Source organism: Phaseolus vulgaris, chromosome 3 (assembly GCF_000499845.2).
Source record: "Phaseolus vulgaris cultivar G19833 chromosome 3, P. vulgaris v2.0, whole genome shotgun sequence".
Classification (NCBI taxonomy): Eukaryota; Viridiplantae; Streptophyta; class Magnoliopsida; order Fabales; family Fabaceae; genus Phaseolus; species Phaseolus vulgaris.
In genome coordinates this window covers 29,061,410-29,115,638 of record NC_023757.2, presented here as the reverse complement: position 1 = coordinate 29,115,638, position 54,229 = coordinate 29,061,410, and the positions used below count along the sequence as shown (strand labels likewise).

General features: G+C 34.3%; 6 protein-coding genes across 6 annotated transcripts; 2 read left to right on the top strand and 4 right to left on the bottom strand.

Moving 5' to 3' along the window:
• The first annotated feature begins 13,868 nt into the window (after window positions 1–13,868).
• Window positions 13,869–18,398, top strand: LOC137807013 (protein high chlorophyll fluorescent 107). The gene is made up of 8 exons (XM_068607426.1): window positions 13,869–14,451; window positions 14,547–14,690; window positions 16,140–16,445; window positions 16,545–16,604; window positions 16,768–17,013; window positions 17,381–17,491; window positions 17,584–17,760; window positions 17,878–18,398. Exons 1-8 carry the CDS (start codon window positions 13,951–13,953, stop codon window positions 18,265–18,267), a joined length of 1,935 nt encoding a protein of 644 aa, XP_068463527.1. The 5' UTR covers window positions 13,869–13,950; the 3' UTR covers window positions 18,268–18,398.
• A 4,626-nt stretch (window positions 18,399–23,024) lies between these two features.
• On the top strand, window positions 23,025–24,847 carry LOC137805516 (uncharacterized). The gene is made up of 5 exons (XM_068605456.1): window positions 23,025–23,285; window positions 23,390–23,579; window positions 23,674–24,188; window positions 24,339–24,608; window positions 24,683–24,847. The coding sequence occupies exons 1-5, from the start codon at window positions 23,025–23,027 to the stop codon at window positions 24,845–24,847; spliced, it is 1,401 nt and encodes a 466-aa protein (XP_068461557.1).
• Window positions 24,848–25,003: 156 nt separating this feature from the next.
• Window positions 25,004–25,577, bottom strand: LOC137805514 (uncharacterized). The gene is made up of 3 exons (XM_068605455.1): window positions 25,470–25,577; window positions 25,231–25,422; window positions 25,004–25,150 (listed from the first exon to the last, which is right to left on the bottom strand). The coding sequence occupies exons 1-3, from the start codon at window positions 25,575–25,577 to the stop codon at window positions 25,004–25,006; spliced, it is 447 nt and encodes a 148-aa protein (XP_068461556.1).
• Window positions 25,578–26,003: 426 nt separating this feature from the next.
• Window positions 26,004–28,301, bottom strand: LOC137805513 (PKS-NRPS hybrid synthetase cheA-like). Its single transcript, XM_068605454.1, has 4 exons — window positions 28,188–28,301; window positions 27,085–27,620; window positions 26,280–26,967; window positions 26,004–26,228 (listed from the first exon to the last, which is right to left on the bottom strand). The coding sequence occupies exons 1-4, from the start codon at window positions 28,299–28,301 to the stop codon at window positions 26,004–26,006; spliced, it is 1,563 nt and encodes a 520-aa protein (XP_068461555.1).
• A 5,186-nt stretch (window positions 28,302–33,487) lies between these two features.
• Window positions 33,488–35,539, bottom strand: LOC137805855 (probable N-acetyltransferase HLS1-like). The gene is made up of 3 exons (XM_068605756.1): window positions 35,023–35,539; window positions 34,628–34,758; window positions 33,488–34,502 (listed from the first exon to the last, which is right to left on the bottom strand). Exons 1-3 carry the CDS (start codon window positions 35,209–35,211, stop codon window positions 33,626–33,628), a joined length of 1,197 nt encoding a protein of 398 aa, XP_068461857.1. The 5' UTR covers window positions 35,212–35,539; the 3' UTR covers window positions 33,488–33,625.
• A 6,718-nt stretch (window positions 35,540–42,257) lies between these two features.
• On the bottom strand, window positions 42,258–46,403 carry LOC137805512 (uncharacterized). Its single transcript, XM_068605453.1, has 4 exons — window positions 45,306–46,403; window positions 44,248–44,696; window positions 44,039–44,124; window positions 42,258–42,550 (listed from the first exon to the last, which is right to left on the bottom strand). Exons 1-4 carry the CDS (start codon window positions 46,401–46,403, stop codon window positions 42,258–42,260), a joined length of 1,926 nt encoding a protein of 641 aa, XP_068461554.1.
• Window positions 46,404–54,229: the final 7,826 nt, after the last annotated feature.

Below are 54,229 nucleotides of genomic sequence, written 5' to 3'. Positions count from 1 at the left end.
GAAGGTAGCTTTGGTTGCTAGATTTGTACGAGTGTGTTAGGAGAGGGTTGGGATGGGCTGCTTGGTTTGTTCAAAGCTGAATGGTTTTAAGCCCCCCTGGTAGTTCTTGTTCTTCTAACAGAGGAATCAGAGCAGGTTTTGGCAAGGAGTGTTTTGGGGCTATAACTGAGGTATTGTAGTCACGGGGCAGCACATAGAAGGCGTTTTATGTAGCTTATGGGGGTGTGTGTGTTGGGACATGTTTCCTTACTCTGCTGCATAATTTTGTGCTGGTTTTTTGTGTTGTTTACCTTTTTTTCTGGTTCGGTTGCCTTGTTTTACATGTGGCTATAGCTACATGTGACGAATGGTTCTTGTATAAGGGTTGGGACATCCCTGAAATGTCCCACGTAATTTAATTTTATTCTTTGCTGATAAAAAAAAGTGGTGACCTATGTATGAATAAGTTGTGACCAGTTACTAACTTTCTGCACAACAGAGTAATTTTATAAATTTTGAGTTTTGTTTTGTTCTTAGGTGGGGCGGTGCAGTGTATGAGATGCGTGTAAAGTCACCCTAGTGAAGGACACGATGGTCAAGTTCTCTAATGTCACTATTAATGTAGTTAGTCACAGTCACATTAAGTGGTGACCTGTGTAGGCATAAGTGTGACTTACTACCAAGTTTCAGTACAATTAAATAATTTAAAAATCAACTTTGTTTGGTTCTTGGACAATGCATGACATGTGTATAAAGTAACCTCGTTGGAGGACACCAAGGTTAAGTTCTTTAATTTCAGCGTGAATGTAGTTAGTCACAATAAATGGTGACATGTGTTGGAATAAATGGTGACCTGCTACCATTTTTCTGCACAGTGATGTAATTTTGGAAATTTTAAACTTTGTTTTGCTCTTGGGGGGTGCATGAGGTGTGTGCAAAGTGACTTTAGTGGAGGACACCAAGGTCAAGTTCTCTAATCACAGTGTGAATGTAGTTAGTCATAGTAAGTGGAGACCTATATAGGAATAAGTTCTAACCTACTACCAAATTTTTGCACACTTATCAAATTTTTGAAAATCTAAGTTTATTGTTGTTCTTGGGTGGGGTGGTTTATGAAGTGTGTGTAAAGTGACCTCAGTGGAGGATACAAAGGTCAAGGTTTGTAATCTTAGTGTCAATGTAGTTAGTGAAAGATACACTAAGTAGTGACTTAGGTAGGAATAAATGGTGACTTGCTACCAAGTTTCTGCACAATGAAGTAATTTTAGAAATTTTGAGTTTTATCTTGTTCTTGGGTGGGATGGTGCATGAGGTGTGTGTAAAGTGTGGGGGACATCAAGGAAAAGTTTTATAATCTTAGTATTAATATAGTTAGTCATAGTAAGTGGTGACTTGTGTAGGAATAAGTGGTGAACTACTATCAACTTTATGCACACTGAATAGATTCCCAACATTTTGAGCTTACTATTGTTGTTCAGTGGGGTGGTGCATGAGGTCTGTGTGAAGTGACCCCAGTGGAGGATACCAAGGTTAATTTCTCTAATGTCATTATTATCGGTGTACAATTATCACAATGGACCAGTCGAATCCGTAGTTGTGTACAATATTTATATTTTATGTTTTAGGTTGGACAATTTTATTAGTTAATGGGTTTGTGTTACCAATGTTACATTGTTCAAAATGTTTAAAGTAATGGATTTCTGTATTGAACTAGAAATCGTAGCGTTCAGAGCTCGTCAGTCAGACTTCGGCATTTCACTCAAACAGGTCAGCTTGGCACATGGGTTTCATTGGCCTTGTGACTAGGCTCTAGATATATGTATATATTGACTCTCGTACATGCATATAGGATAACCCTTTATGAATTGCTAAGGTAAAGTCATTAAATGGGCCTAGGGGTGTACTTAGTACATCCAAGTCTATCACAAGTGTGGTGGGTCACGCGTTTGGGATCAGGTACTTGTGCAATAGCCCGCATTCATACATTTGATATAATTCCTCACGTATAAAGCTTGGCTGGCCAGTGAAAGGTGTCGAGGGATCTAGGGGTGCTTTTAGCGCATTCAAACCCCACATAGGAAAAGCATCATGTGTAAGCCCAAGCTCAAGTGCATTAGGGTTTATGGAATGTTATGCACGCATGGTACGGGGGGTCGCAATTAGTTGTTGATTACATGATATAATCTTAAAGATAGGAGCATGCATTCGAATTAATTGCGGTCTATACCTTAAAGGTAAAAGATAAAAGATAAAGTTCCCGGTTATATTCCAGTTGAGATTTTATTCTCTCTTGAGCCATTGCATATGTTATACGTAAAAGCAGACAAATATTCTTGAAAGAAGTTTGGACCTTGCCTTTGTTGGTGCCAGGTGGTTATTCTGTTAGGGTTTGTTGCACTCCAAGGAGATAGAATTCTACACAGTTGTGCTATTAAGATTGCGCACCCTATAACAAAATTCTTATTATTGAATATACTCTCACTGAAGATAGGAAGCTCGTGAGGGAAGGTGGTTGCCTGTGGTAACCAAGCGATACTCTATAAAAGGGGCTCAAGGTCCCAGGTGAAGGTATGCAATTCTGAATACACTTTTTGAATACTGCAACTAGTTGTTTCTTATTCTTTGATAAGTCTTTACTAACTTGAGCGTCGGAGTGCAAACGTCGTAAGGGCGCCCTTTGTCTCTACAGGTAAAGCCTCCAACGACCAAGAGAACTGCAGATTCCAGAGGAGACAGCCAGAGCCTAAACCAATCAACGGAGTCAACCGGCGACCAAGTCAACCGACAAGAACAATTTCATTTTTCATGTGATAAATTAATTTCACATGTGATAAACAAACTTGATTCCCCTTATTCATCATCCTCCCTAACCACTATGCAAAAACTTACACCAGGTCACTACATCATAAACCATTTTTGTGAATGACCAACACATTAACCTCAGTCATACTCAAGTTCAATTGACCAGTACTTCAATAAATAAAATACTAAAGCTAATCATAATTTGTATTTAAACATATAATTTTTTTTTGAATAAATTTATAGCAATACTGTCAAGAAAGTCTAATTCAAAAGTATGCTTATGATAAATATTTATTTTATTTAACAATATATTTGACCAGGCTAAATTGAGATTGTAAGAATATGAAGAAAGATAGATAATACTTACTAAGTTTGAAAAATATTATTATAATTATTATTAATATTATTAATCTTAACATTGTTATTAATAATAATATTATTAAAATTAGTATTATTATTAATAATAATATTAAAATTAGTATTAATATTAATATTATTATTATTATAATTATTATAATTATTATTATTAATATTAACATTATTATTATTATAATTACTACTATTCTTAAGATTAATAATAATAATAATTTTAATAATAACATCAATAATAATAATAGTAATGATGATGATGAGAAGAAGAAACCAAAACAAAATACAAACATAGAAGAAAAAGAAACCTTCCTCTTACAAGAATAAGTTTTACAATTATTGAGAAAAACTCAAAAGAGAAAAACTCAAAAGAGAAAAACTAACAAAAAAGAAACACTAAAATAAAAACTGCAAGCAAAGAATTAGAAAAGTTTAAAAACACATGAGATCTTCTTAAAATAGTAATATATTTTAGCACATTGTATATTGTCGCATCTATTATGTGGTTGTCCATATACCACAATCTTTTACATTTTTCTTTCTCAATTTATCACACTAGCAACATTTGAAGCCTAGTGCAGTCTTCTTGGAGAAGGTCTTGAATGCTATCAACAAATGTTACTTGTTGATGTTTTAGGCTTTTTTGTAACCATTGATAAGAAAAATTAAGTGACAGCGATTATATCGGTTTTTTATATAATTTTTTACATTAATTAAAATATTTTTTACAAATAAGTTAAAATCATTACTTTATTTTATATTTTCAAAATAAAACGTATTATGATTGAAAATTATTATTACATTCAAGGTATCTTATCAAGGTGATATCCAAACGATGCATAAGTATTATAGTTACCACTTACCATTATTCAAACTATAATGTGAAAACTCAAGCGATGAAATTTGTAACTTAAATAAGATCTTGTAACTTGAGTAAGAGAGATTGCAACATATTTATTTCTTCTAGAAGATATCATCAACATATTGTGTTGAATGCTTAAACAACATTCATGATGGTTGTACATGAGTTGTACACTTTTTAAAAATATGCAAACACGTTAAGACGCTCAAGCAACATGTTGGTCACTAAAGCATGAGGTGTGGATATGTGGACGATCATTGAAATTGTGAACAAAATGCATATATGTAACACACTTAAATGGGGATTTAGTTACTCACGTAGTAAAGTAGTGGTTGAAGCTTTGGAACTTGTTGTAAAAAATTCAAAATGTAGATGTCATTCAAGTAGTGGTATCTTGTTCAAGCAGTGTGAGACCGCTTAAGCATGGATAGTTTTCAGTTATGAGAAATTAGCTTGCCCAAGCGACATGTTGTTTTGATCATGATGATGTATAGATTTATGTGATGGTAATATATGATTGTTGTATGATACGATGATATGCATATAATAAACATGATAAATGTGAGATCATTATTGTGTGGATGACAACAGACACACACGTACACGCACACACACACACATATATATATAATGAGATTTGTATCCTATGTAGGTGACCTTTGTGGGTGTGAGATCCTTTATTGATGTGAGTCCTTTATGTTAGATATGTAGGCGGAGTTCAAAAGGGGAGTGAATTGAACTTTTAAAAGATTTTTTACAATTTGGACTATAATGAAAATCTTGTGAAAAATTAATCGGTTAGATAACAAATTGAAAATACTTTTAACTAGTGAAAATAAGAAATGTTAATCAATTAGTTTTTATCAAATTACTCAATTATTCGGTTAAGTTTTTTAACACATAATAAACACTTAAAATCATATTATAGAAATGTAAAATCATATTATAGAAATGTAAAGAGAGATAAGGAGAAACACACTGAACTCTTTCTCAAGAGCTACATTCATTCTCTCAGTCACACCACCTGAGATGTCATTATAACACAAAAACTTTGCAATCAAGAGTCACACAACAATCTCTTAAACCCTACAAGAATGACTTATACCATAAGCAAAACCTAGTTGTTATAAGAAATAAAAAAATTCTTGTTCAATTTTTATACAAGAATCTCATAAACAAGTGAATTAAAGAAGAACTACACTTAAATTACATCATATACATACATGTTATGTAAATTAGGCAAAATTGCTACAATCAATGAAAGTAATCAGATAAAACTCCAAGAATCAAAAGTATTTACTCAATGTAAATTGTGCTTTTAAAAATCAGTTTTCTCTCTTTCTGAAAAATGTAAAAACTTGGTATAAAAAGGTTTCCAAAATAATTTTTCATAATCCTCACATAAAAACACTTTTACAAATTGTTTGTTATTTTTAATGGATTAAAAAACTTGATTCAACTGATTGATTTCACTTGAAGTGAAAGCAGTGAACTAATTTGAATATTTAATCTATTATAACATATCAGATAACAAGATCCTTACAATAAAGAGATTTCAACCTATTAAACAACAAGTTTTAACATATTAAAACATTTCTACAATTTTTTTAAGGTTTTAAGTAATTTTAATATATTAAAATATAATTTTAGTCCATGGAAATTTCTTTAACACTAAATTCTAGCCAATTAAAAACATTTCAAAACACGATTCTTGGATTTTCATAAATTATTTACCTTGATAAACATAAATAATCATACACAAAAGTACAAAAATACATATAAGGACATATTCTCCAAAAGATTGATCTTCATTCTTTAAGTGAGTTAGATTAATCAAATACAAACTTAAGCTCCAACTATGGGTGATTGATGTACCCGAGGTAGTATCAACCTATGTAGCAAGATATTAACTATGTTAGTTCATTAAGTAAACGATATATCCTGACTTCACGTGGTTTACATTTAACTTGATGGTAACTGTACATCTAACAGTGGTAGGTGTACATATCTCACTCAGTAATATATGTTTGTACCTCTATAACCCTTAAAAATCAGGATCAATTACTAATAATATTTTGAAAATTAAGTTTTAATTTTTTATGGAACATAGTATTTCTTCCAAAAATTATAATGGAAGAGAACATCTTATTGACAATGTTTTAGTTTTTATTGTTTGTTTAATAACATTGAAGATGTTGTTGAGAAAAAAAATTTATGTTGATGAGAATGTAGTAACTTGTATAATGTATATGCCATTTGATATATTGGGATATGGTTGTAGTAATTGAGTCTTTAAAACATGAAAAAAGTTTATTTCCCAAGGCATGAGTGATCACTGTCCATAAGGACTTATCCGCGGTGTATTGTGCAAGTCCTCCAGAATACAATAGGAACTTCTTGGAAATTTTCGAGGATCAGAACTAGCAAGTTACTCTTAAAATAGTAAGAACCCAACAAACCCAGAAAATATTATAATTAAAAGAAAAGAATAAAGTGAAGAGGAATAGATAAAGAGAGGAAGAGAAGAAAAGACGAACAACATGAGTGAGATGAGGAAGATGAAGAGGCAGTGAAGATGTGAGTGAGATGAGAGAATGGAACCCCTCTTTATATAGTGGCAAAAATGTAATGGCCCCAAAACTGCCACAACCCCAATGTCGTCCCTAGCGGCACTCCCTCACTTTTCAGCTGCCCAACTTCCCGAAAAGAACGATTGAGTCTTCGAAGGTCCGAGTCTTGCACACGAAACTCCTTCCCTTGAAAAGATTGTGAGTGTAGAAAAGGATCCCACACATGAGAAGAGCTTCAAGAGAAACGAAACGCTTGCACGAGGGTTTCCGCAAATGGCGCATCAATGAAACTAAACCCTGAGAATCAGGTTTGTGAATCAAAACCGCATTAGGGTTCGTGAATCAAAACTGCATTATCTGTCTTTTGCGATATTATAGATTCAGTTTTACAAGAATCCCCCATATATTGCAAAATGCAAGCTAGAATGAAAGAAAGAAGAAAAAAAATTACGGGTTCATCTAAGATGTAATGCATCAAAGCTGGTATAGCAAACTATATGAACCAATCTTAGATTGATGAACTTAATACATAGTGTAATTGGTATAGCAAACTATATGAACCAAGACACTTAGTATGTGTTAAAGGTTTAACAATCACAATACACTCCTACATTACTTGTTATTATTACTGTGTTGCGCTTATTAGGTCATGCACGTGCCCTATATTCATGAGTGTTATAGAGATCTCACCAAGATCTCATGCAAACGACCCCACTTGACATCATATAGGTGATTTCATCAAGTATATGTTACAAATCATACACCAACCATAACATATATGAAAATTATTAAAACTTTGTTAATTATTAAATCTCTTTTACCTCATAATTTTAACCACAAAGTTTATCCTTTCGATAATGCAATGTCTAGAACTTTCATACACACCAGAGGAATGGACAAAATTGATCTTAAATCAATTTTAGTGTTAGTAGAACTAACAAGTGACTTGCTTCTACCCATGTACTAGACCATAACTCGTAGCGCTCAGAGCTCGTCGGTCAGACCTCAGTCTTTTTTCAAGTAGGTCAGCTCGGCAAATGAGACCCACTTGTGAGTCATGTGGCTGGGCTCCAGGGGTGTGCTTAGCGTGACCAGATCTATGTTAAGAGTGGTGGGCTAGAATGATGGGCCACGAGTTGAGAATCAGGTATTTGTATAAAACCCGCATTCATGCATTTGGTATAATAATTCGTGTATAAGGCCTGATAAGTCAGGAAAGCGTATGCTAACGGACCTAGGGTATACCTAGTACATATGGGTCTAGCATGAGTAAAACAGTCTTTGTTGAGCCAAGCCCAAAGTGCACTAGGGTTTGATAAGAGCAGTTAGCATGTTACATGAGGGGACATGCATGATACGTAGCGGAACATGCATGATACAATGATACGAGAGGCCATGTAAAAGTACTTCAAACAGATTAGACCCCGGGAGTGGTGGCCTTTGTTGGTGCCCAGGTGGTTATTCTGTTAGGGTTTGTTGCACTCCAAGGAGATAGAATTCTACACAGTTGTGTTGTTAAAATTACGCACACTATAACAGAATTATGATTATTGAAGATACTCTCACTAGAGATAAGATTCTCATGAGGGAAGGCGGTTACTAGTGGTAACCTAGCAATACTCTATAAAAGGGGGCTTAAAATCCCAGGTGAAGGTACGCAATTCTGAATACACTTTTTGAATACTGAAACTAGTTGTTTCTTATTCTTTGATAAGCCCGTACTTACTTGAGCGTCAGAGTGCAATTGGCCGTAAGGGCGCCCTTTTTGTCTCTACAAGTATAGCATTCAACACCAAGAGAAGTGCAGATCCCAGAGGAGACAGGCAAAGCCCGAACCAGTCATCGGAGTCAACCGACGATCAAGTCAACCGGCAAGAACAACCCATATGAACCTTATTCATGGGATCTCCAATCACAATGGTTGGGCTTCCATTACTTGTTTGTTTGCAAGTGGCTTAAGTCTTATTCCCCTCAATGTTTCTAGAATTAGTTTTCTCCCTAGGGGTTTTGACAGAGGATCTGCCAAGTTTCATTCTGACTTAACATAGTCAATAGAAATCGTTCCACTCTTTATCAATTGCTTCACCAAATTATGTGTCAATTGTATATGTCTATTCTTTCCATTGTAAGTTTTATTTTTAGCTATAGTTATTGTCGATTAGCAATCACAACGCATTGATACAAATGGGGTTGGTTTCATTCCTAACGGAATGTTTTCTAAGAAATTTTTCAACCACTCAGCTTCACTACCAACCATCTTGAGAACAACAAACTTAGTTTGCCTTACTGATCTTTGCACCACCTCTAAGTGTAAATACATAAACACTAGTGGATTTTGTCTCAGCTGAATCAGAGATCCATTTAGCATCACTATACCCTTCTATCACAGCAAGAAATCTACTATATTCAATGGCATAATCCATTGTACCTCTCAAGTATTTGATGAGTCTCGCAAGCGCATCCCATTGATCCTGACTAGGACATTGAGTGTATCTACTCAGTCTACCTATTGCTTAAGCAATATCTAGTCTAGAAAAGCTTATTAAATGCAATAAGCTCCCAATTATCTGGGCATACTAAGTTTGAGAAATAGATTCACCTTTGTTCTTCTTTAATTTAAAGTTAGCATCATAAGGGGTGCTCACTAACTTAAAGTCATAATAACCAAACTTCTTAAAAGTTTCTTAGTGTATGTTTCTTGGGATAGTAATATATTATCTCCCTTCCTTATAATTTTAACTCCTAGAATCACAATTGCTTCACCCATGTCTTTCATCTCAAACTTAGATCCAAGAAATAGTTTTGTTTTAAAAACAATATCATTGCATGTACCAAGAATTAACATGTCATCCACATACAAACATATAATGACACATTCACCATTTTCAGATCTAGAATACACACATTTATCAACATCATTGGTAGAAAAACCTTCACAAAGTAAAACATTATCAAGTTTCTCATGCCATTGTTTTGGTGCACTTTTCAAACCATACAAAGTTTTTAAAAGTTTGCATACTTTTTCCTTTTGACCTGGAACTACCCATCCTTCAGGTTGAGTCATATAAATTCCCTCTTCTAGTTCGCCATTCAAAAAAGATATTTTAACATCCATTTGGTGAATTACTAACTTATGGATAGATGCTAGAGCTAGCAACACATGAACAGAGGAAATCCTAGTAACAGGGGCAAAAGTATCAAAGTAATCTATGTTATGTTTTTTAGTAAAACCTTTAGCCACAAATCTTGCCTTATATTTCTATATGGATCCATCCAAGATGACACTTCTTCTTAAAGATCCACTTACAACCAATGGGTTTTGCTCCTTTAGGCAGATCTACTAAGGTCCACGTGTTATTTTTTCTTGATTGAATCAAGTTCAATCTTAATGGCTTTATCCCAATGTTTAGTATCAGGATCATTTTCAGCTAGATAAGTGTAAAAATCATCTCCAAATGAGATTTCCTTTCTCTATCTTTTACTTCTCCTAACATCCTCACTCATGGCATCACTAGCACTATCTATAGGTTGTTCAAATGTACCACTACTCTTTAGAGGAAAGATATGTTCAAAGGACTCAACATTTTTCGTCTCTACTATAGTGTTATGTTCAATTATATCATTATTAAGAACAAGAAACTTATAGGCAACATTGTGTTCCGCATATCCTAAGAACATGCAATCAGATGTTTTAGAGCCTATTTTCCTTTTCTTAGGACCAGGTAACATCACTTTAGCTAAACATCCCCATACTCTTAGGTATTTCAGATTAGGTTGATATCCTATTTTGGAAGAAAAAAAACATGCAGTAAGCAGAGATTCACCCCACAAATTATCAAGAGCATTATAACTAATAAGCATGACATTCATCATTTTTTTAAAAGTCCTATTTTTCCTTTTAGCTACTCCATTAGATTCAGGTGAATACGGTGGGGTTACTTCATGAATAATACCTTTTTAACATAATAATCATTAAATAGAACATATTCACCACCTCTATGTGATCTAATTCTTTTAATTTTCTACTTCCGCTTTATAAGTTAAGAACATGTCAAAAACTTTATCCTTATGTTTAATTAAATACACTTTGGTGTATCTAGAAAAATCATATATAAATGTTACAAAATAATTTTTACCACCTCTAGACATTGTGTATTTTAAATTTGCAAGATCGATATGAATTAAACCAAGAAGTTCAGTTTGGCGTTCTACAAAATGGCATGTTTTCTTCCTTATTTTAGATTTTACACATACCACATTTACTATTTTGTTTGTCACGCATGTTGATTAATCCTAGTCGTTTCAATTTCATAACATACGAATAATTCACATGTCCTAATCTAGCATGCCATATATCATACGTTTCAACAATATAAGCAGAAGACTCAAATTCATTAATAATTTCATAGATGTTCAATACAAAAAGGCATTGATCACAATATCCCTTCCTCACAAAAACATTGTTTTTTGTCATAACAATCTGGTCAGATTCAAATGACACTTTAACCTCAACTTTGCTTAGCAATGCTACAAAGATCATATTAACTCTAATCGATGGCACATGTAGCACATCACTCAAAGCCATAGTTTTACCAAATGTGAGCTTTAGTAAAACCTTTCCTTTTTCTAAGACAAAAGTTGTCCTGGAATCACTGAGATAAACTTGTTTTCCTCTATCCCCCACACTTTTATAAGAGTTAAACACATTTTTGTTTGCACAGATGTGTCTGGTAGCCCTAGAGTCTACCACCCATTTGCTCACATTGGTCACAAGATTTACTTGTGAAACGACTGCTACAATGGTATCTTTCCCTTCGGCTAGATTTGCCTTAAGAGGATAATTGTTTTTGGCCCTATGCATTGAGGTGCATGATGACCTGACTTTCCACAAACAAATCAATTTCCTTTTTTCTTGAAAGTGGGGTTAGTTCCATTGGGACGAGAGAATTTATTATTATATTTCTTTTTGTGATCAAATTTTTTCTCGTACCTTTTTGGAGTTGATTTAGGGTTTAGGGTTTGGCAGACAAAGTTTTGGCCTTTGCAGCAACACACTCCTTTCGTTTTCTGTCTTCAATGATGATGTGGGTGATCAGATCTGATAGTGACATTTGTTTGTGCTTATGCTTTAGTTGTTGTTAGTAATCAGTCCTAGATTACGGAACATTTTCGATCAATAGTTCATACACGAATTCATTAAGCAAGGTTATACTTTCATCTTTGATATCTTCAAGCAACTTGTAGTATTCGTTTATCTGGATTTTTATGTCTTTGTCTTCGATCATCTCCCAACGATTGTAGTTTCCGATCACAAACCTTTTTCTGACGACGTCTTCGACAATGTATTTGTGGATAAGGGAATTCCAAATGTCTTTTTCTTCCCTGTAAGAGCAATAGACATCGAACAGATCGTTAGATAACACATTGAGTAAGGTGTGACGACATACCTTGTTTGCATGGGTCCAAACATCAATTTGTTTCGCAGTCATGTTTGAGTCAAGTTTAGAAGTCGTAAGTGCAAAAGCGACTCCGTTCATGTCCAACAAGGTGGACATGCGTTTTTGCCTGCATCGAAAATTCTGACCGGTGAAGACTTTAATTTTTTAGACGTTTGGAAATGGTTTCGCAAAAATGGTTTGCATTGTGGAAATAACGTTTGTCGTTTCCAGAGCAAAGTTGTTGTTGTCCGCATTGTCAGTCACAAGTCCTTACGGTTGTAGTAATTGAGGCTTTAAAACACGAACAAAGTTGAGTGATCACTGTCCGTAAAGACTTATCTGTGGTGTATTGCGCAAGTCCCCAAAGATACAATAGGAACTTCTTGGAATTTTTCGAAGATCAGAACTAGCAAGCTACTCTTAAAATAGTAAGAACCCAACAAACTCAGAAAATATTATAATTAAAAGAAAAGAATAAAGTGAAAAGGAAAAGGAAAAGATAAAGAGAGGAAGATGAACAACGTGAGTGAGATGAGGAAGATGAAGAGGTAGTGAAGATGTGAGTGAGATGAGAGAATGAAACCCCTCTTTATATAGTGGGAAAAATTTAACGACCCCAAAACTGGCATAACCCCAATGTCGTCCCAAGCGGCACTCCATCACGTTCCAGTTGCCAAACTTTTCGAAAAGAACGGTTGAATCTTCCAAGGTCCAAGTCTTGCGCACAAAGCACATACCCTTGTAAAGATCGTGAATGTAGAAGAGGATCTCACACACAAAATAAACTTCAAGAGAAACATAATGCCTACACGAGATTTTCCACAAGCACAGTACCAAAACTGAACCATGAGAATCAGACTCGTGAAATTAAACCACATTAGGTTCATGAATAAAAACCGAATTCTCAATCTTTTGTGTTATTATAAATTCAGTTTTTACAACATTAATATAATATAGGTACGTTATATATGATGTAAATAGTATTTTAAATCAAGTTATTCCACCCTAAATCTTAAACGTAAATTTAAAACAAATGATATTGTAAATAATAACATGAATGTCAAATAAAAATTCAATATCATGTATACGTAAATTTAAATATTTTTTCAAAAGATATAGTTTATAGGTTTATATCAACTTTATATATATATATAATACATTAATTATTGTAAGAAATTAATACAATACCCATATATAAAAATTTATACAATATATAGTTTTTCATCTCATTGTTTATTAATCAGGATTTATTTTGATACAAAATTAAACATGTTTTTTTTTTAAAATAAAGAGATAAGAAGTTACTTTTTTTTTTAAAAAAAATAACCTTTTTAAACCACTTCCCATTAGTATTTACCGTTTTCATATATTCCCATCAATCATGAGATGAACAGTCCTTTTGTGTTTGAAAGTGAAAAGAGAAATGATAATTTCACACCTTTAATACATCTACATTCACTTAATAATTAAAATATAATATTATTTTATTTATATTAAAAATATAATATTTTATTATTAAAGAAAGTTTTAAAGCGAAAGTAAGATAAAAAAAACTATGTAAAATAAACTTTTTTTCCAAGCGAAAAATGTTTAGGACAAATATTCTCCCGTTTATTAATCGTTTATGATATATCAACGTTTGTAAAATCAGGAACCCGACCACACATGCCAATCACGAACTCACACGTGTGACTAAAATCTGCATTAAGGATGAAGGCCTCAGCCACATAAGCCACGTAGTTACGTGGATAATTTCAGTCCACTGACACGTAGCATGTACAACTACCAAACTACCCTTCCACTTGAATCACAAAATTCCAATGAACAATGACTCCAATCGAGGGTAATAACGGTAATTCCCCTCACTCTTCTTCTTCAACAATTGGTCTCTACGTAGAAAACACGAAACAGTTTAGTCCGTTAACCAGAAATGAACGCCCTCCCTTCCTCTTCCTCTTCCACTTTCGCTTTCGTAACTCAGTCCAAGAACATCTTCAAGCTCACACATAAAGTACCCATTTTGCCCCTACACTCACATGCTCCGTGTTGCTCTCTCAGTGACTCGTCCTCCTCGTATACCACGGTGCTGGACAAAAGTGCCCTTTCATCGGAACAGAATTCAAGCAATGCAGTTTCACCCGAAGACTCGGGCTCCGAGGAAGTCCTTGTGGTTCGCCGGCCGGTGACAGATTTTTCCAGCCAAGAGGAGGAAGAGGAGGAGAATGAGGCGGAAAACGGTGGTGACGCGAAGGCTTCGGCGATCGACGCGGGGCTGGCGAGATTCGCGAAGAAGATGCCCATGTTTGAACCTGCGAGGATGGAATCGAAAGAGAGACCCCTCACAGTGAATTTGGACTTGGCGTTATACAGGGCAAAACTTATAGCTAGAAGAAGCTTTCAATATGAAGAAGCAGAGGCCTTGCTGCAAAAGGTGTGGTGTCACGTTTTTCCCTTTTTAAAGTTACTAATTTGTTTCTGTGGAAATGTTGCCAATTTCTTTGTGATGGTTTTGAATGGGAATGGAAGTGTATAAGCTTTTGGCCAGAAGATGGTCGACCTTACGTGGTACTTGGAAAGATTTTGAGCAAGCAATCGAAAACAGGTGCAGCCAGAGAGATATACGAGAAGGGTTGCCAGGCTACGCAGGGTGAAAATGCCTACATTTGGCAGGTTAGTGTTCAAGTGTGTTTTGCATGTGGTGATCACCAAACTTTAATTCAATATCAAGGTAAGAATTTAGAGACTACTAGAGAGTGTGTTAAAAATTTAGAATTCCGGACATAGTTTTATAGTGCTTGCAATTCTCCTATGATAATTCATAGCATCTAAATTTAACCGGATTTGGATCAAGGTATTTTTCTGGTTTAGTAGTAAAACCTATTTATCCACACCATCATTATGAACACGAAGGTATGAAGATGAGACACGAGGAGGAATCATGGTTGGATCCCATTTCTCCCTCTTTAGGAATGCGGTTTAGTGAGAGTGTCAGGTGCAAGTTACATTAAATTTGTTCAGATCCTGATAAGAGATAAGAACATGTCATATAGTATATAAATGTTATATGCTGGTTTTATAAGATTGAAGACTTAAAATACTCTTCATAGTATATAAATGTCATATGCTGGTTTTATAAGATTGAAGACTTAAAATACTCTTCTTAATACGGTATTGGAACTTTGAATTAGGCTCTAAATGGGTAAACTTCTTTATAAGCATTTCTAAGAGAATAAAATGAAAAGGGAAAGTGAAGTAGACTTCGTCCAGAGCTGTCTTAAATTTTTTAGAGGTCCTGTTCTAATACTGGAAATTGAGCCCTTCCACTTCTTTATATTTGAAAATAAAGGCTTAATTTAATATTTCAAAATATTATAATATGATTGCATTTTTACAAAATAAAGTACAAAAACTTTCAAACTACTTTATTTACATTGATAATAACATCCAAATAGAATATCAAATTAAAACAACCTTAAACGTAAAACGAGTTATCCTTCTAGCACTTTTTGAAGCAAATTCATTAGCCAGGTTTTCATAGTGTACTTTCTCCAAAAGATTATGTTGTGGGTTTCTCAAATCTGGAGACCCTGGATAAATGAACGTCCTCTTCAAAGAGTCTGCTTGCATAAATTGTTCTACAGGCCTGACTTCTTTGTTAGCTAAAGTTCTTTTATGGATTAGTTTAAATTCATCTTTTAGAGAAACTAATATAAGAGAATTATTTCATTTTTTCTTTCTTAGAAGTTCTCCCAAATAGGCCCATGCACATTAGACACGAGTCAATTGTTAAAGATCAGAGTGATGCATGTTACCTCTGACCTTATCTATATTTAATATTCGATCAAGTTTTTTACTTAGTTGATAATAAATTACCAACATTAAATCTCATCATGTTTAAAAATGCCCCTTCATCTTATTTAAAATCACAGATGGGCATAGATGTGACTATATTTTACCTGGCCTGGCATGCATATTTCCTTTGAGGCATGTACTGAACCTGACAGATTATTTTCAGCTGCTAAAAATAATATTAGGAATGGGAGTGATTGTTCCCAACAATACTCTGATACGTTGTATTTTAACCTCTGAAGTTAATAAGTGGAAGTTCTCTTTGGACAGTGCTGGGCTGTTCTTGAAATGCAAATGGGAAATATCAGGAGAGCAAGAGAGTTGTTTGATGCTGCCACGGTTGCTGATAAGAAGCATGTTGCTGCTTGGCATGGATGGGCAGTTCTAGAGTTAAAGCAGGGAAATATAAAGAAGGCAAGGAGTCTACTCGGTAAAGGTCTTCAATATGGTGGACAGAATGAGTACATATACCAAACACTTGCACTGCTTGAAGCTAGAGCAAAAAGATATCAGCAGGCTCGCTATTTATTCAATCAGGCCATAAAGTGTAATCCTAATAGCTGTGCTAGTTGGCTTGTAAGTCATGCTTATCTCAGGGATATCGTTTCTCAAGTAAACTTCTATGTACTGCTTGTTAGTTATCTCATCAAATCATATTTATTCTTTCTAAAATAGAGTTGGGCACAAATGGAGGTGGAACAGGAAAACTACCGTGCTGCTAGGAAATTGTTTGAGGTTCTATTTAACATTACAAGTTCCTCTTCTTTTCTGTTTTTTTTTTTTTTCCTTCTGATTCATCTCATTGGTTGAACTAGACAGACTATATACACATTAGGTGTTGGGATATTTTTCTGTCATTGCGTGACTTATGTGTGTGTTATTCTATTTTGTTTTATAGAAAGCAGTACATGCTAGTCCTAAAAATAGGTTTGCTTGGCATGTATGGGGCGTTTTTGAAGCAAACCTTGGCAACATTGACAAGGGAAGAAAACTTTTAATGATAGGCCACACTCTAAATCCGAGGGATGCTGTTCTACTTCAATCTCTTGCTTTATTAGAATACCAACACTCAACTGCAAACCTTGCACGGATTTTGTTCAGGAGAGCGTCAGAATTGAATCCAAGGCACCAACCTGTTTGGTTTGTAAGAAATTTCTTCTCTTGGATAATTTATCTTAAATATCATTACCCAGTTTTTCATTCCTTTCTTTTTATAATCTTCTGTGAACTAATTTTGACATGATGAAGAATCTCTGCTGACTAGCAGAAAGTCAGATATTTTAGAAAGTCAGAATATGCCACTTCTATTTGATTTGAATTAGTGTCATATATTTATCATGGCATTCTTCTTACTATCCTCATCATCTTGTCGAAAATCCCACATCGACTAAAGATAAAAACATTTCATAATACATAAGTGGATGCAAACTTCACATTATAAGCTGTTTTTATAAGGTTGAGTTAGATTTAAAGTTCATGAATCATGATTTTTATTTTATTGCATAATGTAGGCTTGGGGTTGGATGGAATGGAAGGAAGGAAACATGAATAAAGCCAGAGAATTCTACCAAAAAACACTATCAATTGATCAGAACAGTGAAACTGCTGCCAGATGTCTTCAGGTGACACGCATGCATATAATAAATCTTGTTACAACTTGAGTCTTTACATAGCTTAGTAATCATCACTTGGTGTGACTATTTTCTCCAAGCAGGCTTGGGGTGTTCTGGAACAGAGGGTTGGCAATCTTTCAGCTGCACGTAGGTTATTTAAATCCTCGCTGAATATAAATTCTCAGAGTTACGTCACATGGATGACTTGGGCATCAATGGAGGAAGAACAAGGAAACTCTGTGCGTGCTGAAGAGATTCGTAATCTCTATTTCCAACAGGTAACTGTCATATATTGGAAGAAATATTTCATGATCCAAGGACCATTATAATCTCAGACCAATTTCTACTTGACACATAATTTAATTCTTGTAAATTTTATTTGTTGCATGGTACAGCGAACAGAAGTTGTAGATGATGCTACATGGGTTATGGGATTCTTAGATATTTTAGACCCGGCCATTGACAGTTTAAAGACGCTCCTCAAACTCAGCCCAAATTCCTACAACATGCCGTTTAATTCTTTGAGAAATACTGCGGGAACAAATAAAAACAGAGGCGATTTTTCCAGTGACGACGACAATGATGATGAGGATGATGCAGATGGTGAAAGTGACTTCGATTTAGATGCTTTCATTATGAAAAGACTATCCTTAGATTCCTCCAATCTGGAAGTTCAGTTGGAAGCACCCAAAATTTCTTCTGACAAGAGAATTCCATCTGGTAGAAGGATATGGCGACCAAATAACAGAATTGCTAAACTCCAAGTCCAAAGAAATGTTGTTTAGGTCTTGTCTTGTAAAAATTTATTTTATTTTAATAGAATCACCATGGCATGAGAGGTGTTTTGCCTTGTGTTCAACATGGCATTAGAACACAAACATTTTTTAATACAATACAAAATATACTAATTTCTCAATTATTTTTTTTAATCAATTCTAGTCTAGATATCTCCTAAATTTCATAAACCTCCAACTTTCTCTATCTTTAATGGAGGATCTTATAGCAAAGATTAAATCACTGTTAAAGTTCTGTAAAACAAACAGTACTATAGCCTTTAAACTTTTGTTTTGGTACTCTATCTCTTTATTATTGTTGTTTCAACTTTTTTCAGTTCATAATTTATTGTGATAAACACCATCAAAATTGACCCAAAAAAAACTTTACAGTTAATTGAAAGAAATCTGCCAGTTAATAAAATAAATTAAGCTAAAAAAACAGATACACAATTAAAGTGAATACTAATTAATTCAAAGGCTCAAATTGAAAGAGAAAATAATGTTGAAAGATAAAGAAATACTCATTTTGTATATAACAAATACATTTTGACAATTTACCAAAACAAAAATATATTCGAAATTTGGGAAATCCCATATAAGTTTTAGACGAACTTTAAAATGACAAAATGTCATTTTGTACAATTTGGACGTTCCAATTCAGTAGCTGAAATGAGCTTTGAATTTCAAGGAAAAAAATATTATTGGTGCATTTTTGTTAGTATATAACTAATTAATTAATTTACATTATATTATGTTATTTAATATCTGGGTACTTTATTTGTCGTGATGTTTAAGTAAAGTTCAGATTTGAGCTGGGTTCGGAGACCTTACATGTTTATAGTTTATTTAGACTTATTTTGTGAAAAGCATATAACACGTGTTTATAATTTTTTTATAGAAATAACCAATGATATGTATATTATTTTATTTTAATAAAATCTTTAGGATAATTTATAAAATTATATTTAATTGAAATCAATCTTCAATAGTTAATTTTAAAATATTTTAACAAATTTACAAAATAAAGTATATACATAGATAGATTTAGAATTTATGAAAACATCATCTATACAAACCACATAAGTGAAATTGAGATAGATATTCACCATATAAACTAATGAAATTTAATTCTTACATTATACTTAAAATATTACATTACATGTAAAAACTGTAATAATTTAATTATTAATAAAATTTTCAACTTTATTTAAAACTTTTAGAAATTGAAAAAAAAAAACAATTAGACTATTTTTGAAAAATAATTGTTTAAAAATATACACGAAAGTCTAATATTTGATTCAACTATGGATTATACTCCTCAAAGGGTTACTCGTAAGCATTCAGGATAGTTCCTTACACGTATTATAGCAAAAAAAATTTAATATTTTATCATCCTAATATTTTAATTTATAATTTATGTAATTTATTATATTAGTAAAATATGAATACTCATTTACTTAATGTTTTTTTACTTCAAATACGCACTATATTACACTTAGGTTATATAATCACCCTTCACATTCATCAATTCAATCTAAGAAATACAAAATTTTATAGAACACCATAATTGGAGCTACCTATTCTATGATTAACAAAGGTTAACTATAAACTTTTCTTCTTCTCCTTTATTTCCAGAATCTCTCACTTGTATATGTGAGATTTAGGTCAACATAGTTTGTTGGACCTATATGCTTGGGTCTATCCTAACATTATTATCCGTCCTAGAAAACACTTTGTCCACAAAGTGTAATCTTAAGTACAATTGGACCGCAGAGGTGCAGCAGAAACTGGGTCGGGGGTTGCAGCAGGAAACTGGGTCGGGGGGTGCAGCAAGAAACTGGGTAGTGGGGGGTGCAGAAGGAAACTGGGTTGCGGGGGTGCAGCAGGAAAATGGGTCTTGGGGGCGTTTTGGGTTCCTCTTGTGCATTATGGTTTGGTGCACCATTAGGGTTTGGTGCGCCGCTTGCTCCTATTGTTCTGTTTTGCTTCTTTCTTTCTTTTTTGTGAGAAACAAACAATCTTTGGTGTTCTAATGGATATGACGGAGGAGGGTGTTGGAGGTGACATTGAAAGGCGCGAAGGCAGCTGGGGTGCTGGCAGTTGAACGGATCTAGACGTCGGTAGCGGTGTGTGACCTAACATGCGCGGAGGCTGGCGGCATCAGGCGTTACGATGGTTGGAGCACGAGCGGTGTTGCGGCGTCTGACCTGGTGTGCGCGGTGACTGGTGGCACTGGGCGACGTGAGGATTGGAGCGCGACGGTGTTGCGGCATGTGACGTGTTTTTCGCAGAGGCTTGCGTTGCTGGACGGTGTGGCGGTTGAGACGCAAGTGGTGTGATATTTCTTTAATGGCCGATAAACACTCTTGGATAGAGTTTGATATTTCTTTTAAGTATTTTGATTGAGTTTTGGGAGGCATGGTATGCAATGAAAGCACCATTGATAGAACAGTAGTAATTACAACTATCTATTCTATTATTAATTATGTCTATGAGCTACATAATACTAAGATTAGAAAACTAGGGTGAACTATAAACTTTTCTTCTTTTATTTTATTTCCATAATCTCTCACTTATATATGTGAGATTTAGGTTAACATAGTTTGTTGGGCTAGTATACTATTGGACTTATCCTAACATTACTATACACCCCAAAAAACTCTTTGTCCTCAAAGTGAAGTCTCAAGTGCAATTGAGCCACAGGGGTGCAACATGAACTGGGTCGTGGGGGTGCAACAGAAAATTGGACCATGGGAGGTGCAGCAGGAAACTGGGTCGTGAGGCGTGTAGCAAGAAACTGGGTCATGGGGGGTTGCAGTAGGACACTGGGTCGTGGGGTGTGCAGCAGGAAAATGGGCCTTGGGGGCGTTTTGGACTGCTAGGGTTGGTTTGTGGCGCCTATTGTTTGAGGTTTACAGTGGATGGTGTCGTTTGGGGAATTAGGGTTTGTAGTGGAGGGTGTCATTTGAAAATTAGGTTTAGGAGGGGAGGGTGACGCCACTGCTGTTGCTTTTTTTTTGAAGAAATAATCCTTGGTGTTTTAAGGGGATGAAGGAGAGGGACGCAAAAATTGGAGTGGATGTGGGCAGTGTAGTTGCAGGCGACATTGGGAGGCACGACGATGGCGGCTAAGGTGCTGGAAATTGAACGAAGTGGAGCCCGGTGTGCACGGAGGTTGGCGACACTGGGTTGCGCGACAGTTGGGGCATGAACGTTGTTGCGGCTTGTGTCCTCGTGCACGCGGAGGCTGGCGGCACTAAGTAGTGCGGCGGTTGGGGCGCAGGCGCTGTTGGGGCGTGCGCGAAGGCAAGTGGTGCTGGGCGGCGCGACGGTTGAGGCGTAGGCGATGTAGGATTTCTTCAATAGCCGAAACACACTCTTTGATGGTGTTTATTCTTTCTTTTAGATCTTTTGATTGAGTTTATGGAGGCATAACTCTCAATGAAAGAACCAATTGATAGAACACCAGAACTGCAACTACCTATTCTATGATTAACAAAGGCTATGCCTACAGAATACTATTAAATTAGGGTTAACTATAAACATTTATTCTTCTCCTTTATTTCCAGAATCTCTCACTTATATATGTGAGATTTAGGTTAACATAGTTTGTTGGACTTGTATGCTTGGGCCTATCCTAACATTATTATTCGCCCCAGAAAACACTTTGTCCTCAAAGAGTAGTCTTAAGTACAATTGGGCGTGGGGAGTGCAGCAGGAAACTGGGTCGGAGGTGCAGTAGGAAACTGGGTCGTGGGGGTGTGCAGCAATAAACTGGGTCGTGGGGGTTGCAGCAAGAAATTGGGTCGCGGGAGTGCAACAGGAAATTGGGTCGTGGGGAGTGAAACAAGAAACTTCGTGGAAGGGTGCAGCAGGAAACTAGGGGTTGTTTCTTCCTGCACCCCCACTTTTTTCTTCCTGGACCCCCACACTCTTATACAAAGACTAAATCACCCTATTAGTTTTTAAAATTCCAAACATATCCCTAATCTAAAATACCCTAAAATGAAGGCAGCGTTGATGTTCTTATTTTTACGCAGACAATTTTCTTCCTCTTCCATAGCAGCGGCGGCACCTCCACATTCCTCTTCCTCTTCTCCTTTGAATCTCACATAATCCTTTTTGGTGAGGCTTCTTCTTCCTTCTCTTGGCAAAGGTAAGTAAATTTTTCTGTTTTCGGATTTAGACATCCGTTTTTTCCATGGATTTATGTTTCTGTAATCATTTTTTCACATTCCGAACTGATGCATCCGATAGAATCCCGAATTTATGATTCCGAGAATGTTCTGGATTTCGGGATCCGGTAAGCTTCCGAATTTATGGATCCGGTAAGCTTCCGAATTTATGGATTCGGTAAACTGCCGAATTTTTGGATCTGGTATTGTACCGGATTGATGTGTCCGGAATAATGAGTTGTTGTTTGTGTTTGTGTTACTTGAATTACTAAACAACAATTGTATTGGGTCAAGGTTTTGTAGTGTTTTGCTTGGTATTATATAGTATTGTACTCTCACTTGAGTGGGCTTGGCTATATTTAAGATTAATTTTGTATGCTAGTTAATTTTATTATTGGTTTCATGTTGATTATGAAACCTAACCTTGTGTAAATTAAAGAATATGATTGAATATCGTAGTTTTCTCCAAACTAAGTCTTAGTGAATCTTTGGATAATGTGTGCAAACATACTTTTGAAAGTCAACATCATGCAACTAGGGGTGAATATTGGTGACTTTAAATGGTGTAATTGAACAGAAATTGTGAAGACTATGGGTGGAGGTTCACAAGGTGATCGTCTACGTCCCACAGCCTCTGTTAGAATAAGAAGAAGACATGTGAATGAAGATGAAGAACATGTTGAACATGAAGATGCAGAACATGTTGAACCTAAAGAAGCTGAACCCCAATTGGAGGTGGAGGATGAAGACACACCTGAAGTAAAAGATGAAGGTTATCCCGAAGGTCCACGGGATAAGACACTGTTGACAGGTTATGAAGCCCATGTGGCCATGCAATTATGGAATGTTGTGGTAAGTAAATATATGTTGTAATATGATATTTGTTCCTTGTTAATTTGATATGATTTGCGTTGATTAAATTGTATATTTTATATGATTTTGGTTGGTTAAATTAGGATCGAGGAGAGTTAAAATTGGTGTCTCATGGCCGAAAAATGAATAAGATGGGTGCTCCTCATCCTCGGATACTACCTGCAGTGGAGTTGTCAGGTTTAGCTGCACTTGTTGGGGAAAGCTATAGACAAAGGACTGTTGTGTGCCTTTGTAGAAAGGTGGCACCCAGAGATAAATTCATTTCATCTGCCTGTAGGTGAGTTGACCATCACATTGGATGATGTGTCGAATTTGTTGCACCTCCCAATTATGGGGCAATTCTACATGTATCCGACCTTGGATGCAGCTGTGGCGACCGATTTACTTGTTGATTCACTTCGTGTAGATCGGGGAGTAGCAGCTGCTGAGACTCGTCATTGTAGGGGTGGACATGTGCGTCTAAGCTGGTTGAGGGAGATGTATGAGGACGCATGTACTAGGAGACAATGGACTTTTACTGCACGGGCATATTTGCTACACCTAGTAGGTTGCACCATCTTTGCAGATAAGAGTGCTACGTCGGTGAGTGTATCCTACTTGGGATTATTTGTAGATTTAAGGCACACCGGAGGATACTCGTGGGCAGCAGCTACTTTGACCCACATGTATGAGCAGTTGGGAGATGGTTCCTATGCAAATACTAGACAGTTAGCTGGGTATGTCACGTTATTTTCATCATGGATATATGAGCATTTTCCGACTATTGGGCACCGACAGCTTCAGGATGACTATGTTGAGGATCAGCCGCGGTGTATGAAATATGTGGTCGAGAGTAGGTTGTCCACACTTGCCTCAGTTCGGATGCAATTAGATAGCCTTTGTGTAGGTGTTGTTTAATTGATGCCCTATGAAGAGCATAGAGCGGTGCGTCCTTTTGAGTGGATTTCATTATTTTCAGGGTACATTCGGTTGAGGGGTTGTAGGCAAATGCATTTGCCTAAACGTGTACTCAGACAATTTGGATATATACAGTGTATCCCTAGTCACCCAACCACCGTTCATCATGGCGATCCATCCACATCTGATATCGACCATCGATGGTTAGATTATAATGCTAACCTCGTACAGGGTGCAATATTAGCAGCTGATGTTGGAACCTGTGTTCCTGCATATTTGGAGTGGTTTCGATCTATATCACACCCATATATCATCCAGATGGCTGAGGATGATCGACGTCCGGTGATTACCCATAATGGACGACGTCAGGGCGAGAATTATACTATCTCTGAGCATCCCGCAGTGGTAAGAACTTATTACTTGCTTATTTAAATAATACATGCTCAATTGCAATTAATGTAATTTGTTTATAATTGTAGGGTCTTTGTAGAAGAATAGCATCCACCTTGCAGTTGATTATAGATGATGGTCATCTAACCAAGGATTCACCTGCATGGGAAGGGACACATATAGCCTTGATGCTAGCCCGATCAGCCACTGAGGACATGTCTGTGTATGTCCGCAGACGACGACACGAGCGATGATGATGATGTTATGTTTTGTAATTTCGTGAACAAAAACTTAGTTTACAATTATTTATGAATTTGATGAATGAACACTTTGGTTATGAAATTATACAATTCTTCTTCCGCATTTATAATAGTCAGAATGTTATATCTGTTGGTGACATAATTAGACAACTATAAATGTCGTCTAATGGACATAATTTGTGTAAACATTTGCATCCGACTAGTATAATATGAACACCATGTTTTGGCAATTGGATAACAATGAGTAGACCATAAAATATCTGTTGGTGGAATCGGGCAACCTTCTTGCAACTGAACCTGTTAAAAATTGTAAGCAATTTCATTAATTATGTTTTTCTATGATTCCTAAAATTCATTGATAATGAAGTTTAACAAACCTGAACAAAATGATTTCCATGAACATGTCCAATACAGATGATGTGGTGATGATTAAAATCTGTTGGAGGTTGGGATCTTAATGGAAAAATAGTCAATGATTGTTTAAGAGATAAACACACAACAATCACATTATATCGATTTGCAATAACGTATCCCATATCTAGTATTGTCATCCACTTATCTGTACTTATCTGCAAACAGAAGAAAATGTAACATCATTCATAATGAATATAATTACCATGTGGTCAACTAGAAGTGAATTTTTCAAAAATTCATATCGTTCATCCCCGCCAAACAAATCAATATATTCTTGACGCCATTGACAAAGTTCTTTATGCAAGTTCATGCGTACAATAGCTCAGGACTCCTCTCTCATACCCAATAATGCACCAATCGCACGATAGCCACAATGACTGTCAGCCTTAACATCAACAATATCAACAATGTAAGGATGAATTCCCACTGGAAATTTTTGTAGCATTGGTATTGATTTGGTCGGAGGAGTCTCCGAAATAAATCCCTTGCTACATTTCAAACTAGATGAACTATCATGTTGTGAAAGAATGGCATCAACATGTTCAAAGTAAGAAGGAATTCGCTTCGTTGATCTACCAAATTTACTCTGACGCCCTTTTAGTGCACCTTTTGTTTTGACTTTCTCCCTTGGTGGACATAAAGATGTGTTATCTAGATAGGCAATCTCACTTAATTTGGCTTTGATGTTAATCTTACCAGCCATGTCAACCTCATTGAACCGATTCATGATGACAACTCACTCTTGTTGGATGGACAACTCTGCTGAAGTATCATCACTTGAAATATCTAAAAAGCTTAATCGTGTCCAAATGAGATGCACTGACTGCAATGGTATGCTACCCACACCAAAGGAAGCCAATTCAAAAGCACAAGGAAGGCCGTGAGTAGATCTAATGGTGCACCCATAACAAGATTTATCTAAACCAACATATTCAACTCGATCACTCTCTTCTGCAATATACTACAAGGCATATTTTGATACGAAGCCAAGCAATTTCTTATATCTTGTTACATTGAAGACATGACTCACTACATGCAAACTCTTTTCAAATGAAGATTTAATTGCATTATGTTGCAAGATGATCATCTTATTAATGGATTCCCAACAAAAGCATAAGTCCCCCATTGACGTCTCAAGGATCCTCTTTAAACTCCAATGTGCAGCCTCAACCCTGTTACTTGTCGTGTTGCCTAAGTACATGACTTTATCCGTCCAAGCCTTAACAAACTTTTCTTTATGTGGATTTAACCAAGTACTAATCACATATTCAGTAAATATAGGCCATGGTGAACAAACAACATTAAATGCCTCAACACGATGTTCATAGGACTCTACATTTTCACAATCAACAATTGCTCCCCAAGATTCCATCACTTGATCCCATGCCTCTTTTGGATAAACAATCATTTTACATTTAGCTTTAACATTTTTATCAATGTGAAAACGACATAACAAATTAGCAGCTTCGGGAAAGACAACATTTATTGCATTCATTAGAGCAATATCTTTATCACTAACCACAACCTTCGGGTATGAATCAAATCTCAAAAACAAACCTTTCAGCTTCTCAAGGGCCCATACAAAGTTATGATGACGTTTTGATGCGAGTAACATAAATGCAGCACTTAAGGTCAATCCCGTTGAGGTTACACCAACAACTTCAAACAATGACATCCTATACCTATTAGTTTTATAGGTACTGTCCATCATCAATACAATGTTAAAGGCATTCTATAGCTTCACTGAATCAGGGTGTGTCCAAAATAAATCTTGCACAACATTCGTCCCTTCTTCAAACCTAGACCAATGGACATACATATCACGCTCAAGTAACATCATCAATTGTTGCATTTCAGTTCTATCACCTCGTACTGAGTTTTTGTACATATATCGTGCATTATAAACTTGCTTTATTGTGCTCACATTTTTCTCATTATGCTCTTTCATTGTCAGCAAAATATTTCTAGGCTTCACCGAACTGTCTGTCATGTCCATAAGCATTGACTTCTCATTACATGTGAACCTACCAGCATATGGATGACCAACCAATGTATTTGCCAACTCATGATTATGAGACCCACAAATTAATTTCAATATCCACCCTTCACCACTCTTTACTGGATACCCTCGTAATCTGAAAGGACAACCACATTTCCTAGTTCCACTCTCAGTAACCTGTAAATCATTCTTATATCGTTTGTATTGACCTCCTCTCTCACAACCTAATAATACAAATGTTTTCCTTCCTCGTTGGCCAGTTGAAGTATCCGATCTCAATATCACAATACAAAAACCAATGTCAAACGCAACTTTTCTAACCCACTTTAGAAGTTCATCCCGAGTATGAAATACCTACAAAAGTTATCATAACAAATTATTTACTAATTAAGAAACAACTTAAACATACTTTACAAACTTAACTTTACCTCATCTGTAGTAAACGCATCTGTACATTCATATCACTTCCATTTAGATGATGACTTCTCAATATCATCACCATCCCACACATTCACATCATCATATAATTCTTGTTCATATTCTTCACTACTGTCCATGCTTCTACAAATAAAAATAAATAAAACAAAATTATTGCATTCCGGATCCATGAATCCATAAGTTAAAAAAATAATTTCGGATCCAACAATCCATAATTCAAAAAGACTATTCCAGATTCAGGAATGCATAACACAAAAAAACAATTCTGGATTCATAAATCCATAATGCAACTGATGCATTCTGAATTCATGAATCCATAACACAAAATACAATACCGGATCAACCCATCCGTAATGACATTTAAGCTTCCGGATTCAGAAATCCAGAGAACAACATATTATGACATTTTACCTTCCGGAACACCCCCTCATCCGGAACACATAATTTAATTAATTTCGGATTCATGAATCCAGAATATATTACCGGATCCCGATATCCGGTAATCCCGAAATTTCCATAACCACTGTGCTCCTTAAAAAAAACCTTAACTCTTACCTCTATAACCCAAACAACACTTCGGCAACGTTGTGTACTCATCCGCCTTGCTCCCAACAATTATGAAAAACCTCCACAACAGTTGATACCCAAGGATGAAGATGAGCAGTGACTGTGGAAGTGCTGAACGTTGCCCTTTTAAAATTATTTCTCAAGGTTAATGTTGGAATATTTAAAATTGTGGGGGTGCAGGAAGAAGAAACCGAAACTGGGTCGTGGGTGTGCAGCAGGAAAATGGGCCTTGGGGGCGTTTTGGGTTCCTCTTGTACATTAGGGTTTGGTGCGCCATTAGGGTTTGATGCGCCGCTTGTTGTTGTTGTTTTCCTTTGCTTTTTTTTTTTGTGAGAAACAAACAATCTTTGGAATTCTAATGGATACTACTGAGGAGGGTGTCGGAGGTGACATAGAGCGGCGGGACTGGGGTGCTGGCAGTTGAACGGATCTAGACGCCGGTAGCGGTGTTGCGGTGTGTGACCTGACGATCGTGGAGGCTGGCGACACTGGGCGGCACGACGGTTGGAGTGCGAGCGGTGTTGCGGTGTGTGATCTGACGTGCGCGGAGGCTGACGACACTGGGCGGCACGGCGGATGGAGCACAAGCGGTGTTGCGGCGTCTGACCTGGTGTGCGCGACGGCTGGCAGCACTGGCAACGCGGCGCGAGTGGTGTTCCAGCGTGTGATGTGTTTTACGTGGAGGCTTGCGACGTTGGACGGTGCGACGATTGGAGCACGAGTGGTGTTGTGGCGTGTGACATGTTTTAATGGGTTGGGGGTGTAGGAGGAAACTGGGTCGGGGGTGTAGTAGGAAACTGGGTCGTGGAGTGTGCAGCAAGAAACTGGGCCGTGGAGAGGTGCAGTAGGAAACTGGGTCGTGGGGGTGCAGTAGGAAACTGGGTCGTGAGGGGTGCAACAAGAAACTCCGTGGAGGGGTGCAGTAGGAAACTGGGCCACGGGGGTGCAACAGGAAAATGGGCCTTGGGGGCGTTTTGGGTTCCTCTTGTGCATTAGGGCTTGGTGCGCCATTAGGGTTTGGTGCGTCGCTTCCTGCTGTTGTTCTACTTTGCTTTTTTTTGCGTGGGTCTTTTGATTGGGTTTTGGGAGGCATGTAAGAGTAATGAAAGCACCAATTAATAGAACACGAGAACTGCAACTACTTATTCTATGATTAACAAAGGCTATGCCTACAGCATACTACTAAATTAGGGTTAACTATAAACTTTTCTTTTTTTCTTTTTTTTTCAGAATCTCACTTATATTTGTGAGATTTATGTTAACATAGTTTTTTGGGTCTGTATGTTTGGGTTTATCCTAACATATACATACTAATATTTCAAATGTAAAAACATTAAAATATTAACAACAATCTATTAGCTAGTTCACAAAATCTTTCACTCCCCTAATGTGTAAAGTCTAAATATTTTCTTTAAAATTATACTAATTATACTAAATTGATTATTGTCTTAATTCAAAATTAAGATAATTATTTAGAACTTTTACATTGACTAATATTTCTAATTCGATACAAATTCATACTTAAATAACATGAAAAAATATACCTAAAAGTGAAATACATTATACAATGTCTATCACACTCTTATGATATGAGCTACATTCATGAATGAAATTTCAATACAAATATCAATATCAGCGAGTCTTTTACATGTCTACAAACTTAAACATATACTCTTGGTCGAAATTTTGATGCAAATGTTTACATTAATGGGTCTTCTATATCTTTATGGGTCATAGTCACATCCATGTGGACAAAAACTCTTATATAAATATTTTACATTAGTAAGCACACCTTTGTGGGTGCAATCATATTCTCATGGGGTGTATTTGCTTTAAGGTGTGTATTGTAGAAGAGGAAAGAAGAGCATGTGCGAAAGTTATTTGGATTATAGGGTATTTGAGGAAGAGTGAGGCTGGTGGGAAAGCGGGATGACCTTCTATTTTAAAAAATGAAGGTAAATTTGTAAACTTGCATTTTCAACATTTAAAAAAAATAAAAATCATCTCACATCACATCATTAACAAATTTCAATAAATTATTCTTAGAAATTTACTCTAACATACTCCAATCTAAATAACTTCATTTTTTTCACACTTTCATTTTCTCAAATTTTCACACATATCCTTCCAAATCCAAACACATTAGTGCAAATATCACATGTTTGTGTGTTCAGCCACATTAATGTGAATGGAATTCTAATGCAAATATTTACATTAACAAGCCTTCCACACTTGGTCTAAAACATATCCATGCAGAAGAAACTCATTGACACACATATATACATCAACAAACATTTTACATATTTGTATGGTCAACTTTCACTACAAGAAAATAATTAAATAACAACTATTTTAGAGACAAAAATACTATATTGACTAAATTATATACTATTTTATAAACTAAAAATTATTAGTATCTAAAGTAGTTTTTATTATTAATAAAAAATTATAAATTATTTTATAAATTGATAGCTAGTTGATAGTTAAAATTTTGATAAAATACTGATTTAAAAACCTGTTTATAATTTCTTTTATTAATAATAAAAAAATACTCTAGATACTAATAATTTTTTAATTTAAAAATAAAATATATTTTAGGTAATATAATAACTAATTATTTTTTATCTATAAAATTAATTTTTATTTAATGATTTTATATTATTGTACATCTATATATCTATATGAGTGAACTCTAATGCAGATAATTGCATCAACTAGCCAAATTTCATCAATACTATAATATCTCAAAATCCTAACAAGAAATCCTCCGCAAAACTTAATATTATTTTTAAAAAATTGCTACTATTTTTTTTCACAAGTAAGAATCTTAATTTATTCTACAAACAAAATAGTTACTTAATTCAAACAATCTAATATAATAATAAATTAAATCGCAAGTAAAAAAATTTCACCTATATAACTTTACCAAATAAATGATTAGGTTAGTTTTTCTTACTTTGTATGCTTCCCCACAAAAAAACCCAAACATAAACTAAATTTAGGAAAATTCCTAATTTGTTCTTAGAAAGTTTGATTGAAAAATAAAACACATAATCACAAATGCAAAATCCCAAAACACTACATACATGCAAGTGAAAACTAAGAATTCAAAATAGAAGAAGGAAATATATTACTCAAATTAAAATTTTAATGAGTGAAATTTGATGCAAAATCCCTAAACTCTACACACTTACAAGTAAAAATTAAGAAGTCAAATATACAAGAGAAAAAGAAAATCTTACTCAAATTAAAATTTTAATAGGTTAAATTTGGTTTACTATTCCGACCTTACTAACTAACTATTTCTGATTTTTTTTAATATAACCACCACAGCTAGCTTTAAATATATTAGAGACATAGGTAGAAAAATTTCAAAAGTTTTTGAATTTGAGAAAGATAATGAATTTTTAATATATACGAAGAATAAAATAGTTTTAAATATAACCTTTTTAACTAAAAATATAATTTTCATTCTTCATCTATTTTCAGAACCTTTGTCCTAAAATCAGTCATATACATAGAAAATACTCTTATCACATATTCATTATACACAATAATTTATCATAGAAGTATACTTATTAAGGTTGTTTGGCATACTCATTTTAAAAAGTAAAAGCTAATATCTTTAAGGAAATATTATTATGAATTAGTTTTAAATATTTTAAAAATTACTTAAATTAAAATTTCAATATAATTAAATTGATTTATTCGTCACACTCAACTAACTAATTATTTGAAAAAGAGAAAATGATGAAAAAAAGGATTTAGTTTTAGATATATTAGAGAAGGTTAATTAAGAGAATTAAAAAGTTATCAATTTGAGATTTTTTTTAATAAATGAAGACAAAATAATTTTTATATGTAACCTTTGTAATTAAAAGTATAATTTTCATTCTTCATTTATTTTCAAAAATTTATTGTCTAATTCTCCTGAAATTAGTCCTTATATATAATACTCTTATTTAATATTCAATTATAAAATTAATGTTTACACAATAAATATAATTTATTACAGAAGAATTTATTTAGGTAGTTTGTTTAATCGAATATACCCTTTTCTATTAAAAATAAAAACTAATATCTTTAACGAAATATTATTATAAATTAATTAAGATAGTAATAATACCTTGAAACTAACCCCTGCAATGAATAATCATTATAAACTAAAGTCATGACTATTTTATAAGATAAAAAAAATCAAGATTTTTGGGTACGCTATGTACAGAACCATTAATTTAATTAATAAATAATATAATATTATCTTAAAGTAAGAAAAAAATATTTATGTAGTAGTAATTATTTAAAGTTAATTTACTATATATATATGCATTAAAATTTATTTATTTCAGAGTAGATAACATGTATACATTTAAAATATAATTTTTTTATATTGTCAATCAATGAATAATTATCACAAAGTTTATTAATTTTATAATAGTCATGTTAAAAAGTATTACTAATTAATTAATGGTATAAACAAATACTTATTATAGTTTTATATAATTTTTATCTTTTAAACTCTACAGCCAATATACAAGTAAATATATGTAACTAAAGAATAATTATATTTATGCATCTCCCATTTTATTTTTCATCTTAATTATTTCTATCTTATTTTCTTTACTTGTCTTTCTTTCCCACTACCACTCAAATCCGCCCAAATTACGATGAATGTTTATACTTTCCTTATGCAAATATTTCTCTCAGTAGATCTGCTATACCTTGAACTGTTGCATCAGCATAGTGCAGTGCATATGCTCAATTTCAACTGATTTGAATTACTAGGGTCACCAAAGATTAGATAAGCAAATCGCACCACTCTTACCTTTACAAGTAACTCTATGATTCCATATGAGGGTAATGCTGTTGAATAGTAATAAACAGTACCTTTTACACACACATATATACTAGTGTAATAATAAAAATTTGAAAAAAAAGACTGTTATTTGAAACAGGGAACTGGGTATCTTTAAAGTTCAGCCATGAACCACGATCGATTCCTGAAGTAGGAGCATTCTGTTTTAAAGCTTGCATCGTAAATTCCAAGAAAAGCATGCAGGTATTTTGATTTTCTTTTATGTTCAACCAATGAATGATAAACAACAAATTTAAGTCCATCTTTTGAGATATAAAACTGTTGCATCAATGATTCGTCTATCTGGGTTGGAGAAAGAAAAGACGGAAAAAGTAAAGAAAAGAAGGGGACATGATGAATTGATGTTAATCATAAATGTAGTCCTTCAACTAAGAGATGAAGTCAATGGTATACATAATTCTCAAATATGCTGAGATCATGATGCTAGAAGCATTCTTATAGATACATCAACAAAAGTAGCCGAGAAAAAGTTATTCACCTAAAAATCTCTAGGGTCAACAAACACATTCCCGATTTGTCTCTTAATCAGCAGTTCATCATCCTTTTCGTCACCGTGGCTTGAAATTCTTTTGGTGTACCAAATATCATCGATACACGACATAGAAGCTGTTTGAGGGACATGGTTTACAAGTGGATCCCCAAACCCTAGCTCGGTTATAACCACTCTGCAGTCCTTCAAACTTTCTCCCATCCTTGATGTGAACCTCCATATGAATTCCATTAGCTCCCCAAGGTTCTCTCCCTCTCCGTGGAGCCCATAGAGGAAGAGAAACCCAAAGGGTCTGCAGAGTGAGTCACTCACCGACATTCTCAGACAAGGGAAAATTTTGTCTCTTGCATGATTTAAAGTTGTGTGAAGAAACCTAAGTGGCTGAGACTTTTTAAGTTGAAGCTTATAAGCCTCATAAGTATTCCATATGCTAAAGATGATCCATGAGCTTGTGATTTCGTTGGTAATAATGTCTTCACTCTCTTCCTTTCTCTGTAAGTTGAGTAAGCCTCCCTCTTTGTAATAACTCACCCAGGTGCCCAAGCTGAGATTCTCCTTCAAAATACTATCCATGTCTAATGGATACAACTCTTTGGCCCTCAGGGTTCTCCTGTATAAGGAAATTGCCTGGTCTATGTTTACCTTCTCAATTTCTATATCTTTGGAAATGTTCTTTGCAGGGAAACTAATTGGATGCACAAATATGAAAAGTGACGAGCTGAGGCTCACATATTTGCATTTGTTGGTAAATAGGTTTCTAGAGGCATCGTTTTTCTTTTCAGTGGCCAAGAGTGCATATTCAGCCCCATTTCTCAGCATCCATTCTTCAACTGAGGTCACAAGTTTTAGTCCAATCCCCTTTCTCCTGCATAGATGAGTAAATGTCGGTGGTGTATTATTCAGTGCAACACTGACCATATTGCAATGTGTTTCCTCATACCAAGTTCAAGGTTTTACATCCTCATAAATAAAAGAAATTGGGTACATTACCTGTGTGAAGGAGAGACCCTAAGGCCTAGTATGCAACCTATCTTCAGCAATGATTCAGAAGGAGTTCTCATACTCTTAATGCACCCTCGAACCACACCCACAAGCTCCTTGCTTTCAAGCAGCTCAGCCACCTAGGCCATTACGAAACATATATATGATTAGTACAGTCATCTGCTGCATATATATTAGTAATGTGGTATGTGCATGTATTTGAAACAGATAAACCTTTCATATATAGTAGAATGTAAGTACAGAAATGGAGTATATACATATATATATGAAGATGAGTGTTGGATGGAATGGAATACATATTTATAATTAACTAATTGAACCCAAATTTGGATTTGGAGAGATAATCATGTAAAGGAGAACAAGATAAGGTATTAGATACCCACCAACATAACATGAAGGGGATAGAACCTAATCCTAGATAAAGGGTCACCCATCATGTTGGTGAAAATGGAGACCCCCTTTTTAGTCCCAATCTCACACTTCCTCTCAAGCTTCCCCACCACCTTAACATCTCTATCTTCATCAAACTCTCTTATATGAACCCTGCTCTCTACACTGAAAGTGTCAACCATTTCTACTCTTCCTTAGCTAAAAGAAGCAAGTGATGTATAGTGCGAAACTGAAATCAGGAATGATTTCTGAGATTGGGTCTTTGTTATTTTGGGTTGGGTTCTCTCCAACCATCCAACTCATGCCGCATCCTTATTTATATGTGGTGAAGAACCATTGGTTGTTTGTTCACAATGTCCTATGATCTGGTATCATCTCTATCAAGATATTCCGTTAATAACTATTTTATCACAACACGCAACTTGACGCATCCGTTGAAAATAGCATTCCTGTGTTAGTTTTTATTAGTAAAGGCTGACACTATTTATCACAGTCGTTGTCATCTGGACAAATACAAGTACACAATCTACACGGGTTGCACCACAAAACTGAAACAGTAGCCTATCAAAATGATCCACTGAATCTATTTATAAAGATTTTCACAACTTTCTTCAACCATTGTCACTTAAAACATGCGTACGTAGCTAATGATAATGACATACCAATGTCGCTTGCAATACGCATAAGAAATCATTTGTTATGTGTCCAAACTCTTGCAAGTCCTTCGACATAAAACTCCACCAATTTAATTGTTATTCAACACAGAGTGTTGATTATAATGGTAATGCTGATGATCGTTTACTCAGGTGTGGCCAGACTTGTGAGTTGTCACAGATACGTAGGGGGACCCGGGCTTAGGTACTACATGCTTGCTCATTTTTTTCAACGGATCTTAATCTTTCCAATACAAAATCAATGTGGTATGATAATTTTTTAGGAATAAATAAATGTTTATAGTTACTATAAAATAAGTGAGTTCTGATTTTGGCGTATAATTTTTTGTTTTATATTTCTTTAAAATTTAAAGTCTGTTATTTCTTATTCATAATGATACTAATTTACTATTTATATATTGAGTTAAATAAATAAATTATCGTTTAAAAGTGAGGAATTTGAATATTAATATTATGATATAATGTGTACATATGTTATTAAAAAAAAATTCTACATTTATCTATATTAAAATGAATATTATGTACTAAAAATAATACTTTTATACTTACATCACAACATTAAGTTCTATTTATAGTTTTCAAATCTTTTGCGGATTTGGTTAAAAAAAATTATTTTAAACAACGGTTTGAACGATCGCCCTATATTGGTTCAAAAATTATTGTCATATGATTTGATAACAATGACGATTGAATAAAAAATTGTTGTCATATGATTTGATAACAATAACGATTGGATAAAAAAATGTTGTCATAGGTGTTTACAATGTAAAAAAAGAGTTTCTTTGGATGATATATGATGATAATTTTGTAATAAACTGTTGTTGTTATTGGAGTCTTTGACAATGATTTTTGTAAGATTCATAATTTCTTTACATGTTTTTTTATTAATTTAATTTATGTTTTTTTTTCCTACCTGATAATTAAACAACTTATATACAATATATATTCTACAACAGAATGAGTAATTAATGCAAATCAAGTCAACGAGGAGATATCCAAGGATGTTAATTTACACAATGAGAAGTCATCTCAAAGTAGAGACCTCACCAGAGGGAGAATTGGACAACGACCAGAGCACCTAAAGTTCTTCCTGCTAGTCTTTTTAATGATTAAAAAATGTTGTAAATAAGTTGGGCTCACTTTAGGGGTCCAAATAGCAAAGATAGGCTAGAATAAGGTATCATTAGCATAATAGAGGGTGTGGGTAGCATTTTAGCTTGTTCCTAGCCCTTTTGGAAGACATTTTGACCTAGTTTCTAGAAAGACAAGCCTATGATGCGAGATTGACTTAGTCAAACCCTAAGACTACCCATTTTTTCCCTTTTCCCATCCTACCCCTTTAGCTTGTTCTCCAAGGCTCATTCACCTATAAATAGGAGGCCTACCTAGTGCATTTTACAAGTTGAATGAAATAGAGAAAAGTTACTCTGCACATTTTGTGTGAGATGCTAGTGAGGCTTGTTCCTCTTAGTCTTTAGTCTTATCTTGTGAGAATTTGAGAGCTCTAAAGTGGCGGCTTCCAACACTTATCTTGGAGTCATTTCATCATCCAAGTGACGTGCTCATCATCTCAAACTCCATTTCTCATAAGCTTCATTTTTCTTCATATTTTCCTTCCATTGTCATTCCATTCAATTCATAAATATGTTCTTGTTTTGCTTCCTTGTTTCTATTCGGTCATTTCCTTTTGTTATTGCTTTCATTGTTTAATTTCGTACCATATCTTGTCATCATCTTCACCTTATACTTGTGTTTTCCTTTTGCCTTTGTGAAATGAACCTTCTCATCTACTTAACCACTTGGTTAAGTTAATGTTCAATGGGAATTTTCCTTAGGTTTTCACTCTTAATTGCCTAAAAATCTCAATCATAAATCTAAAGTATCACCTAAGTGAACAATCCTAAAATCAACTCACATCACTAATGTACCAAGAAATAATAAAAAGTAAGACAAATGAGAAATTTAAAACATAATATCCAAACTTCAAAGGTAAAATTACAAAGACAAGTTTACAAAGTTTTGTAATATATGTGTTGTAGAAATTGGTGAAATATGTTGTCCATGGATTTAGAATCAAATGGTTCCATGAAATACTACAACAAATAATAACTTAAATTAGTACATAAAATACACATAAGTTGTTTAATTATGAATTAATTAAATAATTATCTAGTCTAAACCTCCTCGAATTGTCATTAATCACATTACATAATATTGACACCCATATCATTTATTTTGTTTATTACTCTATAATTCAATACCAAAATAATTAATGTATTTAATTAACAAGCAACCAATTATATTTGGGAAAAAATTAATAACCTTGAGTTACAACCATGCCAACTTTTGCAATCTTGCTCTTGATTTAAAATATTATATTTTGAGTACACACTAATAAGAAAAGAACACAAGTTAGGGAGACTAATATAATGGAACATAAACTGATGTTAATTACCAATTCACTATTTGTTTGAGATACATAGGAGATTTCTTGTGCAATGAGCAAAACCATGTAATAATGTGATCGATTAGGGATATGACAAGTAGTTGTTAATGACGCTGACATTCAAAATAACTATCATTACAACTATAAATGATGGATTGTAATTTGATGAAGGAAAAACTACACTTACTCATGAACATATTGTGTGAAATATATTTACTTCCCCCTAAAACCAAGCAGTTGGTGATATACGTTTGAGTTTCAACTTTTTTATTTTCCAATGGATTAATAAATTTGGGGTCCATGAATCCATAAACATAATGTTTACCCTCATTAACACCTAATCCAAACATGTACCTAAAAGTAAATCATTTAAAGCATAATTAATTAGTTAATTAATTAATATTAAAGTAAAATTAAATAATGTTTTTGACACTTATATCATTCATAATTGAATAATTGATGTATTCAATTTTTGGTTCCCTATAGCAACCTCTAACACATGTATGTATAATGAGATGTATAATGAGATGTCAAAGTTCCTGGAAAATACAATAGAGTCCCATGGAATATTCGTTGGATTTGTACCTATATGGTCATAACAACCTCTAATAATGCAGCCATATAATAGATACAAATTGCTTCTTTCTTGAAGGATTATGTTTATGACGATGTTGTTGTAAGATAAATAACAACTTGAGTAATTTATAACATGCATACATAAATAAAAGGTAATAACACAAGTAAGTTCGTACAAGATATCTGAAATGAGTATAACAAGGTGCTTAGACCAGACTAAGAAAGTTTGAAATGCTTGTGCCACAGTAAATACTTTGTCTGTTAGCACAAGAACTACAACCATGGCCTTAACTAGATAGGAGGCAACATTATGTAATACAATGACCCATTCAAATATTTTCCCTAGTGCCACCAATTGAGGGGTAGAAGTGTCCTCAACAAATAATTCACATTGGCTTGTGGAGTCAATGTAATCCTCTAATGGATTATCAGCTGCACAACTCCCCTTTATGCTAACTCTAACAGTTGGAGGCAGAATAGGTGGCTCTGCAGGAAGGGTATGTTGTGAAAGACCTACTGTCTTGGCTTCTGAGTAACCCCCTTTGTTACATCCTGGTGATTTGTTGTCTCAATTATGAAAGATTCTTTTGATTGGGTGTCCCAAAAGATTATTGAGGTGAAAATGATCCAAAGAATTGATGAATGCATACTTCTGACCTAACAACACACACACACTTTTAGGGTGCTCAAGTCATTCTGGCAACAAGTACGTCTTAATGATCGTGAGGAGTAAAAGTACCCTAAAAGCTTTGCTCAACCAAAGAATCATGAAATATAAAATTATATTTGATCTATTCAAAAACATAATAATATGATCACGACGTGTTAACTTACAATTTTTTCAACGACTCGACGTGACCTAAACAAAAGTATATGCACTCGATGATCGTATACAAGTTTGCTTCCATTTTTGGTGAGGAGATAGTAGTGATGGAGGGTGAATGACACATGTATCATCCTCAGAAGTAGGTGAAGGTCGTGTTTTCTCTCCTTCATCATGACTTCTTCAAGTTTTCATAGCCCTCACAAGACAATAAGTGTGAGGTAACATTTTGAACCTAAATAGACTTAGCCTTTTTTTCTAACATCCTGTAACATATAGGAAAATTTTTATGAATTATTTAATATTGTATTTAATGATCACTTAACATATTTATAAATTAAAGTGTACTAATCTTCCATTTATTGTCTTCACGACTTTGAACAAACAAACGTCGAGTTTCTTTGTTAATTGTTGTGTATTTCGTACAAGAATTTTCATCTCTTTTTGAATGAAATACATATGTTGTTGTCAATTTAATAAAATTGATGAAATTTAATGGTGACCAAAGAAAGAGTCTTCGATCTCAGCGTCTCCACATCACTAGGAATATAAAAAAGCATTTGCATGACAAAGGAATAAAACTTTCAACAAATAATTATATTCAATATAACTAATAGATAACAATAATAAAATTAGATAAATTACCAAAATATCTTGCCAAATCATATTTTGGTCAACCTCATACACATGATCCCATGATCTCATGAAGATACTAGAAAAGAAATATTTTCACGTGCAATAACTCCAAGGTAGTTGCTAAAAATGTATGCATTTGGACCATAGGCCACACCAATATTGACATCAATAGTGATTGGTGTCCTCTCACTAGTAGCATGTTTGAGTGAGTAACCTCAGTTTGGTGGATCCTCTAGCAAATCTTTTCGAGGTAACATCTGAACTAAATGGGTCTTGATCATCAATCATATCTTTGTTCAAACAACAAAGTACCAAACATAAATAACATGCATCATGATTAACATTATAATTTAGTTAACAAACATATGCATACATAATTAATATTTTTAACAAAATTAACAAATTCATACATAGCGTGTGGAATGGTCATATGTATATTCCCTCCTCATAATCTTTACGGGTTGCATGTACATCATCATCATTTTTATTGATCATCGTTGATGTAAATAAACGGGTGCCAATAATATGAAAATTACTAAGATCCTCTTCATTAACTTGACATTTGTATTTAGGTTACACAGAATGAAAGCGTTAATCAACCACAATCAAATATGCACTCGAAGATCAATATAAAATATAGTCAACCAAATTTCATAAAATATGCGAAATGTAAATTAAAATCTATATGTATCAATAAAATATTAAAAAATTATTAATCTTCTTAAACTGTCAACCGTGCAATTCAAAATTCAATATATTCATTATTAGTACGACCTTCTTTTATTTTTACAGGAAAGAAATTAAAGAAAATTTTCAAATCAAAGGTAATACATAACTTTTGTATTAAATCTCAAATGAAGAACTAAGCTTCACTCGATGCAACTTGATATGATTCCAATAACAAGATAGAGATATTTCATAGACATGTTATGGAGTCAACTTGAGTTGGAATATGAATAGGCACTTTTCTAGAAGTGGATCAATGTTCTTTCATTCAAGAACTCACCAAATCTTAAGCGACCAAACCAAAACTCATGTGTAAACCCATTTCTTGTCAAATGAACCGATTGAAATGAACTAGAATGTAAAAGCACCGATTAAAACTACCTAAGAATCAAAAGAACCGAACAAAAGCAAGAAAGAAAGCTAAAGAACCGATTAAAATTGCTAACAAATGAAATGAATCGAACAAAACAAGAACTAGCACAAATGAACCGAACAAAAGTGTAAGAAAAGCCTAAGACATGTTTCTAGAGTTTATGTGAACATGGAAATGGATGAATAAGATGGAAGGAACAAGAGAACTTATGTGGTTGGAGTCCTTGGAGAGGAACACGACACTTGAAGGATGCAAAGCTCCAAGATGAGTGTAGATGCCGCCACTTGAGGCTCCAAGATTGCTCTCAAGATAAGACTAGGTAAGAGAAGACACAAGTCTCTCAAGCACTCACCAATTTGGGAGAATTTCGGTAGTCAAAATATCAATTCTGTATTTAGAAGGACTCAAGCCCTCCTTATATAGGAGGAGGACCGGTCAAGAAGTACAAGAAGCTTACACAAGAAGCTATCCAAAAGGTCCCTTGCAAATCTCCCACTTTTTAGCGCCTAAAGTGAGTGATGAAGGGTCAACTACTAGAATGTTCTAAAACTAATATCTAAAGATGCTTTACATAAGAGGTATTTTTAGGTTTCCCTCTTAGCACCTTTCCTAAAGACTATATTTAAGCATTTTAAAGTTTATACAAAAGATACTACAAAAAGGGAAAACAATTGACCACTACTTCCTAATTCCTTAAATTTGCTCCTAGTAATCCTTTGAGGTAAAAAGGATGATGAGCGAATATCCTTTTGAGCATCTTCATCTTCAACTTCTTCTTCTTGAACTTGGTCTCCATCATACTCCCCGAGTTGGAGAGAATTCGACCACGAATTCTGGAGACCTACAGAAAAAGGAGTTAGATCACTGATATTAAATGTATGACTACCAAGGAATGTATCAGGCATATCTAACTCATAAGCATTATTATTAATCCTCTTTAGGACTTGAAAAGGTCCATCTCCATGAGGCATAAGTTAGGACTTCCTTTGAGTAGGAAAATGATCTTTCCTCAAGTGAAGCCAAACCCAATCACCCACATCAAACAATAATGTTTTCCTCCTTTTGTTGGCAAGTTCAGCATACTTGCCAACCTTCTTCTCAATTCGTAACTTGATGTCATTATGCAATTGTTTTATAAAAGAAGCCTTTTCATCCCCATCTTTGCATAATACCTCATCAAGTATTGGAATAGGAAGAAGATCAAGAGGTGTTAAGGGATTAAACCCATAGACAACCTCAAAAGGAGAATGTGAAGTGGTAGAATTTACTACACAATTATAAGCAAATTCAACATGTGGTAGTAAATCTTCCCAAACGCTTGGATTCCCGAAAATAAAGCATCTCAACATTTGTCCCAAGGTTCGATTGACCACTTCGGTTTGACCATCGGTTTGGGGGTGACAAGTAGTAGAAAATAAAAGTTTAGTACCAAGTTTCCCCCACAAGGTCTTCCAAAAGTGACTCAAGAACTTGGAATCTCTATCAGATACTATACTTCTAGGAAGTCCATGTAAACAAACCACTTCCTTGAAGAAGAGATTTGCAATGTGACATGCATCATCCACTTTGTGGCAAGGAATAAAATGTGCCATTTTGGAAAACCAATCCACTACCACAAAGATGGAATCCTTAACCTTTGATGTCTTGGGTAATCCTAAGATGAAATCCATAGATATATCAACCCAAGGCATTGAAGGGATAGGAAGAGGGGTATATAACCCATGGAGTTGCACCCTAGATTTTGCCTTACGACAAGCTATACATTTATCACACAAACTATGAACATATTTTTGCATATGAGGCCAAAAGAAATGCTCATGTAATACATCCAAAGTTTTTGCAACCCCAAAATGTCCCATTAATCCTCCCTCATGTGCTTCTCTAACAAGAGAAAGTCTAATAGAGCTTTGGGGGCACACAAAGGCGTTTTCCTTTGAAAAGAAAGCCATTTTGTATAAAAAAAATCTTTATGTCCACCCCTAGCACACTCTTGATAGATAAAAGAAAAATCAAGGTCATCATGATAAAGATCCTTAATATGATCAAACCCAAGAAATTGGGAACCTAAAATATTAAGCAAGGCATAACGTCTAGAAAGAGCATCGACCACAACATTAATTTTGCCTTACTTATGTTTGATCACATAAGGAAATTGCTCAAGGAATTCCACCCACTTAGCATGCCTCTTATTGAGCTTGTTTTGGCTTTTCAAATATTTAAGAGATTCATGATCACTATGAATCACAAATTCTTTAGGAAAAAGGTAATGTTGCCAAGTAAACAAAGCTCTAACAAGTGCATATAATTCTTTATCATAAGTGGAATAGTTGAGATGACTACCTTTCAATTTCTCACTAAAATAAGCTATGGGGTGGCCCTCTTGAAGGAGAACAGCCCCAATGCCTATACTTGAAGCATCACATTCTATCTCAAATGTTTTAGCAAAATTAGGAAGGGCTAAAATGGGAGCATTAGTCAATTTTTCCTTTAAAACATCAAAAGCGTGTTGTTGTGCTTCTCCCCATTTAAAAACCACATCCTTTTTCACTATATCATTGAGAGGTGCGACTATTGTACCAAAGTTAGGCACAAATCTTCTATAAAAAGAAGCAAGGCCATGAAAACTTCGGACATCATTCACATTGGTAGGGATTGGCCAATTTTGAATGGCTACCACCTTAGATTGATCTACATGCACCCCTTTAATACTAACAATAAACCCTAGGAATTCTATATGATCAAGTGCAAAACATACATTTAGGAAGGTTAGCATACAAATGTTCATTCCTAAGGGTTTCTAAAACTTGTCTAACATGCATCTTATGGTCAAACAAAGACAAGCTATAAATGAGGATATCATCAAAATAAACAACAACAAACTTGCCAATGAATGGTCTTAAAACATGATGCATGAGGCGCATGAATGTACTTGGTGCATTAGTTAAACCAAATGGCATAACTAACCACTCATATAAGCCAAAGTTGGTCTTAAAAGCGGTCTTCCATTCATCACCCGGTTTTATACGGATTTGATTATACCCACTTTTGAGATCAATTTTGGTAAAAATTTGGGAACCATGCAATTCATCCAACAAATCATCAAGCCTAGGGATGGGATGCCTATACTTAATTGTAATTTTGTTTATAGCCCTACAATTGGAACACATCCTCCATGTTCCATCTTTTTTAGGGACAAGTATAATAGGCATGGCACAAGGGCTCATACTATCTTCAACCCACCCTTTAGCAATCAACTCTTCTACTTGTTGGCGAATTTCCCTAGTTTCACTTGGGTTGGTCCTATAGGCGGGACGATTTGGTAAAGAAGATCCCGGAATTAAATCAATTTGGTGTTCAATCCCTCTTAAAGGTGGAAGTCCCTTAGGAGGATCTTGAAACACATCTTTAAATTCCTTTACCAAATTATCCAAACAATGGGGACTAACCTCAAGTCTTTATAACGTAAGAGGTCTAGGAAGAGCTAAAAAAATAGGAGTGTGAGAAACTATTTCCTTTTGGACCTCATGGCTAGAAATAAGAAGGGTTTTCTTAGAACTCTTTTCGGTTTCACTCTCCCTCTTTTTTTTCATAAGAATTTGGTCCTCATGGACTTCCCTTGGAGAGAGATTTTAAATGACCTTGTGACCATGGAAATCAAAAGAAATTTTATTGGTAAATCCATCATGAAAAACTTTTTTATCAAATTGCCATGGCCTTCCCAAAAGAACATGTGTAGCTTCCATGGGCACAACATCACACAAGACCTCATCTTTGTATTTTCCTATAGAGAAATTTATGAGGACTTGTTTGTTAACTATGATTTCGCCCACCTCACTTAGCCATTGTAACTTGTAGGGCTTTGTATGAGAGATAGTAGGTAAACCAAGCTTCTCTACTACTCTTGTACTAGCCACATTGGCACAACTACCTCAATCCACAATTAAAGAACAAATGTTGTTGTGAATGAGACATCTTGTATGAAAAATATTTTCCCTTTGACTTTCATCAAAGGGTTGTAAAACTTTACCAAGAATTCGTCTCACAACCAACAAATCTCCTTCAAGGGGATTTTCGCCTTCATGCTCACTTGATGCCCTAGAATGAGAAGAATGCCTAGATGAATCAGAATCATGCTCACTAACTACAATGTCATTATGCACAAACATATTCCTTTTAGAAGGACAATTAGAAGCAATGTGACCATAACCCAAACATTTAAAGCATTTCTTACTAGACAATTTGATTGGAGATTTAGGAGTAGAAGTGGAAGGCCTACACTCCTTAGGTTTGAAAGAAGAATCCTTAGAAGGAAGTTTTGAAAAAGACTTTTTATTTTTCCAAGAGTTGTTGTAGTAACCATCATTGGGAGAGTTTTTAAAAGTATTTCTTTTAGCAATTTGGGGTTCCACCTTCATTGCAAGATGAACCAAAGATCCCAAAGATGAATACTCTTGAAGTTCAACAACATCTTGAATATCCCTTCTTAGTCCACTTACAAACCTAGCTATCATAGCTTCCTCACTCTCTTTCAAATTAACTTGAAGTAAAAGCGTTTCTAACTCTTTAAAATAGGCATCCACACTTAGCGTGCCTTGTTGAAACCGTTGGAGCTTCAACATGAGGTCTTTCCTAAAGTGTGGTGGCACAAATCTAAAGCGCATACACTCTATCAAATTGTTCCAAGAGACCACGGGAGGTCTCTTGTTATAGCAAACGTCCGTTACAAGGCTATGCCACCATTTCATGGCATAATCTACAAATTCTAGGGTGGCTATCTTCACCTTTTGGTCCTCCTCAACCTCATAGGTGTTAAAAATTTGTTCACATTTAGCCTCCCATTCTAAATACAAATTAGGATCACTATCACCACTAAAACTAGGGACTTTTACAAAAGGAACTTGAGGCTTGGTCTCTTGGTGATGTCTTTGTTCACGGTGGTGGCTTCCCCCATTGGAATGATGACGACGCCTCCTCCTTCTACTATCCTCTCCATGGCTGTGAGCAATTGAAGAATCCTTGGAAGAATGCCTAGGAGAAGTTTGTCTACCATCAAAAGAATGAGAAATTATCCTTTTGAGCATCTTCATCTTCGACTTCTTCTTCTTGAACTTGATCTCCATCACAACTACAATGAAATTTCAATATCAAACTAAGCAAAATAAATTTGTGCATTCAAAAAAACAATTCAAATTAAAGTATAGTAAACAATTATTATTTCAACCAAAACTTTGATAAGTTTAATGCACAAAACATAAACTATCTCAAAACTAAAACAATTTACTTTGTTGGGGTCAGACACCCCCAAACCCAACACTAATGCGTTCAAATAATTCAACACTACAACAATCCATATATAAAAACAAAAAATTCAGAAATAATTAACTAATTAATATATTTTTTAAAAACAAAAAAAAAATTAGAGGAAGAAAATGAACTAGATAGTAGTGAGTAGTGAGCAATGACATGTGTTGAGGAGCGATTAACAGTGAGTGAGGATTGTTGACCAACACTAAAAAGGGGTGAAAATCGGTTACTGGCAGAGCCAGCAAGATCCATGTCGTAGGATAGTGGAATTATGACAACACAACACCTTCATGACGTTCCAAGACAACTCACAAACGACAAATATCGACAAGAGGGGGACAAAGAGAAAGAAGGATCGCAATGACAACACAATTGGAACACAAGTGAATGAACAACAAATAAGAAGAAGAAACTTTCATTCATACCATAAGGTAAAATGAAGAATAATGATTTAAAATTACCTATATGACAATAATTATATGACAACAATTAAATGAAAATTGTCACCATAAAATAGAATGACGGTGATTTTTAGTACTAGTCTCATTGTTTTTCTTTACAACAACGATTCCTATTTAACTGTTGTTGTCGTATAGATCATTATATTTATGATAAAATCATCAGAAGATAAAAAAATCGTTGTTGTTTTCAGTCATCAGTAACACAATTTGCACTAGTGACATAATTTTTGCTTATAATTTCCATACATAGCATGAACATATACAATAAAGTTTAACAAGGACGGAGATAATATCTCCGTAATTAAAGGCACTAAACTAATGATACCCACATTACTAGATCTGATTTGCGTTTACATAGAAAATCACAATTTATGCATTAATGATAAATATATATTCCTTAATACTCCCCCTCAAGTTGGTGAGTGTATGTTGGAAACTCCCAACTTGTGTTGCAGTGTTAAAAATTGATCATTCCATAGTGTTTTTGTAAATATGTCAATTAATTGATGTCGAGTTGGCACATATGAAGGGCTAATCATATCAGATTGCAACTTCTCTTGCACAATGTGACAATCTATCTCAATGTGTTTCGTGCACTCGTGAAACACAGGATTAGCGACAATGTGAAGAGCAACTTGATTATTGCAGAATAATGGTATAGAAACGTCACAAGAGACCTTCAAATCCCGCAATATGTACCGTAACCAAACAATTTTTAAAGAGGTGTTTGTCATCGACCTGTATTCTTCCTCTGTTGAAGATCTTGAAACATTAGTTTGTTTTTTCAACTTCCATGAGATGAGTGACGTGCCAAGGAATACACAATATCCAGTAACAGACCTTCATGTAGTACAACATCCACCCCAGTCGGAGTCGCAAAATGCCTTTAAAGTGAGGTTGTTCTTTGATGAAAAAAATAATCCTTGCCCTGGTGTCCCTTTGATATAACGTTGGACATGTAATGCCACGTCCCAATGAGGTTTGCGGGGTTCATGCATATATTGGCTCAAGGTTCAAACAGAATAAACAATGTCGGGCCTTGTCACAGTGAGATACATTAATTTACCAACGAGGCGTCTGTAGTTAGTAGGCTCCTAGAGTAATTCACCATCATCAGTTAACAACTTTAAATATTGCTCCATTGGAAAACTATCTGGTCGTGCACTTCTAAGTCCCACATCTTGAAGTATGTCCAAGGCATACTTTCTTTGAGTCATGTATATGCCCTATTTTGATCTTGAAAATTCAATGCCAAGAAAGTACCTCAAATCTCTAAGGTCTTTGATGCAAAAACACTTAAGCAAACATGCTTTAAGATGATTCATTTCCCGTAGATCATTTTCAGTTAATAGAATATCATCTACGTAAATAAGTAATGTAGTGAACGAAGAACCTCGTTGTTTGGTGAATAAGGAGTAATCAATCTTTGACTATTGGTATCCATCCTTTTGAATGACATATGAAAATGTTGAAAACCAATTTCTGGAAGCCTGTTTTAGCCCGTAAAGAGATATTGAGTCAACATACACCAGTCTTCCCCTGTCGACAAAGTCCGGGTGGTAAATCCATATAAATTTCTTCATGTAAGCTGCCATGTAAGAAGGCATTATGTACATCCAACTGATGGAGAAACCAATTTTGAGCTGCAACAATAGTGATTAAACATCGAAATGTTACGCTTGGCAGTAGGCGGGAATGTCTCATGATAATCGATCCCTTCAACTTGAGTATAGCCTTTGGCTATGATACGTGCTTTATATCGCTCAATACTCCCATTAGATCGATATTTAATTTTGAAGCCCCATTTGCAACCGATGGGTTTTTTACCTATGGGAAGGGGCACCACTGTCCATGTATTATTCTGTTGCAAGTTTTTTAACTCGTGTGCATAGCCTGCTGCTAGTTTGGATTGAGAATAACCTGAGCGTACGTTGTGGGTTCTTTAGTCTCTGAAACATTAGCAAAAGAGGTGTTTTGTGCAGTGAAAAAGCGTGAGTAGGAAAGGAAATTATGGAGTGTATACCTAGTGCTTGAGGTGGATGTTGAGTCAACCACGTAGTCTTTATGCCATGCCTGAAGGTGTTTGGTGCGTTCAGAGCGACGTGTGAGAGGAGCTAGAGTAAGTATTGGTGAATGATTAATGTCAGGTTCAGTGACAGGTTCAGAAGGACTATTTGGTTCTGGATTATGTGTTTCCGTGTTTCGGATAGACGGATAGGATGAGGGTAGATCGAGTGCTAAGTTAGGTAAGACAGAGGTGCAAATGACGGTTGAGTTTGTTGTTGGAATGGGAAGACGATTTGGTGAAAAATAACATCACGACTGATGATGAAGTTGTGGGATTCTAAGTCGAAAAGTTTATACCCCTTGTTATTATTGGGATAGTCGACGAAGACACATTGACGAGCTCGGGAGTCAAACTTCTGTTTGGGATGGACAACAATGGCGTAACTGAGGCAACCGAAGACTCTAAGGTGTGAAAGTGAGGGAGGTCGATGATAAAACAATTCAAAAGGGGATTTATTTTTGAGAAGTGGTGATGGAAGGCGGTTGATGATGTGGATTGCCGTTAACGCACATTCCCCCCAAAATTCAAGTGGCATATGTGATTGAAATAGAAGAGCACGTGCAATGTTTAGGATATTTCAATGCTTACATTCGACCACCCCATTTTGTTGGAGCGTGTATACGCAAGTACGTTGAAGTTCTATACCATTTTTATGAAAGAAATCTTGCATAAAAAGGAATTCCAGTCCATTGTCAGCACGAAAAACTTTGATCGTTGCATGGAATTGATTTTGAGAAAATGTTATAAACGATTCTAGGAGATGTGATGTTTGTGATTTTTTAGTCATGAGAAAAATCCAAGTGCACCTAGTAAAGTCGTCTAGAATAGTGAGAAAAAAATGATGTCCTGTTTGTGTGGTACTTTGTGTAGACCCCAAATGTCGCAATGCAACAACTCGAAAGAAGAATGAGTTTTTATTTCACTTTTGGGAAAAGGTAACCTTGTTTGCTTTGCTTGAGGACAAACATTATAATTATTGTGATCAGAAATAACAACTGAAGGTAATATAGAGGAAGCGAGTTTGAGACGCGTAGAGGAAGGGTGGCCCAATCGCATATACCATAGGTCGATGTTGTTGGAGGCTTGGAATGATCTATGAATAAGCCTTGAGAGAATCATGGAATTGCACTAATTCCATAGATCGAATTCAAGGGGCTTATTGACTTGTGAAGGCATTGCTAGCATGTCGTCGACGAAGCCAAGCTTCTTCTTTGCGATGAGGGCATGTGTCAATGATTTCTTTCAAGATAAATAATTCGACCCATTCAATTTTGTTGGAACGAGCATGTGCCCGGATTTATCTGAATGATGGACATAATACGGATGTGATGGATCCATGAGGATGGTTTTCAGAGGTTTCTGCGTCTTTGGACATGATCAGACTGTTTTTGACAAATAGGGAAAGATTTCATCAAAGCACCAGGATCGACGCTATGATACCATATAAAAGATGTAAAACTGGAAATTGATGATCAGAAAATTGATTTTGTGTGTGATTATTCTTGATACATACATGGACATATATACACTAAAGTTTAACCAGGAGGGAGAGAATATCTCCGTAACTCAAGACATTAAACTAATGATATCCACGTTACGGGATCTGATTTGCATTTACATAGCTAATCATAATATATACATTAATGGTAAATATATATTCCTTAATATGGCCATCACAATATTTTTTTTACAAAATTTACAAAAAATTCTTTTTGACACTAAGTTTTCTTTTAATTTTAGTGACCTAAATATAATTTTTTTGTTTACTTATTCAATGAGTTTCTTCAACTTATAAATGATAAAGTTATGTCATGATATAATTTTTTATCAAATTTTTCTATTTAAATTGTTCTTTACTTATCCTAGCCTGACCACGGCACTGAGAGAACCTCGGATCCTACGCATAACATGCCACTCAATTGCTATTCTATCAAGCTATATATTTTTTAACCTAGCAGGAACATAACTCATGTCAGAACTCTAACAATCCATATAGATATAAGCATATGAAGCTTATAGATCATTACTGATAATCTCATACCGGCAATATCATTCCTCTATGTTGCAAGAAGAAGAAAAGACAAAAATGGTGGCATTGTTGTTTCAAAAAAACAGTTAATATGTTGTCTCTTACGAGTAATTAGAAAGATTTATGAGATAACTCAATTTTTTTTTTACATTATACCTCCTTTTTAAAAACTTTAACAATAACTTTGTAGGGTTATTTTTTCAATATGTTGTTGAATTCATTCATCTTCATCCAATATACAACTCTCAAACTCTTCGCTTAAATTCCTCCAATACGAAAACCTGGGCTCGAGCTAATTGAATCAAGCTCAACATGTTAATGCTCTTTCCTTGGAAGTACCTATATATTTTATTTTTCTTGGAAATACACACAAGTATTCATTTAACGGTAGAAGAATTGAAGTGATATTAAAGTTATTAAGTATATTCTTCTGAAGGTTGAATTATGTTAAATTATTGTGGTTATTATGACTAGGTACTTCCATGAGAGGAGGCAAACCAGGAACCTTTGTTGAAGAAACCACGTGAAGAGGCAGCCACTGCCAAACAAGGAATATAGTTAAATCACAGTGGTATACCCTGTGCATATATTCCCCGTTTCTTATCACCACTGTTTCTCTTACTTTTAGTCGTTCAACTTATAATTGCTTTGTCCTTCTAATGTCTGATGGAGCAAACACTGTCACAAGCCCACTTTGGACGTGAAAAAACCCTACTGATGGAAAATATCGAGAAACATGAGGTATGGCAGTGTCAGATTCCATTATTTTATTTTCCTTTTAAGAGTTTTGCATCTCTTCAAGTTTTCTTATTATGGTTTACAGAAAGGAAAAGGGTTTTCTAAACCATTTATAAGGAGTTTGACTATTGTGCATTCTAATCAAGAGGTTGTAGAAATTATGCATGTATTTCTGAAATTACATCCTGCATTATATCTGAATATTTCAGCGTCTTGTCTATTTCTATCTGTCGCTCCAATCAGAATTCGAAACGTTTTAACTCTTTTTATTTATTTACATTTGGTGATAAAGAATTAATAAGAGTTGCACTTTAATTTTACCTAAATTTTATTAAAATTGGTTTAAAAAGTAATGTTTGGATTCATACTATATTATATTATAGAATATTTTTATCATATAAAATGTTTTTATCTTAATCGATTTAAGACTATATATTATGGGTAATATATTATGGGTGATTTGAGTGACTGATTTGATAAGCACTATTGAAAAAAATTCTAAATGATTCTGATACATAAATGTGAATTTTAAGGACAACTCAACTTTATAAAATTAGCTGTTGTATATAAGAAATTGTCTCTTCAATTTGAGTAGTGTAATCCATTATTTTTTTTGTATGATGGTGCTTTTAGCTTTTTATTAAGGGTTGAAGTATTTCTAAAATATTTTTTTTATTATTTTTTTTCTAATAAAAAAATTCTACTATAAAATATCTTTATTTATAAAGAGATTTCTAACAAACATTTTTTTTTATGTTTTTTTATAAGTTTTATACTATATTTCTAACATTGTGTAGATGTTAATGTGTTTGTTGAGTATGGCACTTTTTAGAAAATATATTCATGAAGTATCAAAATGTATAAATTTAGAAAATATTTAACAAAAGAATTATTTTGTGAACAATTAAAATATAAAAATATTAATGATGGAAATTTTTAATTTTAAAAAATTAAGTTAGTTCAATGAGCAAAATATTCCTTCAAATATACCTGCATATCTTATTATTATATTTAATTTAATTAGAAACTTAAGAAATAATATTTGATATAATAAGTGGTAATAAGCAGCGTGCAACCCATTTTTTTCTTATCTATATACCAGAAAAACAATAAAAGTGAACCCGCTACACATAAAATGCATCTGAAAGTTACATATAGAATCATAATAATACACGTAAAATAATATTATTTTCAATAAACAGTGAATATCATTATACTTCTTTTATCATCAAATAGAAATTCAAAAAATATACCTAACAAAGTGGCACAGTGTTACACTTTTTTCAATTTTATAAATAGATTTTTTCCCTCTTACCTGTTGCTGAAAATAGAAAGATTGCTTATTCCATTTCCTAATTTTATACGTAAAAAAAGGCTTATTCAAGATAAACAAGATACATTTTTGAGTTCTTAATATTTAGTCATATATCTCATTTTTATTTATTTTATCGTAGTATTCATCACTATATACATACATATATATATATATATATTTTTTATTTTTATTTTTTATTTTTATTTTTTTTTCTTTTTCTTTTTGTATAGTTATTTTCATCACTGTATATTATTATTTTTTCTTTTCGTATACTTCTTTCCTCGCATACATTCAAAAAGTATATATACACAATTTTTTTTCTGTATCTCTCTCTCTCTCTTATAATATACTCAATCATCAGATTCCGTTAGAGGCTTAGCACCAGATAAGATCTGATATATAAGACGAAAACATGACAAGACAAGTAATGATAAAAATAAAGTGTTATATCGTCGACTATTATTGATGCATATATTAATTATATAAATAATACGAACATTGAGAATAAATTATATAGATTTTAATGATGGGAAATTTCAATTTATATAAAAAAAATAGTTTGGTGATGAACCTCTGAATTAGTTTTCTTTTTTTTTATTCGATGTGTTTCATAATCCTTGACTAAAAGCCTTCGTCAAATAGTCTGACTATCGCTTTAAAAAAATAATCGTATCATAGTTTAATCTGTGTTTGGATGAAAAATTACATAATTTCTAAAACATTTAAATATATTCAATTTGATCTTTTATTTTTTATTTTTAAATATTTTATGAAAATTAAATTTAATAAATTTTATTTTATTTAGTCAAATAAAATATTTCAATTACTAATAAAATATTAAATATTTATTAATAATTTAAAATTATTAATATTGATGATTTTTTTAGTTGATATTGGTTAATGTTTTATTTTTTTTGTCAAAAGTTGTTAATGGTATTTAAAAAAAAATTCATGATTGACGTATCAAGATTGTTTTTAGTTAATTAATGATTTAGTAAAAAAATATTTAACATTATAAAAAAATCCTCAGA

Excerpts from the sequence above, each read along its gene's own strand:
- LOC137807013 (XM_068607426.1), top strand. The coding sequence starts at position 13,951 with ATGAACGCCCTCCCTTCCTCTTCCTCTTCCACTTTCGCTTTCGTAACT. Across the intron at positions 14,452-14,546 it reads CAGAGGCCTTGCTGCAAAAG|TGTATAAGCTTTTGGCCAGA; the intron begins GTGTGGTGTCAC and ends TGGGAATGGAAG. Across the intron at positions 16,446-16,544 it reads ATAGCTGTGCTAGTTGGCTT|AGTTGGGCACAAATGGAGGT; the intron begins GTAAGTCATGCT and ends TTTCTAAAATAG.
- LOC137805516 (XM_068605456.1), top strand. The coding sequence starts at position 23,025 with ATGGGTGGAGGTTCACAAGGTGATCGTCTACGTCCCACAGCCTCTGTT. Across the intron at positions 24,189-24,338 it reads TGCAATTAGATAGCCTTTGT|TGTATCCCTAGTCACCCAAC; the intron begins GTAGGTGTTGTT and ends GGATATATACAG. Across the intron at positions 24,609-24,682 it reads TCTCTGAGCATCCCGCAGTG|GGTCTTTGTAGAAGAATAGC; the intron begins GTAAGAACTTAT and ends TTATAATTGTAG.
- LOC137805514 (XM_068605455.1), bottom strand. The coding sequence starts at position 25,577 with ATGAACTTGCATAAAGAACTTTGTCAATGGCGTCAAGAATATATTGAT. Across the intron at positions 25,423-25,469 it reads CACTTCTAGTTGACCACATG|ATAAGTACAGATAAGTGGAT; the intron begins GTAATTATATTC and ends TTCTGTTTGCAG. Across the intron at positions 25,151-25,230 it reads ATGGAAATCATTTTGTTCAG|GTTCAGTTGCAAGAAGGTTG; the intron begins GTTTGTTAAACT and ends AATTTTTAACAG.
- LOC137805513 (XM_068605454.1), bottom strand. The coding sequence starts at position 28,301 with ATGAGTACACAACGTTGCCGAAGTGTTGTTTGGGTTATAGAGGTAAGA. Across the intron at positions 27,621-28,187 it reads TTACCGGATATCGGGATCCG|GTATTTCATACTCGGGATGA; the intron begins GTAATATATTCT and ends TAACTTTTGTAG. Across the intron at positions 26,229-26,279 it reads TAGTGAGTCATGTCTTCAAT|TATATTGCAGAAGAGAGTGA; the intron begins GTAACAAGATAT and ends TATGCCTTGTAG.
- LOC137805855 (XM_068605756.1), bottom strand. The coding sequence starts at position 35,211 with ATGGTTGACACTTTCAGTGTAGAGAGCAGGGTTCATATAAGAGAGTTT. Across the intron at positions 34,759-35,022 it reads ATCCCCTTCATGTTATGTTG|GTGGCTGAGCTGCTTGAAAG; the intron begins GTGGGTATCTAA and ends GTAATGGCCTAG. Across the intron at positions 34,503-34,627 it reads AGGGTCTCTCCTTCACACAG|GAGAAAGGGGATTGGACTAA; the intron begins GTAATGTACCCA and ends TCATCTATGCAG.
- LOC137805512 (XM_068605453.1), bottom strand. The coding sequence starts at position 46,403 with ATGGAGATCAAGTTCAAGAAGAAGAAGTCGAAGATGAAGATGCTCAAA. Across the intron at positions 44,697-45,305 it reads TGAGACGAATTCTTGGTAAA|GAATTTAAAGATGTGTTTCA; the intron begins GTTTTACAACCC and ends AATTTGGTAAAG. Across the intron at positions 44,125-44,247 it reads AACTTTGGCTTATATGAGTG|CTTGTCTTTGTTTGACCATA; the intron begins GTTAGTTATGCC and ends CCTCATTTATAG.